This window comes from Cricetulus griseus, assembly GCF_003668045.3.
Source record: "Cricetulus griseus strain 17A/GY chromosome 1 unlocalized genomic scaffold, alternate assembly CriGri-PICRH-1.0 chr1_0, whole genome shotgun sequence".
NCBI classification, from domain to species: Eukaryota; Metazoa; Chordata; class Mammalia; order Rodentia; family Cricetidae; genus Cricetulus; species Cricetulus griseus.
Window position 1 is genome coordinate 245552174 of NW_023276806.1, and position 72089 is coordinate 245624262.

At 42.4% G+C, this 72089-nt stretch overlaps 1 protein-coding gene and 1 pseudogene across 2 annotated transcripts; both read left to right on the plus strand.

Moving 5' to 3' along the window:
* The first annotated feature begins 16081 nt into the window (after nt 1-16081).
* Nucleotides 16082-16976, plus strand: LOC113832510 (annotated as a pseudogene).
* A 6682-nt stretch (nt 16977-23658) lies between these two features.
* Nucleotides 23659-50254, plus strand: Lpl (lipoprotein lipase). Of its 2 annotated transcripts, none has more exons than XM_027388880.2 (10): nt 23659-23990; nt 32887-33047; nt 36506-36685; nt 38207-38318; nt 39284-39517; nt 40152-40394; nt 43111-43231; nt 44767-44949; nt 46076-46177; nt 46656-46858. In XM_027388880.2, the coding sequence occupies exons 1-10, from the start codon at nt 23903-23905 to the stop codon at nt 46687-46689; spliced, it is 1458 nt and encodes a 485-aa protein (XP_027244681.1). In that variant the 5' UTR covers nt 23659-23902; the 3' UTR covers nt 46690-46858. The 2 variants fall into 2 exon arrangements, with proteins under 2 accessions (XP_027244681.1, XP_027244682.1); XM_027388881.2 differs by lacking the exon at nt 46656-46858 and adding an exon at nt 48102-50254 and having other exon boundaries at nt 23660-23990.
* The last annotated feature ends 21835 nt before the right edge of the window (nt 50255-72089 follow it).

Below are 72089 nucleotides of genomic sequence, written 5' to 3' on the forward strand. Positions count from 1 at the left end.
CAGCATTTACAAAGGGACACTGAGGAGACAAAGATCTTTTGTTCTAGGCTAGCCTGAGCTACATAACAAGACCCTCAAAAGGAAATTTTACGAACCATCAAAGAGGGTGAAGTGTCAAACAGGTTTATCACTCAGTGGGCTTTTTGAAAGTGACTCAAGGGCAGCAGGACACCAGAGCTCTTCTGCAAATGTCAGGATCCAGCAAAGCCACCAGCACACAAGTGGCTCCATTTAAGGGCCAGCTCCCCTGGGTGGTTGGCACCGAGCACATAGGACACATTGTGTCCTGGCTGTCAGTCCCCATACAGGGAAAAGACCTCCTGGTTCTGGGCTCCAAAGTCATTTCCTGATGCTCTTCTCAGGACTGTGAGTTTTCAGGGGTAAAATTCCGAGCATTAGGGAAAGCTCTCACAAGTCACCACAGTAGAAACAAAGCCAAGGCTCTTGCGTGAAACACACTTCCCATTCAGACGTCAGCACAGTTTCAGAAACACAATCTATTTGGGTCAATGTGCAGCGCAACTGATTTCCCCACCTGTTAAATCGTTAGCCTCAAAGACTGGCTTTCGGGAGAAACACAAGGACATTTCATAACACTGCTTTATCGTGCCTTGTGTCGGAAGCAACATCATTGAGAAGGGACAAACAATCCCTAACTCCGGCACTTATATAGCATGTTCAGGTCACCAATTCCTTTCAAAAACAATGCCAAGGCTGGGGAGATGGCTCAGCACATAAGGACACTTGCTGTGCAAGCTTGACTGAGTTTAAACTCTGAGCAATCGTGTGAAACCCTGGGCATGGTAAAGCACTGTAGAACTGTAGAAGGCAGAAATGAAGGATCTGTTGGGCATTTTGGGCTGCCAGTCTAGCTCCAGGCTTAGTGGCAGACCCTAGTTCAAGGGAATAAGGCAGTGAGTGGCACCTGCCATCTTCCTCTGGCCTCCATGAACATGTACATACGTCTGTATACCTGCGTGCACACACGTATATGCATCACGCATACACACAAGGATTCCATTAGATTTCCAAACACACCATGAGGCAGCAAGAGGGATATTGGTGTCTTGTAGTCACAGAGGAAGGAACTTAGGGAATAGGGCTGATTGGAGAAATTGCAGGCTCCAGGCCCACCATGTCAACCCTCCACCCCTCAGCAGCCCTGTGAATCACTCACTGTCTCCTATTCCACTTGTGGTACCTTTCAAGTCTCATGAGTTGCAGCTAATTTCAGACTAGATCTATAAAGACAGACCATAATTGTTTTTTCTTTCCTCATCCAAATGTTGCACAGAGCACATATCGGCAAGCATTTGCTGATGTCTCCCCCTCCCTTTTATTTAAATTTTTGAATTAACATACAATTAAAAGGCTCCCATATGGTGTTCTCAATACACTTAGTTGTTCCTCCAAGCTGCCTTCCCTCCCTGAACTCGCTACTCTGGATGTATTAAAAGACTTTTAATGTGGCTAGTGACAGGAACGGCAACCTGAAAACTGTATAGAACAACTGTGTATTTATGTATCAACATATAAAGCTAAACCAAATCAGTGATATTTTCTTTCACCTTTCATTTGGCTATATTGACAGCTTACATAGACAGACCCAGGAAGAGAATCATCCTGGGCTCTGCATCCCCTGCTGAAGGTCTCATATGACAGAAAGAGCACTGCGAGACACATACAGCAGTGGACTTTAAAAAGATAATACTGTCAAGTGAAACTTGAAAATGTCCTGCCTCAAAGTCTTCCCTGGTACTACCCAGTTCCCTAACCATTAAAGAGGGTGAAGTACCTAACAGGTTTATCACTCAGTGGGCTTTCAGAAAGTGACTCAAGAACAGCAGGACACCAGAGCTCTCCTGCAAATGCCTGGCTGCTCCCAAAGGCAGGTGCTCCTGTCTGCTGTATAGGGATGGGAACTCATGACCTGGTCACCTGTGGCTGAAGGATCACACATCCTGCCTGCCTACTTAGCAACATACACAAACACACACACACACACACACACACACACACACACACACACACACAAAACATACATGCATTCACACAGACACAAACACACAGGAGCACAGACATACTCCCATACAAACATAAACAGATATGTACGAAGACATTATATAAATGTGTGCACATAATACACACAAGAACATAAACACAAATATATTTAAACAAATACACGCGCAGCCATACACTCAAACACACAAGACAAAAAGACAAACATTGACAACACAACACACACAGGAACACAAATACAACATACAAAATCACAATGTGGTACAAACACACATAGACATACAAACACACACAAACTGTGATTACAGTTATCTGTCTTACCACTGCCCAGAAACTGGAGCCAAGCGACTGTAGACTGAAGTCTCTGAAACTACATCCTCCCTTATTTGACTTTTTTTCAGAGATTTTGCTGTAGAGATGGAAAAGTGACCATCATGACAGCAACTCCAGGTCACATTGCCTTGATTTAAGTATAGTCTACAGTTGAGATTGTGTTATCTGCATGTCCCACCTCCAGGAGTCCTCAAGACTCTGGAATGCAGAGAGGGAGCCTAACTCCATCACTTCTAACAATAGCAACAAGTGAAGCTTTTGAATTACAAATTGTGAATTCATAGCCAGATCCAGGGATGCAGGAAGAGCCCAGGACTTCAGTTCTGACTAGCTGTTCATTTGACTTTCTTCTGTGCTGGGTTTGTTCAGATAGAGCTTTCCCCACTCAGCCATTCAGACTCAATAATTATTGGCTCTACCCAGGTCATGTGTCCAACCCTGAAGACATCCTGATCAAAAAAGGAAAAAGAAACCCAAAGTTTGTTCTCTCTCTCTCTCTCCCTCCCACTCTCTCTGCCTCTGTGTGTGTGTGTGTGTGAGAGAGAGAGAGAGAGAGAGAGAGAGAGAGAGAGAGAGAGAGAGAGAGAGAGGAGAGAGAGAGAGAGAGAGAAACCTTGGGTTTCTTTTTCTTTGTTTGAAATACACTTCATTGGCCTGGAGCTCACCACTGAGGCTAGCCTGACTGGACATCAACATCTAGGGATCTGCTGGAATGCAGGTGTGAGAACTGCTGTTCCTATCCCCAGAACCCACATAAATGTTAGGTAGGTGGGCATGGAAGCCCATCTGCAATTCCAGCCTCAGAAGATACAGGAGATCCTCAGAGCAAACTGGTAACATAGTGGTGAGCTCTTGGTTTGACTGCAAGATTCTGCTCAGTGAATACCGGAGAAGAGCTATCAGGGATCCACACAAATGCGTGTACATGTGCACACCCCACACAGGCCCCTCACACATGCAACACACACACACACACACACACACACACACACACACACACACACAAAAGCAGAAAAAATTTCAGTTGTATCTGTGCCTGAAGTGGTGAAAGCTTGTTTATCTTGGCTGTCATCCAGCATGCTGCTTCCTCTTCAGCATTCAGCAAATCCACTGAAAGAACACTGTTTTAGATACAGCTGTGGTGATATTGAATGCCTTTTCATTTTGTATAAAAAGGCAGAGGACTTTCCTTGTAAGATAGTAACAAGATTTGACACGTCACCACAAACACTACTTTTTAATTATCTCTGCAGTAGAAATAAGCTGGAAACACAATTCAAGTCTCACAGTTTTTTTGTTTGTTTGTTTTTTGCTTTTTGTTTTTTTAACTTCTGCAATAGATAATATTTTGGAAGCGGGAAAACCTAGAAATGATATTTGTTTGTACCTACTTTACTGAATGAATATCAGAATAATTTCTATCCCTATAGAGATGGATCAATGAATTCCTTGGAGACTTCGCTCCAGAAAACAATGTGTTTGACAAAAACATATGTGTTGTTACTTTGATGATAGCTAATTGGATAGTCACTGGGAAATAAAAACGAGAAGTGTGTGCAAAAAGTGAATTGGGTACTGTGTAATTGAATAGGCTGGTTGCTTAGGCTTGAAGGACGTCACCTGAGCATATAAAATCACTGCTTTTGGGAGCATCTGAAATGAGCCCCATTCATTTATGGGGCAGGAGAAGTGAGCAATGTCTTACCGCTTCCTTCCCATTTCCCTGGCACTTAGCCAGTCTACACACTTCTGGCTTATATTACCCAGTCCCCACACACCTACTGAGATTCACAGCTGCCCCTTGGGCTCGTCCTAGCAAAGCACAGGTATGGTGGCCTCTCCTCGCCAGTGGCCACATTGTGATAGCAACAACACCGACCATTTCTAGAGTGTTCTGACCAATCAGCAAGGTTACCAGGTGAGGCTGGAAGCACAGAACTGGGAAGAGGGACAGAGCCCCAAAGGTACAGAAGCTGGGTGCAGTACATACAAGCAACACCTTCACTCTTCAAATGTAAGTTACTGCCTCACACTTCTAGGAGCCAAGTGGCACTTGCTTTCCCCAACATTCTCATTTTCTCAGAGATGAAACTCACTTCTTTCTTCATTGAGTCAAACAAATAGCTTGAAAATCAATCATAGTGATTTTTTTATTTCCAGCCTCTTCCAGTGTTTTGCTTAGCACTTTTACCCAAAATCTAAATGTATTGTTAATCACTAGTTGATGGTCAATAACTGTTTTTGAAAGTCATACAATGAATGCATGAACATGTGACTACAGGCTTCCTTGATGTTCACTCTGTGTGGAGCTGTGACAGAAAAAAGAGAAAGAGGGGAGTGGGTGTGACGGAAGACGACTACACTGAGTGAGTGAAGCTGGCCCAAGAAGGACAAACTCTGTGTTTTCTCTCATTGTAGTTGCTAGACTGCAGACAGGTACACAAAGTCGTGTGTGTATCTGTGGCATGGAAGTAGAGTGAAATGGCTAAGGGAACCGGGGAGCTAATGGTAAGGGGAGAGCTATGGAGATGGGCAATAGAGGACCATGTATTCTTAATGAGAGCAATGGCACTCTCAGACAGTAAGGGAGTAAAGGTTTTAAGGGAGTAAAATGAAAAAATGTCAGCTACTGTAGTGGCCGGCTTGTGTTCTTCTAAAGAACCAACTGCAAAAAGAGAAATACAGTACATATGTATTCCAACTGTTCAAAGGTGGAGGTGGCTTTAGGGGAAAGGTCTGTAAAGGACACAATAGGAAAATGATTTTTAAGAGATAGTCCCAAGAAAAGGCTGGAAATGATGCTGTGGCTGAGTCACCTCAACCACTAAATGGCTTGGAATGTTGTGTATTTGTTTTGGGGGAAGGAGGAAGAGAGTGGTCAACATGGGGAGGAAAGTGATTGATTTCCCTGTTAACCAATGACTAGATGGAAACAAATAAGCCAGAAACAGGGTAGGATGCGATCAGTAAACATGCGCTCATCGTGTAGTAGGGATTTTTGGAAGACACCACACAGAAACCAACAGTCAGTATCACTAATGGATAGAGATGCAGAAACCAAGAAAATACTGAATCCAAAACCCAGCAGCACATTAGAAGTGTTATAAACCATAGCCAACTAGGTGTTCAACATTTACAAATCCGTAAACATGATAGCATAGAAGAAATGGAGGCTCATCCCAATAGGTGCAGAACAATGACAAAAATGCAGCATCATTCAAGATTAAAAACAACAACAACAAAACCCTCTAGACAATGTATAAGAGAAACTCCCCTCACCAGACTACAGTCTGAATATAGAGTCCATAGCTGGCATTGTAACTAAAGTAAAGAATATGAACAATTTGGTTCTAACTGCAAGGCAATAATTTCTACTTTTACAACTCCTGTTCAACACCTTACTAGAAAGACTAGTCAGAGCAATAAGACAAAAAAAATAATGATTCTCAAACAGGAAGGAGTAAAATTATCTTTGTTTGTAGAATACATGGTCAAATGTGTAGACAACAGTAACACACAGCAGTAATGGTAGCAGCAACAAAGCCTATTAAAATAGGAAACACATTTAGTATTGTCAGATTGAACCTGAAAGCCTGTGTCATTTTTATAATAAGAACTTATTAAAGGGATAAAAGGACTGAACCATGCCCATTCAAACAATTATTAGAAAAAAAAAAACTTTCAGTAAAAAGACAAACTAGATAGTATGTTTGAAAGAAAAAAAAAGGAAGAGTGTGGAAGGTGGCAGCCTGTTGTTAGGCTAGTCTTTTCAGAGCAATTTACTCTTCAGAAACTCTCCAGGACTCAGAGAGAATATGCCAATCTATACTAAAACCAGCACCCCCAAATTTTCAAAGCACCTTCCCCTAGTCCAATGTCCACATCCATGTCACAAACAAGAGACATTCACCCCCATCTCCAAGTCCCTAACTGAATGAAGCATCCCTCAGCATTCAGGTCCAAAGTCTCATTTGGAACCGAAGGCAAACTCCTTTGATCTGTGAAACAGTAAAATCAAAACCAAAATTTGAAGCAGGGTGAGTGGCTCATGCCTGTAACTCCAGCACTTGGGAAGCTGAGGCAAGAGGATTGCTGTGAATCTCAGACTAATCTGGGCTACACAGTGGTGAGTTTTAGGACATCCTGGGCTGTGGTATGAGAGAGACCATTTTTCTTTTCTCTCTTTTCTTTTCCTTCTAGTTCTGTAATTCAAAAGTGAGACAAGGCTAGGACAAGCATTCCTATTTCAAAAGGGAAGAGTACTCAGTCTAAATCCAGACTGAAGGCCAGCCGCAAAGACATGGAAGCTCAACCCCCAGTGTCAAATGATGCATACCAAGGTGGGAGTGGCTGGAGGCCTCAGAAAGATCCAACCCCTAACCGCTGGCCACCGTCTGTTTGGCATCTTTCTCAGTGATACACTGATGCCTGTGGCTTTCACAGACTGACATTATATATAGCGGTGGCTCTACCCTCCTGGTGGCTCAAGGGTAACAGTGGCACTCTCTCAGCTTCAGTTGGCATCCCTGTGTCTACTCCTGAAGCAGACCTCTTCTGGGCCCAGCAGGATCTCTTTTGAAATCACAGTGGGAGCCACTGTGACCCTCTAACTCTTGCTTGCCATCTGTCTGCAGAATCAGCACATAGAGATGCCAAAGCTTACTGACTACACCCTTTGGAGCAGTAACATCAGCCACCCTGGTGCCGCCTTGGAGTGACTTGCTGGACAAGAGGTTGCAGGCAGGGAGCTCGTGCACAGCAGAAAGGCCAGCCCCTGAAACACTGGGCCTCACAGATTCCTGTGGTGACATCTGGGCATCTTCCTTTCCCAGTTTTCTTGTGTCAGGACTTGGCTCCCTTTCTCTTGGCTAATCTCTTTTCTCCTCAGCATCTGTTTGTTTTGGCCTTTTCTGGATAGGCTGAAAATTTTCTAAATATTTTTTCTGCATTCTTTTGTTGTTTGTTTCAATACAGGGTTTCTCTGTGTAGCCCTGCCTGTCTTCTCTGTAGACCAGGCTGGCCTCAAACTCACAGTGATCCACCTGCCTCTGACTCCCAAGTCCTGGGATTAAGGGAATGACCACCACCGACTGGCTTGCTGTGTTCTTTTTCATTTTCCCTCTGCTTCATGACATTGCTTCCCAATCCTAGTGCACACAGTTAAAAGTAAGCAAGCAGCCATCTGAAAGCTTCGATGGCTGGAGATTTCTCCCACTAGATTTTCAGTCCTCTTAAATTTCTTTCACGTTTCATGAGCATATATACAATTCAGCTTTATACTAGGTTGCTTTTTAAAATAAATATATATTTGTTTATAAATGTATAATAAATCACCTTACATGGTGATTTTTCTTTCCAATTTCAGTTCCTAGTCTTGTTCTTTAAGCCCCCACCAGAAGTATCTGTAAGACTCCATGTACAGCTAAATAAGTTCTTTAAAGTCCAACTCCCGACTTCTTCCCGTGTCTGCTCAGCACCTAGTTATAAATCTGAGTCCACATTTTGGGGCATTGCTAGAGAAAACAACTCAATTTTGATAGACATTTTCTGGGTTAGTCCATTTCCTGCAGTATAACAAAAGAGAAGGTTTGATTTAGCTCATAGCATTAGAAAGTGAAGGCCAATATCAGGAACTTTATCTCTCAGGCCTTTGGTGAAGCCTTGTAGCAGATAACATCACAATGAAGGGAGTGTATGTTGAAGAAGACATGTTGTCTCGAGGTTAACTGCATTAATCTCTGCCAAGGACAGCCCTGCTAATGATCTGACCTGACCACCTTACTCCAACTTCTCTAAGCTTCCGCCACTTCAAGGAAGAGCAAGTCTCCAGCCCAAATTGCTTATCAGTGCCTCAGAGGCCGGGAGCATTGAGGAATGAAAAGAATGCAGAAGTCAGAGGATGTGAACACGTGCTACACAACACTTCTGTCAGGAGTCAACATGGCCTTTCCAGTCATGCCCACACAGTGGCTATGCCCCCCTGCACAAGAGTGAGCCATTCACCACTCTCTCGGGGGTAGAGGAAGTGCCCATGGAACCCCACGCTATCTGAGGATCTGTTAGCAGTTAGTGATTGCAGAAAGGCATTTGCTTCTCTGGTGTGGTGTAACCTCTTCTAGTTGTCCATGCTTCCGAAAATGGCCTCCAACCCATACTGAAGCAAGCACCTAACTGAACCCAAGTAAAAAAGACGTCCTGAAAGTAGCAGGGGAGAGGGAAGCAAGAAAGTATAACAGCTGGCCGGTGAGACGGCTCAGCATGTAAAGGGACTGTCCACCAACCCTGATGACCCAAGTCAATCCCTCGGACCCATATAGTGGGAGGAGAGAACAGACACCCACAAATTGTCTGTCCTCTGACTTTCACACATGAACTGTGGCATATGTGAGCCCACACTACAGATATACCCATTCTCTCTCTCTCTCTCTCTCTCTCTCTCTCTCTCTCTCTCTCTCTCTCTCTCTCTCACACACACACACACACACACACACACACACACACGTATTCACACATGCACACAGCACAAATTAATAAAATATAAAAAGAGAAAATATAGCTAATAAAAGGAAATACATTCTTTGGAAACTTGAACAGTGTGTAGTGAGGTGAGATGGTTCAGGTGGAGCTGTCAGATTTGAAAGTCCTAGATGTAAAGGTGTCTACTCTAGATGTGCACAAACAGAAAAACAGACCAGAAGGAAAAGCACGCAGGTAGTGTTAATAGTCATGACTGAGTGGGAGATATTTATGTAATCTTCCTACTTTCCGAAGTTATATATGCAATAAAACACATGCTTAAGTACTGCCAAGTAATTAAGTAAATGACATTCAGGACTGAAGGAAGGGAAAAGGAAGGGATGAAGACAAGGAGGGAAGAGCCTCAACACATCAGGTCAGCTGATTTCCAGAGAAGTCATCAAAGTCCCTCAGGGACCAAGGATTTTGTGCTTTTATTTTATGTATTGTGTGTGATGTGTGCATGTGTGTCCTATGTGTGTATATATGTGTGTATGTGTGTGTCATATGTGTGTATAGATGTATGTATGTATGTGAGTGTCATATATGTGTATATACGTGTGTATAGTATGTGTGTATGGATGTGTGTATGTGTGTCATATGTGTATATATGTGTATATATGTGTGTGGGTAGAATGTGGGTATAGATGTGTGTATGTGTGTATATGTGTGTGAGTGTATAGATATGTGTGTTGTGTGTATGTATGTATGTGTCATATATGTGTATAGATGTATGTATGTGTGTGTCATATGTGTGTAACATGTGTATATATGTGAGTGTGTGTAAGTGTAGTGTGTGGAGGGATTGGGAATGGGAGTATGTGGGTGGGTGCATGCCTGCCATGGCTTGTATGTGGAGATAAGGGAACTTTCCAGAGCTGGTTCTCTCCTTCCACTGTGGATTTTAGGGATTGAACTCAGGTCATTAGATTTGAACAGCATGTGCCCTTACCCACTGAGACATCTTGACGGCCTCAGAAAGTCACATGATACAGTCATTTTGGAAAAGGTTCTGATTCCTCAAGTGATTCAACTTAGGCTTACCTTTTAACACTAAGAAAAAAAAACACCAATCAATACAAAAATGTGTGTACAGGAACATCAGTAACATTATTCATAATAGTTTAAAGGGGGGCCACTCCGTCAACTGATAGATGAATAAATAAAATGTAGCAATCCTTATAATGGATTATTAATAGGCAATAAAAACGGGATGAACACATGGCTCAGCAGGCTGAATCTTGAGACATGCTAACTGAAAGGAGTCAATCACAAAACAAAATACATGATTCCATTCATACATGATGTTCAGAATAGACAAATCTATAAAGAGGAGATTAATGGTTGCCTAGGAACGGTATGTCCATATGTCAATAAAACTAATTTAAAAGGGAGAAATAGAGAAGGCCTAGCAGTTAAGAGTGCATGCTGGACTTGCAGAGGACCCAAATTTGGTTCCCAGCACCCATGTAGGGTAGCTCACAGATGCCTATAACTCAAGTTCCAGGGGATATGACCCCCTCTTTGGAGCTCTGTAGGCACCTGTACACACATGGCATGTGTGTGTTCTAGTACACACACACACACACACACACACACACACACGAGAGAGAGAGAGAGAGAAAGAGAGAGAGACAGAGAGAGAGAGAGAGAGAGAGAGAAAGAGAGAGGAGTAGGCAGGGAGAGAGAGAGAGAGAGAGAGAGAGAGAGAGAGAGAGAGAGAGAGAGAGAAAAGACAGAGGCAGAGGCAGGGACAGTGAGACACAGAGAGGGAACTCTAAAATGCATGTAGAGTAGGTGAATGAGAGTTGGTTTCTGGTAGCAGTGTGCCACTGGAGCAGAGAGAAAGGGGTTTCAAGATACAGCACATGGTGCCAAGTGCTGGGCAGGGCTGCAAATCTGAATGGTACTGAATGACCAAAAGCTGAGGTATGAAGGGCGAACCTGCCAGATGGCCTTTCAATGGCACAAGCTTTAGCAATGGCTGCAAAGTGGCCTTTTGAGACTTTTCAAGGGAAGGAGATATCCAGTTCCCCCAGGGATTTATGTTCTCCTGAACAAGCAGGACCCATCAAGAATTCTCCATTTTATTCCTATTTACACTAACTTTCTCAGTCTGAGCACTGTGACACCAGGAGCTGGAGAATTCTTTCTCTTTGTTGTGTGAGCTTGCTGCAATGTTGAATGGCATCTCCCAGTACTAGTGGGATCTCAGTTGCACCCTACAGCCCTTACTTTTCTCTATGTTGTGACCAGGTAACAGAGAAGAAGCTACTTAGGGAGGAACAGTTTATTTTGACTGGTGGTTTGAGGGGACATAATCCCATCATAGCAGAGAAGGCTTGGCAACAAGGACATTGATGCAGCAACCAGGAAGCAGAAAGCAGCCAGGAAGTGGAGTAAGGCTATAACACCTCAAAAGCATGCCCCCACAGAGGCTGTGATTATCTGAATGAAAATGTCCCCCCAAAGGCTCATCAGGAGTGGCACTATTAGGAGGTGTGGCCTTGTTGGAGTAGGTGTGGTCTTATTGGAAGAAGTGTGCCACTGGGGGTAGGTAGGCTTTGAGGTTTCAGATGCTCCAGCCAGGCCCAGTGTCACTCTCTCTTCCTGATGTCTTCAGAACTGTATGTAGAACTCTCAGGTACTTCTCCAGCACCATTTCTGCTGCATGCCACCAGGCTTCTCTCCATGATGACAGGGGACTACATCTCTGAACTGTAAGCCAGTCCCCGATTAAATATTTTCCTTTATAAGAGTTGGTGCAAATGATGTCTCTTCACAGCAATAGAAACTTAAATTTAGACAGTGGTTCACTTCATCCAGTGACACTCATGTCCTAAGCACCACTAGCTGGGGGCCAAGTGTTCAAACACCTGTGCCTTGGGGACAGTTCGCTTTCACACCACAACATACCTCTTCCTTGAGTTTGATAACCAATTGTGTCTGGACCCAAATGTCACTTGGGTACTCAGACACTTCTGGTTGAGAACTACAAGTTTATATGCATGTTTTTTATAAGTGTAAATAAGTGGTTTCAATAGTAAATATTTAGCTAGTCAGCGCCCTACAGGGCCCAAAAGCCTTTGTTCAGAATGCTTGTTGATTTGCGTGGTGTAAATACTCCCTCAGTGGCTACTAATACTGTCAACCTGGCTTGCAAAATGACCATGGAGTTAGCCAACTAGCCAACATGAGCCAGCTCCATTACAGATAAGGGCATAGTGTTCTGAGACAGCATTCGATTCTAGAATATCTGCTGTTACTGATGTCAGCACTACTCATGGAGCCAGGGCCCAAAACTCCAGCTTCCATGGTCTCCATCCACTGTGGACCTGGCCTCCTGTTCTCAGGATTCCCCATGGAGTTCTAACCAGATGTGTTTTCAATTGAACATTCCTTCACAGAAGCTTCTGGAGTCCAAGTCTGAAATGGAGAAGGCCCCGTCTTTTGAGCAGGAATGAGCACACGGGGCCGCTTGTTTTCTCCTGGCCTGTTAAGCTAACAAATAGGGATGAAGGCCTCTAGAGAAAACTCTTAATCATGTAGGCTGAAGGTCCTGGCAGATTCTGCCCCTCTTACATGGCCATTGAGTAATCAGTCAACTGGGTTGAACTTCTGTAAGCATGAAACGGTCCAAAGAATAGGTCTGGAGGAGAGTGTGTGTGGCAGGCTTGGGATGGCTGTGAAGAATGGTGGACTCAGGCCAACCCTGTGTCTGTGTTCTGAAAGGTAATGTGGTGAGGGATGTGCAGACTCAGAAAGTTGGGTCATCAGGGATGTTTCTGGAGACCCACCTGTGTGCTCAGGGATGTTTCGGGAGACCCACCTGTGTGCTCAGGTTACTGGGTGGCTGAGAATTGAAGATCCACAAAGCTCAACCTGGAGCTTGAAGCCTGTGTCTGTTGGGTCTGTAGAATATAGAAATAATTTTGACAAAACAATGCCTTGGCTTTATAGGGGATGACAAAAATTTATTAAACACTTGTAAAAGGATAATTTTAATAATGTTACATGCAAACACCAATTCTAACAGAAGTGAATGGTGTCGGTGGAAGTATAGCAGATGCTGTATGTGTGCATGAAAATGTCATAATAAATCCTGTTATAGGAGTAGTTAATAGATGCTGAGAAAAACTTTTAGGTGTTAAAAAGTATTGCTGGTATAATCACACATGCCTATGACAATGTAAGGACCCGATGGAGTCTGCTACTGGTTTCTACCTGTTTATGTTGACTTCGCTAATGAGTAGGACTGCACTGCTATTTTCATTCATCCCTGAGCTTCTATAAGGTTACAATAAGGTTGTTTATTTTTTTAATTCTGGCCTTTTGTTTAACTACCTTGCCAAGGAAACTACAACAGGAAATTATTTTAAAGATGAATTAACTACCTTGTTGCACATGCCTGTTTTCATCTCTTAAATGATTAATTTTATTCAATCTTTTGCTAAGTGAAAGAAGTCATCCACCTTCCTCCCAGTTCCAGCTCTGTGGTGATAAATACATCGAGACTGGGTGACTCTCTACTTTGGAAGGCTACAATGTCATGAAGAAGACAATCATGAAATGACACGGAAGTGCAGCATTCAAGAATGGGGGACTTCAGTAAATTCCATGGGGAAATATTTGGAAACCACACACAAATATGCTTCCTATGTGGCCTAATGACTGCTCCTTTCTATGCAAACAAGTGACCGTCATCTACATTTCTCACACATGTGAGAAACAGCGTCATTTAGATAGCCCAAATGACCTAGATGTCCCTTAACTTATAAATGAGTCAATAAAATGTAGCAATTTTGTTTATAATGATGGGTACTAAAAGAACAGACTGCAACAGGAAAGAAGAACTGATGCATGTTTCAGTGTGTGTGAACCTTGGAAATAGTTGGCTAAGCAGAAGTCAGTTACAAAAGCCATTTCATGAATATGAGATTCTATATGTTCAGGAGACGGCTAACACGGGCAAATCTATGGGCAGAGTTGGCTAAGGCTTCTGGGTGGAAGAGTAGTAAGTGGCTGACAGCTATTGGCTCTAGCACTTCCTTGGAGCTGACTAAATTATTCATTCTAAGTCTGTGAACAATTGCATATTGTCTTAGTTAGGATTACTATTGCCGTGATGAAACACCATGATCTAAAGAAATTTTGGGAGGAAAGGGTTTACTTGGCTTATGTTTCCACATCACTGTTCATCATTGGTGGAAGTCTGGGCAGGAACTCAAACAGGGCAGGAACCTGGAGACAGAAGCTGATTCAGAAACCATGTAAAGGTGCTACTTACTGACTTGCTTCCCAGGGCTTGCTCAGCCTGCTATCTTATAGAACCCAGGACCACCTTCTTATGGATGGAACCACCCACAATGGGCTGGGCCTCCCCCATGAATCATTAATTAAGAAAATGCTCTACAGGCTTGCTTATAGCCTGATGTTATTGAGATATTTTCTCAGTTGAGGCTCCTTTCTCTCCAAAGATTCTAGCTTGTGTCAAGTTGACATAAAACTTGTCAGCACAGACATCTCTGTAAATATACTAAAAGCCATTTAATCACTAATTATTATTATTTATTTTGAGACATAGTTTTGCTAAATTTCCCAAGATGATCTTGAAGTCCTAAGTAGTTGGGATTACAAGTGTGACCCACCCTCCATAATTATGTAGTTTAATATCTGCTTTTATGTGTATGGAAGGGGAACCTGTGTGTGGGTACACATGTTCACACATGTGTGGGTACACTGTATATGCATGACTATAGTGCCCAAGATTGACACTGGGAATCTTCCTGCATCAGTCTCTACCTGATTCACTGAGACATCACCTCTTGGTTGAACTCAGAAATCACAATTATGGGGAGGTCTAGTTAGCTACCTTGTTCCAAGGAGCTTCTGTCTGCACCTCCCAGCCCTGGAATTACAGGCAACCATCATGCCCACCTGAATATATAAATCCTCTGGAGACCCAGGCTCCAGGCATCATACCTGCATGGCAAGCACGTTATCCACTAAGCCATTCACACAGCCACATAATTATACACTTTAAACAGCTGACGTGTGAGAATCATCTTAGTGTGCTGCTGTATATCAGTTTGTTCCTGTAGACAATGCACTCAGGACAATGTCAGGCACACAGTGACTGCTGCTCAAAGATTGGCTTGTTATAATTGATGTCACATGAAATCAAGAGACCATCTGTCACTTGCTAGATTAGAAAATAGTAAACACTTCAGTAATACACAGAAATGGCTAGAGTATCTGCACTTGGAGTCTCCTGTGCTGTAGGGGGATGTATTTGTGTAGGCTCATGGCTTTACTTATCAAATAATAAATATTCATATTTTGATTCAATAATTTAAGATAATTTTTCTCTGCTCCTTCTGGAAAGGTTTAAATTACCAAAAGACCCGAGGAATTATTAATATGTGTCTGGTTAAATAAATGATTGTGCAGTCATACAAGGAAACCTTATGAGGCTGTAAAAAGGAAACAGGGACTTTGTGCAATGAGCTTATCGCTAAGATATATTATTAAGGAAGAAAAATGACAAGGCTTATGGTGTGCTGACATTACTGTAGAAAGTAATTTATGTATGTGATGATAGATGCTTATGCACACACATTTATATTCATATTTATGCTTGTATTTGCATGAAATACAAATACAAATATGCTTGTATTTGTATTTGTGGAAGGAAACAAGGGAATTAGTAGGGATTGGAAACCTCAGGTCAAAGAAAGACTTTCATTTGGTCCTACTTGCTTTTTGTATTGCTTGAAATTCCGGTTTTAGTAAAAAAACGTACTACCTTTTCTTTTGTGAAGACAAATTGTCAGGTAGCTCAGGCTGGTCTTGAACTCACCAAGCAGCTGAGAAGAATCTCGAACTCCTGATCCTCCAGCCTTTATTTCCTAAGTGTTGGAATTAAAGGTAAATATCACCTTACTTAGTTTATGTGGTGCTAGGGATGATACCCAAGGCTTCCTACTTGCTGGGTAAGCACGCTGCCAACTACGCTAAATACCCAATAAAATGTTACTTTTCAAATTACAAAATAAATTAAAAGAAAGAAGAAAGATAACTGAGGTTAGCAAAACTTCAAACCAAACGACTTGGCATCTGGTCACACTTTACTCAGTGGCCCCTGATTCACACATTGACTAGGAAGTTCTAATGTCCCGCATGCCCTTCCGTGCTATGGGAAGTACCTAACCAGATGTATTCCCCTGTCACCAGTGCCAGCGCCAGCGACCGAAGAAGCAGACCAGGGGAGAGTCTTCAGGTTAAGAAGGACATAACTCGGGTCATTCGGTAGAAGCGAAAGCCATCGGTTTATTGCAGCCAACAGTTTATATACAAGAGGAGATGGAAAAACACCACCTGCTAGCAGAACGCATTCCCACGCCCCATCATAAACAAGAAAACCACAACCCCCGCCCATGGCCAACGAAGCAAGAAGGGGATAGGGGCAAAGCATAATGTTTCAAAACAAGAAAGGTCCATAACAGGATGCTGATACTAGTGGGCGAGGCCAGGAAAACAGGAGTTACCTGTGGTTATGCTGGAAAACAAATCACAGAGACCCCGTGGGGACTGGGTCCCAACATTGCCCTTCTTGTTACTTATGAACTAATGAAGGGAACAGGAAAACTCAAATAATGATACTAGAGCTTAGTGTCCAGGAGTCGTGCATGGGCTTTGATGGACTGGGCCATAATGGTGACCAGCATGGTAACCCAACCAGGACACACTGCAGCAAGTGGAAGATCTCAAAGCTTTTGAGAGAAGACCTATGGAGTGTTCTCATGCTTGCATCCTGCCACTGGACATCGGAGGATGCTTTCCACAGTGATATCTGAATAGCTACTGGTGTTTGGAACTAGTTAATCGATCCTGAGACACAGAAGGTACTGTTCCTTCACACAGCTACTTAATTTATTCATTTTTCACTATAGGCATATTACTGGCAAGTGTATTGTTTGTCAAAATACACAAGAGAGTAATTGCACCATCAGTTATAGCCTCTTAATGTTGAACAGTATTAGCAGAATACATAATGTCTTTTTGATGATATAGGAAGACTAACTTGTAAACCTGGGCCTCATGTTTAATGACAATCTACATTCATTATTTCAGTATCTAACAAGTCTTTCTCTAAATAAGCAATACAGTGCAAAGCTGTAAAGGATTCCCTCTGTCGCTGGATATGTGGCAGTGATGTAACAGCTGAGACAAAGTGTCCTGTAGTTACCCAAACTGTCGTCACGATGATGTCTGAGTTATCCATGTTCTCACATCATCCAGTTTTTCTCACATACCTGTGCAAATAACAAGTCAATGTCTATATTAAGCAAAGAGGGAAATGCTGGGTGGACTTGGTTGCCCTACACTAGTATTTTAGTAAGATCCATTTGTCATCCCCACAGCTCTTTCAAACCACCAATGATGTGCAGCCTTCATTCTTAACTCCTCCTTCAGTCGTACAGTAAGAACACTAGATTCTGTCCATCTCATGGAAAATATCACCATTGTGCTGCAAGAGGTTATAGGTGTTGAGAGAAACAACTTTTGTTAAACTAAACACTGAATTACTATGGTTACATATTTCAGTTTATTACTTTGATGTAATACTAAATATTATATAAAATTGTCTGTGCGCCTGTGTGTGTGTGTGGTGTGTGTGTGTGTGTGTGTGTGTGTGTGTGTGTGTGAGAGAGAGAGAGAGAGAGAGAGAGAGAGAGAGAGAGAGAGAGAGAGCAGGTGCACGTGCCTATGCCTGTGGAGCAAAGGACACACGTGGAACATTTTCCTCTTTTGCCTTCCACCTTACCGCTTACCTTCTTTCGATGAATCTGGAGTTCAGTTTCATCTAGAATGGCTGGCCAGCAGCTCCCAGGTCCCCCTTGCTTCTTCTCCTTCTCTGCAGCACTGGAGCTACGGGATCCACCATCACAAGCAGCTTTTTATATGGCTGCTGGAGATCTGAACTCAGGCCCTTGGGCCCACACAGCAAGCTCCTTAACCCACTAAACCATCTCCGGAGCCCTGTCTTAAGAATTTTAAGAGTGCCCTTAAGTCTTTTAAATGTACAAGTTTGGTAAGATACATTGTGGTGCTATGTGGTTTTTGATCCAGTAAAGCTTTCCTGGAGATCAGAAAAGCAAAGCAACCAAGCTATCAGAGAGCTTTTATGTCTACCAAGGCTGGAAGGAGGATCTTGTACTCAATGTGGCTGGAGACTCATTGCCCTGAGACTGAATACTGAATGCCTTATAAGACCCTGGGCTCCTTCTTATACACCTCTCTAGTGCTGGGATTAAAGGCATGGGCTGTTTCTCATTTAGACTGATTCACTCTCATGTAGCCCTGGTGGCCTTGAACTCAGAGATCCATCAGCCTCTGTTTCCTGGGTCCTGGGATTAAGGGCATGTGCCACCCCTGCCCAGCCTCTATGGCTGACTACTGTGGCTGGCTTTGCACTCTGATATTCAGTGGCTTTTTGAGATCATAAACAATGCATCACCACAATAAATCTCATCTGGAAACTTGGCAGGCACTGTTTTTAGACAGCTGGAGTTGACACTGATGTAGACATGCCCCACAAGTATACCGACAGTCCCATGCATCACAGTGTAGATTGGAGCCACGCCACAAAGGGAGTCTCGGGTCCTCACTGTAATGGAGTTCTGATGAAACACTGCATGATGACAGTCTAGAATCAAACTTTGGGATGATTTTGTTTGTTTTAAGATACCTGTTTGCTAGAAGATTTCTGTGAAGGCTTAAGTTACTTCAAGCAATCTTTTAAAATGAATTTGTGATAGGACAATGTCAAAATTTCAAACATAGAGCAAGAACCATGTTTTGTTTTGTTTTTAACAAGGTTGCCAACAAAGTTGTGTTCCCCTTGCCTTCACATGTATAAGAGTTTACACTTTGAACTGTGGCAATAAAATCCTCTGCTCTTTTAGTTGGAATTCTACATATTGTTCATTCTCATATTTGCTTTATTTTCTGTAAAATTTGCAATGTGATGTACACACACACACACACACACACACACACACAGCAGAATATCAGCTGCAAACAATGAACTTATGATATTTTCAGGAAAATGGTTGGAACTGAAAATCTCTGTTAAACAAAATAAGCCATGCTTAGAAAGACAAACGCGTTTTGTTTGAAATGTAGACTCTAGCGTTAAGTGTGTGTGTGTGTGTGTGTGTGTGTGTGTGTGTGTGTGTGTGTACATCATTAACCTAGGAAGGAGATCATTAAAGGGTATAAAGAGACTTTAAGGAAGAGGGGATGGAGGAAAAGAGGGTAATAGGATATATGACACAGGAAGGCAGAAGGGGCACCATTTGAGGGGGGAAGAGACTAATAAGAGGCAAGGGGGCAAGGAAAATGGGAGAGCAGCAGGAATGGAGAAAAACTGGAGCAAATTATAATGGTATATTTGTACTAAAACTCTATAAAAATCCATTCATTTGTATGCAAAATTAAAGATGTAGAAAAATCAAATCAAATATGTTCTAAACTTATTTTTGAGATGTGGTAGTGTAACCATGAAGTCAGCAGGGGGCAGTACAAACACCTCCTTTGCTGTGTGAGGCCAAGCTTGGCTGATGAGGGTGTTGGGTGGGGTCTAACTTTATCTCTGTGATGTCACTGCGGAAAGCATTCGTGACTTCATGTATTCCCATTATTAACTAGACCTCCTAGGTAGATTTAAATTTTTATTTTTGTTTTAATTTTGTATTTTAGAAAAGGAATCTGATTATAAATGAACATGGGCTAGAAACTGTTTATAGTGAACAATTTCTTATGAACTGTCTTCTAGGAAAGTCTGCATCCTCCACCACCCCACAGGCTTGGCCAACAGGACCATCAAAATACACTGGCTTTGGGGAAAAGCTTTGTTCTCTTTTTAAAAACTGACTCTTCTTCTTCATTCAGACAAAACTAGGTACTGATATTTTAACTTACTATATACGTGTGTGTTTATGTCTATATATTTGCTATTATTGTTGGCTGTTTATTGCTTTAGGAAGTGGAGATTGTTTGACTATCCACAACCCGAGAAAAACAAAATCCTTAAGATATGTCCAGACCATTTATACCGTAACTTCACAGTCTGAAGCAATGCCACACTACACCGCACTCAGTAACTCCAATCAAACACAGTCAGGGGCTAGGCTTGTAGGAAACTGGCCAAGTACACTATTCATTTGTCCCTTTGACATCTTTCAGTCTCAACACTCAGCTTTGACAAAGAAACTGTCTTCTGTCTGAGTTTAGTGTTTCTGAAATACATTCCTTGGGATTCTTCAGCCTAGCACCACAGAGTGATTGGCTAAGGTGGGATCTGCAGTCAGAGCCTCTGCCTATTGGGTGCCCAGAAAAGAGCCCCACCCTCACCAGCAGATTCATAGCTACTGGTCTCCACTGTGTTCCCCCTCCCCCTCACCCCTGTATCGATCACCATTGCTGCTCAGATCAGTTTACCCCCCTCCCCCACTATCTGAGCAGGTGACGGCAGAAAAGCCCTTATGACGAATTTTAGAAAACATCTTGATTTGTTGCTGCTGTTGATGTTTTTGATTTGGGCATATTTAAAGCGGACTTAAACATTTTTTAAAATGTGTATTGGTGTTTTGCCTGTGTAAGTGCATCATATCCTGGGTTCCCTTGGAGGCCAGAGAGGGCATGGGATCTCCTGTTTTAGATGGTTGTGGGCCACTGTGTGGGTTCTGGGAATCAAACCCAAGTCCTCTTGAAGAGCAACCAGTGTCCTTCGACACTAAGTCATCGCTGCAGCCCTAAAATGTTCTTACATTTACGAGTTTGTAGTTGGACATTTAATTTGTGTTAGCCACACTGTCCCCATATTAAATGAATTTTGAGCTCTGAGCTCCACCCTAGCGCTGACACTCTTTCAACCTTGTTTTCACATCGCATCACATTTCATTTTTAGCAAGGAAAATCTGACCTAAAGTCTTAATGGACTGAAAAGTCTGCTTCCTTTTCTGGTTTGCAATTAAAATATTAAAATTTAACAAAGACATTACCTTTCTCTCCTGGAACCACCAAAGTAAAGGGAGTACAGTCTGTGATTTCAGGGTATTGTTAATTAATCTTCCAGGAGCTTCATTTTCTCCCGTCTGTAGTATGGGAATAGCAGTCAGCTCTGTCATAACTAACAACATTAAATGCATGAGAGGGTGAAAATTGCCCAATGTGCAAATAGCAGGCCATCAATCAAATCCATGACATGCAGACACAGTCAGATAGATGGCCGTGCCTCCTTACATCTGGAACTTCTGTGTTCTTTAAGCTATACATATTTGGCTAATTTACTTACATCACTTTTGACTATAGCAGGTGCCAAAGTGCACTGCCCTAAGGATATTACTTTGTTAACATTTAAAAATATTCAGCTTTAGCAGGGCGTTGGTGGCGCACGCCTTTAATCCTAGTACTCAGGAGGCAGAGGCAGGTGGATCTCTGTGAGTTCGAGACCAGACTGGTCTACAAGAGCTAGTTCCAGGACAGCCTCCAAAGCCACAGAGAAACCCTGTCTCGAAAAACCAAACAAACAACCAAACAAAAAAAAAAAAAGTTCAACTTTAAGGGGAAAAAATGTTCAGCTTTAAACACCCTTTTAAAGTCTATGACAGTGGAAAAGCCAATTTTAGAAAAAGTTCTTGAGCCTCAAGCTATGCATGGCCAAATAACCTTGTGGAGGTTTGGGCATCAGACTCGACGAATTCACACAGGATCCTGAGCTGCTCCAGGAGCTCATGTGAGCCTAGGCAGGCACCTGACCAGGGCCAGTGCAACCAATCATGACAGAGTGTGGCTGCCACACCCACCTGCCCACCACTTGTCCCCTGGAGAGGAGCCAATGTGTCTGTTTTTCCTACCAGGCTGAATTCTGTGTTAGCTCTTCCTGGAAATTCCTGTGCCTGGTCATGCAAAGTGACAATGCAGGCCAGTATAAACCAGGTTCACACTTAGCAACAGCAGTGTGTGTGTGTGTGTGTGTGTGTGTGTGTGTGTGTGTGTCCAATTCTGGAATACTTTTTGTGGTTGGTTAACCAGAGAGATTGTTTTGAAAATGCCTTATAAGCATCAGGATCCCCTTTATCAATCTTATAAAAGCTTGCAGTTCTCTGAAAGTTACAGGCAGAGGTACAGGTAGGTTTGAAGTCATATCAAATCACATTTATATTTGAAACTAGACTGTGTGGCTATTCTAGATAAAGCAGTAGGTATTTCTGCACTTCTGTTTTTATGTCTTTTACTCCGCTGTTGAATTTTAAAATTAGAGCTTCCTATACACTTCTCTTGGAGGTTGGCTGAATTCTAGTTATGCACCCTGGCTTATCTTCTGCCATTTCCAAAGTTGTTCAGTGGAGTTTCACTCTTGCCAGCTGTCAAGCTTTGGAGCTGGTAATGAATGTGGATGATACACTGTTTAAGGATTGCAGTGCAAAATAAGAAACTGAGACATGAGGAGGGAGGGACAGAACTCATCTACAGAAAAGCATGTTCAGCTTTTATGTTGTAGTTTTGAGAAAACTTAAAAAGTGGGCCTATATCGAAGCTTATTGTGTAAGTGTGTGTGTGTGTGTGTGTGTGTGTGTGTGTGTGTGTGTGTGTGTTTCGGAGAGACAGCCAATTAAAAATATCAAGATCAGTAAAGAAAGCCTGTTGGAGGTTCTGATTTTCTGAGGTGACTTCTCAGCTTTAATGTGGGGTGTTTAATGTTTACTTTCTTTCTAGCCAATCAGCATCCTCTTCATTTAAAAAGATGCAAATATTCCACGTTTTGGGGGCAGACAGGCATAGTATAGGATGTGACTTTATTTTTCTTCTCATTCTACGTACATGTCCTAATCCACTTTGCAAAAAGCTCAGTGTTCGCCCATGCAGAGTACAATTCAATATTAATGCATCTAAAAAGTTGTGCAGTGCCAATCATAATGGAATCAGAATATTTCTACATCCCCCTAACCCCCAGCGCTCCATATTCCTTCATCCTGGGCCATCACTAATCTATTTCCTGTCTTTGTAGGTTTGGGATGGTGCAAAATGCGTGCCTTTTAGAATGGCTTCTTCCACGGAGAACCCAGTATAGCTTAAAATATTTGACCATGACCTTCTGCCTCTGAAGACAAATGTTATTCTTGCGTTTCTTGTTGAATTAGAAAACAAGAGTACAATTTGCATAAGGCAAAATTAGAAACTAGTTAACACAAGTGGGCCTGTTCTTCTACCACAGAAGGAAATCCATATTGCCAACGATAAAAAGCAGGCTGTGAAAGCACCGGGCGCTGAGCAGTGTACGTCATAAGGTCCCTTGGGCGCAGGGGTGGGGGAGGAATGGGGCAACGGTACTGTAGAAAAGAACTCTTAAGTTTAACAAAGAGGATTCATCAAAAGGGAGAAGGAATCAAAGCGTTGGGCAGCTGTCTTTTAAGAGCAAAATTTCCTCCACTCGGAAAACTGATGGTTGAATACTTAAACCCCTCCTCCGTGTATCCACAGGAGTCCCTGGGGGGCGGGGGGGGCAGGTTCCTCAGGGTAAGCAAAGCAGAGCTTAAACCACAAGCAAGATTTCCCTCCCGCCCTTTCCCCCGCTTCTTGCTGGCACCGTTGAGCCTCGCTAGTTTGCTCAAATATTTGGAAGTGAATTTAGAGTCCTCCCCCCAACTTATGATTTTATAGCCAATAGGTGATGAGGCTTATTTGCATATTTCCAGTCACTTAAGCAGCAGTGGAGTGGAAACCGTCAGATTCGATTCCTCCTCCTCCGAGGAATTCTGTCCCTTCCAGCTGCCCTGCCCTCCCCTCTTTAAAGGTTGACTTGCCCTGCGGCGCTCTACCGCGCTCCAGCCCTTTGGCGCCTCCTGCTCAACCCCTTGCTACACGTATCTGCTCCAGCCCGCCCGCCCGTCCGCCCGCCCGCTCGCCCGCTCGTCCGCACCGCGCCGCGCACTTCCCACAGCAAAGCAGAAGGACGCCCAGGGAGATGGAGAGCAAAGCCCTGCTCCTGGTGGCTCTGGGAGTGTGGCTCCAGAGTTTGACCGCCTCCCAAGGAGGGGTGGCCGCAGCAGACGGTACGTTTTGAGCGCCGACTTGCCTCCACCTGCAGACCGGATCGAGACCATTTCCTCTCCATCTGAAGATGGGAAGGAGAAAGTTGGAAGCGGCGCTCACTGGGACTCCCGGGCGCATCAGGGAAAGGGAGTCCCAGGAAGGGTGGCTGGAGCAGAATTCAGTAGGAGCAAGGAAAGACTCAGCCTTTGATCACGCTGCGGCAACTCCGGGTTCCCGCTTTTTTCTCTCTCTCTCCCGGTTTCCCGCTCTGTCCCTAGCTCTCTCCCGCCGCGGGCCATAGCAGGGAAGGGCCGGGGGTGTGACCGAAGGGATGGGGGAGACCTGGAGGTCGGGGGCGATGCACTAGTGACAAGTTCTAACCTCCTCTTAGGGAGTGGGAGTGCTGAATGCAAAGCACCGAGGCCAAGGTGACTCTAATTTGGCTGGGACTACGGGTCCGACACTTCTGAAGGCGGGAAGAGTGAGCCGAGTGTGGCTTCATCAGGGATGGGGGTGGGAGGACGCGTTGTCTGCGTCCCGGCTGCACAGGGCATTGTCGCTCTCCGGGCAACGCTACGAGCTGGGAGTGGGAGTGCAGTGCGCCGTGGCGGTGGCGTAGAGGAACGCGTGGCCCGGAGTCCTAGGACCCAGCGTCCTGCACGCGTTCCTGAGCCGGGGAGCTATCCACTCTCCAAGCTCTTGCCCTCCGTTTAGCTCAGTACCTAAGAAAACCCAGTAAACGGCTGATCCTCGGGAAAACGTGACTCAGCCACAGTACTCTGGGGCCTTTGGCTTGGGGGTTGCCAGTTCGGCACTCTACTCTTTCTGTTCTCCCAGGAAACGCTCGCCCGAGGAGAGGTGCTCTGCTAGCTTAGAGAACAAGTGGTTTTCTAGTGTCCAGGGAGGTTTCAGTCAGCACTACTGTCACAAAGGCGGTCACCTACAGGGCGCTGCCTGCTCTCTCTGCTTAGAGAAGACGACTAGGGTCAGTTGTGAGTTTCTTTATGGCCTTGCAGTCGAGACCTGCCCACAATTGAGAAGCCTTGTAACTTGAACCTTGGTTGAGCTAACAGAGCACAGACTCAAAATGTAACTGAACCCAGTCATAAAAGGAGGCTGTTGTTTCCTTGTGTTGCTGCTGGTGGAATCGCCATGAAGGTGGTGTTCCCTGGAGGTGCTCTAAGGTGGCAAGTCCGCAGCCTAATTCCAGTGGAGTCTGGGACTGCAGTCTTAGTGGAGTCTGGGACTGCAGCTGAAAGCGAGCTTTATTTCTGCATATAGTTGTAAATGTCTTTGCTGAGTTATCAGAGAAGAGAGAATCAATCATGGGAGAACTGCAAGGAAGATAAGAATCTCAGGTGTTTGAGGACACAAATATTGTGGCTTTCCTGGAGCAGATTGTCTTTCTGTACAGTTTGCTACTCTGGTTAATTCATATTCCAGAAAGCACATCGCAGTATAAAACTGCTTTTACTGTAAACGCCCCTGGGGTCGTCCACATCTTCAAATTTTGCTAAGGTTTCCTTATAAGCTCTGGACCCAGCTTCTCAGCCACATCGTGTGTCACCCTTGTGGGGTTAGCTACATGGGTTCTAACATTAGAGAAGCTGGCAAGCCTCAAAGTGAGGTCCCAATCTTATACTATAATTTAAATGGACACCTAAGTAATTGCGTAATAATTTTGGATTTTAGCCAACACCTGATTTTCCTATCAACAAAATGTGTTAGGGAATAGTATGCTGAAGCAGATGTAAAATTATTCTCTCTGATCATCTTTCTGTTCTCTCTACCGGTGTGCTTCTTCTATCACAGCACCTTCTAGTCCTTTCTCTCACAAATGAATTCCCCCAGGGGCAAGACTGTGGGAAAGGCACAGCTTGGAGTGACCCCAGTTTCCCTTTGGGCTTTGAGTTTCCTTGATCGCTCTTGATTTTTTTTTTTTCTGGGAACAGTGCCCTCGTATGAGAGACATTGCCCTGGAGACTTCTTCCTGGAGCCTCTGCAGCCCCTCCTGGCTCCAGTCAGGAAAGTAGAGAGCTAAAAGAGGGAGCAGAGAGGGCCCTGCTCTGTGAAGTCCTGTTCCTCAGGGCACAGTGCTCACTTGCGGGTTAATATCATAGTTAAATAACTGGATAATGACAGCAATGGCAAATGTCACTAGGAGAGAACTTGACAGGGGAGTGATTGATTAATAGCTGGATTGAAAGGTGGGGGGAGTCACGTGGCAGGGAGAGTTGCAATGGAAAGATGTTCAGTTTCTTTCTCTGAGTGTATTTTTAGCACAGCTTCCCTTTGCTGCTGCATTGTAGAGGAGACGGTTACACTCAGTTGACTGCTTCTGTTCTGTCAGGTTGTCCAGCATGCCATGTGTCCCTTTTCCCTCTGACCACGGCCGGTTTCCACCTTATTATCACAAAGGCTGCATCTTTTTTGCTGTTTTGTTTTGTTTTTGAGGCAAGGTTTTCTATGTGTAGATTAGGCTGTCCTGGAACTCATTCTGTAAACCAGTCTGGTCTCGAACTCACAGAGACCCGCCTGCCTCTGCCTCCCTAATCCTGGGATTAAAAGTAGGTGCCACCATTGCTGGGCTGGCTGCATCCTTTTGTCTGGGAAAATGTTCTGGCCATCAGAATGGTGGCTGGTGATGACGTTGGATCTAATACTGTGAAGAGGAATTCAATATAGGCATCACTATTTTGCATGTCAGGAATGTCACTTGAATGTTTTAATAATTCTCACTGTCTGTCTGTGTATGCAGATTTTGTAGCCTGATAGGAATTTGTCACAAGAGGCCCTTGCCACATCCACTCTTTGCAAAAGTTGAAGCCTTACCAGTTTCTAAAGGAGTAAAATTGTAGCTTACTCTGAAACTAAGAGTTTGAAATTTGAAATTGAAAAAACAAACAAACTACCTCCCTTCTGTCTCCTCCCATCCACTCCTGAAAAAAATCCACCCTCCACTGTGAGCATGAGTGACTTCACATACCTGCCCAAGGGCCATCTGGAGAGTGTCTGTGTGTTTGTGAAGTGTAGCATCATTTTAGTATAAGTGTTAACATGTTCTTGTGGAATAAATGAATATTGACTTGGATGGCAGGAGTGGGTTATGTTAGATGATGTAATGTATGTAAAGTTCACACTCTGCCTGTGCCGACTTCTTCTTCCTGCTCTTTCTACTCTGTTCTCCCACACTGACTGAATTACATCCTAGCTATAACACCAATTTTGACCTTTGAATGAATAAAGATGTGCTCCCTGCTAACTGGCTCAATAGGCAAAACCACTCTGGGTCTAATCCAGTGGTGTTCGTGGCACGCACTTGCTACCTTGGCATGTGTGTTCTGAAGAAGTCTGTTCTATACAATCCTACTCTGACCCAAGTTAATTTAATCTTGTTATTGACATTTACAGCAGCTTTTGAACAGTATAAAGAGTCAGGTTCTTGGAGAGGGTAGGGAGTCAAAGTTGTGAGTCTAGCCCTTCTCTATACCAGATAGGGTTATCTTGAAATCAATAATTTCCTTCTGGGAAAAAACATTTATAAAATTAATTATGATGAAAAAAGCCCAGTCAGAACTTCAATTTTATTTTTTTCCTTTTCTATTTCAACAGATTAATATAAGGTTTTAATTGTGTGCAGATATTTCTAAATTTTTTCATTTTATTTATTTATTTTTACCATCTGACCACTGTCTCCCCTCTTTCCTCTCCCCTTAGTCCCTCCCCTTACTTCTCTTCTGCCCCTCCCTCACCCACTCCTCCATTTCTATTCAGAGAAAGGTAGACCTCCGAGGGTATGAACCAAGTATGGTATATCAAGTTGAAGGCTGGATGAGGCAGCCCAGTATGAGGATAGGGTCCCAAAAGCCAATGCAAGAGTCAGAGACAGCCCCTGCTCCGATTGTTAGGAGTTCCCCAAGAAGACCAAGTTACACAACTGTAACATAAGCAGAAGGCCTACATCAGTCCCATACAGACTCCCTGATTGTCAGTTCACTCACTGTGAGCCCCTAGGAGCCCAGGTTAGTTGAGTCTGTGAGTTTTCTTGTGGTGTCTTTGACCCCTCTGGCTCCTACAATCCTTCTTCCCCTTCTTCTGCAGGAGTCCCTGAGGTCCACCTACTGTTTGGCGGTGAGACTCTGCATCTATAGAACTTACACTTTAAATAAAAGAATGGAATGACATTCTTTTTGTTTTGTTTTCTTGTTTTGAGGAAGGGTCTTACTTACTATGTTACCATGACTGGCCAGAAGCTCAGCATGCAGACCAGAATAGCCTTAAACTCACTGAAATCCACCTGCCTCTGCCTCCTGAATACTGATAGTAAAGGTGTGTGCCACCATCTCCATCTTGGAGTGCCATTCTTCATTTGGCCTTCCCTCTGACAAAATGTTGATATGATAGATAATCAGACAGAATGCTAGTGGACCAACCATTAACTTTCACTGTGTAAGTTTAAAGCAACTGGATTCTTTTCTTTGCTGTCTCTATCAGCAAAGAAAAAGTAATTTCATAAGAACTGTGCAAGAATTTTGTATTTCAATTAGAAATCTTCATTTACATGTGCCTAAAGCAGGGCCCTCCACCCAGCCATTCCATTACCCAGGCCACAGGGTGTCCTTGAGCCATGTCTGTACTTGCTGTTTACAGCCCAGTTTGTGACCCTGCCTGTAGGTATTATGGAATTTTTCTTCTAATTTTGGAACAAATTCAGCATGACATTTAGGAGGTATTTCTTCTTATTACTCAATTGAAAAAGCATTTCTTCGTTTTTGATTATGAAAGAGACAAACTCTAATTTTTTAGGCAAGTCACAAATAGTGCCCACACTGAAGTATCTATGTACACTCATGGAGGCAGTCAGACAGCAATGTTAGTGTGTCTTTTCCACACCAAACTGACCAATTCAATAATTGAAATTGTTTTCTTGTTTTCTTCCTGGAATCCTGAACCCTACAGTGCTATAAACATCTGTCTCAAGTGATTGATGGATATAACCTTTTAGGAGAAAGAGAAGAGGGCAGGATTTCAAAAGATAACTGTGTTATGATTATAACCAAGTTCCTCTGACTCTTTACACACTTGGTGCTTCTTCACCTGATAGCTTTCATCTGTCTTCAATGTCACTTGTTCCTTCCTTAAAGGCTCAAGGCTGCTCCTTTTCTAACAGTAGTACAGTCCCTCTGTATAACCTTACCCTTCTCTGTGGTTCTTTGACTCAGCCTAATTTCATCTCTGTAATGACTATCCATATTAAGATAAATGTCTTATCTACTACATTCAAGCTATCTTCTTAGACACTTAGGAATAAAGATTACACAGTAAAGGAAACACATGGACTTGTGATTTGTCTACAGAAACACATTACCCTGATGTTGAATTCAGACATGTCAGGGTGGTCCTGATTGTCAGGGTAGTATTAATGTGCTAGATGTCTCTGCCTCTCTCCTTCCTTCCCTCTCTTCTCCCTCACTCCCCTCCTCCTCGTTGTCCTCCCCTCTTCCTTGTTCTAAAGTGGCCTTAATTCCCCAAGGAACCTAGCAAAAGGCAGCATAGTTGGAGGAATGCAGAGTCACTGATAACATTTGCTAGTTTCCTTAGCAACAGTCACCTCAGATTCCTCAGATTAGCTCAAGCTCATCTGCCACTCCAATAGTCAGCCCAGGGTGCACCTTGTGATGAATACTTAGGAACCACGCCTGGGGTCCATCTTCTTACCTGTCTACATGCTCTTCTCAGCGGATGCTGCAGGGACCACAGAGATTGGGAAAGCACATTGTCTTTAGGATACTGAGGCACTATTAAAGGAGAGCAAACACTAACAATATGAAAAATTCCTACCTCATAGACGAGGCAGCTGAAAGATGTGTGACTTTATATGTAACATAGAACTGAAACTATTGCAGAGTTCATTAAGCAGCACCATCTTTATGTGAAAACTTCACATGCACACACACAGGCACACACACACAGGCACACACACACACACCACACACACACACACACAGGCACACACACACAGGCACACACACACACACACACACACACACACACACACACACTCCTTCCCATTAAAAGTAAAATGAAAGTTCCCATGTGCAAATCTATGTGATAGTGTATGAATTTCTGTTGTTTGCTTGTTTGTTTCTTAATCAGCAATGAGTCCGGTGGACTTGCTGGTTGTAGGGAATCCAACCTGAGCCTTGGATATGGATCTCGGCCTTAAACAATTTTTTTTTCATGGAAATATACAAAGTCAGCATTAATCATTTCAGAAAATACCCATGGCTGTTTCAAAGTCAGCGGCAACACAGGTCCACTAAACTGCCTAATTCTAGATAAAGGAGAGCACGAAGAGCCGAATTTCCGGAGCTGTTCAGGTAACCTTCTGACGTGGCAATGCAAAGATGGACAGTGAGGGAGCTTGTCTGCTGGACTGTTCAGTTGCTGATGCTTGAAAAACACTGATAATCAGGCTGGTAAGGTAGTTTCACAGATTAAGACCATCTGCCAAGCCTGACAGCCTGAATTTGATCCCCTGATCCCCCATGGTGGAAGGAGAAAACTGACTCAAACAAATTGCTCTTTAACCTGCACACATGTGTTGTACTATGCATATGTGGGACACACACTGGATATATACATAAATGTAATAAAACTGATATAAAAGACTGGTGATAAAAAACCAGACTATTAGAGAGGAGGATGAGCTATTAGAGGTGGAGAGGCAGAATCAAGTGAGGCTAATTTACTTTTATATTTTCTAAAATACTTTCTAAAACTAAAGTAACTTCTTGGGCAGAGTCAGATTAATTAGGTTAGACACGTGAAATATTCTTTTGTACCAATTAGTAAGGTTAACAGTGTTTTCTGGCTTGGGAGGAAGAACACCTTGTCATCAAATAAGATGCGAACTTGCACAAATTCTTGGTGGCAGGATAGACTCAGTGAGTTAAGAGCTTTGAAGATCAGGAGTTTAGCAGTCCCTTAGTTGGATGAAGGCTTTGAGAGTGTTTAACAAATATTGTGAAACTCATTTCTTTCTAGCAAATATAATCATTAAGAAATATCTGCCATGTGTTAGGTAGTAGGGATTTGCTGTGGGTGTGCACATGTATGGTTGAGTTACTGCTGATAGTGAATTACTCAGCAGCTAACCACAGCATTTAAAAATAATCTCCTCAAAGGGAAATGCTTGCCAATCCTCAGATAATTACATGACGAGCCCAATTTCAGTGCCTGCACGGCCACTCAGTGCATCCTTCTTGTTTTCCTTCTTGCCTTGGCTTTTACAATGCCAGTTTGAAATTCAAGCTTTCAAAATTTCAGTTATAAAGAAGAAACAGATTTAGATTGAGACGTGGGTAGTCTCTTAACAATCTCAATTGTTCATTTCCTGAAAAATTTCAAGAGAAACATTCACATTTTATAAAATTTTAATAGTAAGTAGGTAGGATGTGTCTATAATTTGACCAGAATTTAAAAAATTTCACCAAGTCCTTTGTGGCCTGTTTCCTCAAAAGGGTCATGTATTAGCAACATAGAAATTTATACTTTCTATAGTAATCATAAAGATTTATCAGCATTTAGATATGTGTCAATATATCAAAGGCTAGGTTTATCATCTCTCCTTATCCAGTTTAAGAATACTGTGAAGAATTCTTCACAGTATTTACTTAACTTATTTTGGTTTTTAGAGTCAGGGTTTCTCTGTGTAGTCCTGGCTGTCCTGGAACTCACTCTGTAGACCAGGCTGGCCTTGAACTAAGAAATCCACCTGCCTTTGCCTCCCAAGTGCTAGGATTAAAGGTGTGCACCACCACCGCCCAGCTAAGATTTATTGTAATTTTAAAGGTTTGACTTTGTGTGCAAGACTCCAAGGACAAAAGGAAGAGGAAAGCTACTTAGAGAACATATTGACCACAGCTCACACATGCCCTGCTATCTTTGAACATTTCACTCTCGAAAAATGGTCCGAGACAGCACATGTTGCTATTCGGAGGGGAAAGGCTTCCTTGGGCTCTCAACTTTTTCTTCTTTTAAAATTCTGATTCGGGGGGTGGGTCCTTTCCTCAAATCAATCTAATTGTGTTGTTATGCGTTTTGGGTTCCGGGTCCAATGAATCTAGGTGTTGTTATGATTGTGTTATAATCAGATACTTAGAAAAGTGGAATACTCCCAACATAGTGAGAACGGTGCCACACACAAGACCTATGGGGCAGTGCCCTCCAGGAGCATGAGCTTGAGCTAGGAGAAGTCCTGGGTACTAGTCCATCCTCTCTGTCCCATCTTGGACAACTCACTTGAGACAGGATGAAATCAGTACTTTCCACATAGTAGTTCACTGGAAGTGTGCTGAAAGGAAGGCTGGCAGTCACAGATTGCTTAACTCACAATTAAGGTCATCTCTGTCCACTCTGTCACCACTGGGACATCAGTCATTCTCTTGCAATCCACGTTCTCTTTTTCTTTTAAAAGTATGTGTATGTGTATGTGCACTTGAGTGTGTGGTGAATGTATGTTTGCATGTGTGCAGATGTACACATGTACGTGTGAATTTGGAGGCCAGAGGTCGATGGAGGGTGTCTTTCTTGATCACCCTTTCACCTTGTTCTTTGAGGCAAGGCCTTATAATCAAACCCAGAGCTCACCGATAAGGCTATACTGCAGCTGGCTCTGAAGACCTCATCTCTGCCTGGTGAGGCTGGAAGGCCAGAAGGTCACCACTCCAACCTGGCACTTATGTGGGTTCTGGGATTCTGGATTTGTGTCTTCATGCTTGCACAGACCCATATTCATTTTCTGAGAAAAGCCATGGGTGTTGTTGGCTTTGGTTACTTGTGAACCTAAACCCTGTAAGTCCCAAGTAAAACCAAATTACCCCCAATTAACTTCTCCAATTTCCTTTCCTGTAGGGGGAAGAGATTTTACAGACATTGAAAGTAAATTTGCCCTAAGGACCCCTGATGACACGGCTGAGGACAATTGCCACCTCATTCCCGGAATAGCAGAATCTGTGTCTAACTGCCACTTCAACCACAGCAGCAAGACCTTCGTTGTGATCCATGGCTGGACGGTAAGAGTGGTGCTAGAGGAGGGTTAGGGTCAAGCAGACCCCAGCTATTGGAAGCCCATAACCTTATCTGTCTGCCTTCTGCGTAGACTTGAATAGATACAGTCTTGGTTCAAGGCAGTTCCAATAGTTCAGATTCATGAACTCTTCCCCCTGGCTGGCGCCCACTTTTTTTTCCGACTCGGTACCTGGCTAGTGTGCTTGAATCCTACATCTGTGGAGGTGCAAGGAGGATGTTCCACTCAACACAAGATGTTACTGTTTCGGGGAGCCAGAGGAAGCCTAGTATGATCCTGATGTACACAGGATGAGCTCACATCTGAAGGTCACCTGTGGGAGTAGGAGGAGGCCAGAGCAGAAGAACTGTTCAGGTGCCTGTTACCAGATCTCCAGCTCTGTGACGTGATCAAATCTTTTGTCATCTCTAGGCCTCAGTGTACTACTCGGTAAAACTAAGGGCTTGGACTAGACTTCTCTAAGGCCCCTCTACTTTCAATCTGCCCCCATTATAAACTCAAGGGAGTTTATCAGGGGACTGTCTTGGAAGGTTGGAGAAAAGGCTTATGGAGATAGTTCAATCCAAAAAAGTGTTTGTCTTAGAAGCACAGGACCTTGGTTCTATTCCATCACTTAAAAAATAAGTACATAAAAAAGCAGGGCCCAGAGACATACTCATAATTTCAGGGAGGCAGAGACAGAGAGTGCGGCTCACTGGTGAGCCAGCCTGGCTACTCGGTGAACTCCAGATTCCCATCTCAAAAAGCAAGGTGGACAGGTCCTGAGAACAGCCCCTCAAGCTGTCCTGCATGCACCCGCACAGACACATGCCCACACATTAAAAAAGATAGGAAAAAAAGTACAAGCTATGGTTAAAGCTAGTTATTTAAAATATTCATAAATAGCCCCTCCAAATTATGCCAAGTAGCTGCTTTACATGGTGCTTTTCTTGTGTAAATATTTCAATTTTAATTTACTTTTTACAATTTTCAATTTCTAGGTTGCATTATTTATTACAAATAATTTATATGAAACAGATGGTTAAAGATGTGTCATCTTCTTGTCATGTACAACCTTTGAACGCTATAGCTGGATACCGAATTCCAGTGAGAAGAATTAGGCAACAATGATGTACATCCAAACCAGCTATCTTTTCCCACGTACTGGTGATCTCTTTATTGAAAACATAGCAAATGCCGTAATTTCTGTGGGTATGTCAGCAGCAGGACTCATACCCATTTAGTAGTGTACATAGTGTGATATATAGAATACTCCGAAGTTTGAGCTCAGTGAGCACATGGGGAACAACTGTGTGAGTCAAGTCCCGAGCATCTCAGCCTCACCCTGAAAGAATTTGGTGCTTTAGGAAGTTGCAGCAGTGTGGGGAGGGTATCCTTTTCTTGCTAAGATGACATGACTAATGCAGTATCCAAACACAGTGCCAGATGCTGCCTCGCTAAACCCACCTGTGCTCTTTAGGTCATGTGTCCTGGTGTTTTGAGTGCTAGGCTCAGGCTAGACTGCAGACCAAACAGCCTGTGTTTCCCTATCACACAGGCTTGCCTTGTCTGGAACCATAATAATGCCAGCTGATCCTGGCTTATCTAAGCAAACGCAGGCTGGGTTCAGAGTGGGCTCTGGTTCACAGACTTGTCTGTCAAAGGCTTGTAAGTAGAAAAATCTAGAAAACAAGACCTTTCCTGAGTAGAAGACAGTTCTTCGCTTCCTCAACCCCTTTTGTTTCTTTCATTTATGTTTTGTGTTGAATCAAAAAAGAAGGGATTCGATTAGTTGCTACTGAGTTAACAGAGGTACCCAACAGTATGGTAAGTTGGTCACCTGCCCTTTGCCAGACGGCCAGACTTGGAACCGCTGATAGAGAAAAGGTACAACAGAACCTAGAGCAAACAGCTTGCCAGAGATAAGCTTCCAGGTCATTCAAGGGCACAGACTCAGGGAAGTCAAGACCCTCTCTGTCCCATCAGGACAGTTGCCTACTCCCACTGGAGCTTTGCACTTGCTCGTTCTCACTGTGGGGTGGGAAGATGACAGTCAGTGCAGCTAGCATTGCATTCTGAAGAAAAGCCACTGTTTTCTCATGCTCTTGCTTTGGAGCTGCAGAAGACAGTGAGTGTAGCAGCCAGGAGGGCTGGTGAGAGAGGTGGTTAGGACACACTCTGCACCTGGACTGGCAGCATCCTGCCGGAGACATGCTCAAAGAGGCTTAACCAGCTTCCTAGCTGGCTGACATCACTTTGTACCTTTTCTCCTTCATTTTCCCTCCATGCCTAAAATGGTAGTGGAACTGACCCTATGTCTGCAGGGAGACGGGGAACCAGGCCACAAGTGGAAATGTGTGGGGGAGCTTTGAGCCATGCTGGGCCAGCCCCGTGGTGCAGGGCTGAAGTTAGTTTACAGAACTGATTAGTAGGAGAGGTAGAACTACAGTCCATATCTCTTGGGTTGGCCTTGCCCCAGCACAGGGCACAAAAACTAGGTGAAAAGTTGTGCAGCTTGTCTAGGGCACTGAGTGAAGCAAGGTTCACATGTGGTTATTTCAGTCTAGTAAACACATAAACAATAAATCAGGAGTAGAAAAGAACTCATCTCATGAGAGTAAAACTCCAAGTGGAGCCAGGAGATTTGGGTTTCCAAGGTTCCCATTTCTCTGCTGGTTTTGTAGGTCTCCATTAAGTTACCTTTAACACGTTTGTCATGATATTCTAAGTAAGTGACAGCCTTCACTGTAGCTGCAGCAAGACCTGACCCTAACATCCTTAGCAAAACATTCTTTATAAGAAAAGCAGTGCATTTGCCTCCCTTAAAAGTATCTTCCGTTCTTATTTTGCAGTATTGATTGTTGAGCCTTGGGCCCTGCACATGTATGCCAAGCATTTTGCCAGTGTGCAATGGATCCTGCCTTCTTTCCACTTTTGTTTTTGAGACAGTTTCACTAAGTTCCCCAGTGCTGACCTTGAAATCATTGTGTAACTGAGGCTGGTCATGAATTTACCTTTGCTTTACTCTCCAGAGGTGCTAGAATTATAGACATGCCTGACAGGCCTGGCCTTTTAGTTGGCTCTTCTGGAAAACATGTCCTCAACTTAGTTGAAAGTAATTAAACAATTTTTCTTTTCTAAAAGCATGCAGTTTGGCTATAAACTTTTAGTACATTGGCCTGACCTTTTTTTTAATAGTGGAAATTGTTGACATCTTACTAATTGATAAAACAGTTTTTAAAGCAAGTTAATCCCCAGCCTGCTGTTGCTGAGGCCAGCACACTCCCTGGCTATCCTCACATTTGCCCTGGAAGGGGAAGGAATAGGAAAGAATTAGAGGACCCCTTGAGGTCTGGGTTTTCAGGCTGAAACAATGGGCTTCCATGCAACTCTGTATCTCTCATTTCATGTTGTAATATTTACAATAAAATATAGTTAGATGAAATCATGTATTATCCTTTTCAGGTGACAGGAATGTATGAGAGTTGGGTGCCCAAACTTGTGGCTGCCCTGTACAAGAGAGAACCTGACTCCAACGTCATTGTGGTGGACTGGCTGTATCGGGCCCAGCAACACTATCCAGTGTCGGCTGGCTACACCAAGCTGGTGGGAAATGATGTGGCCAGGTTCATCAACTGGATGGAGGTAAGAGTGGGAAAGGGAGCCTCCTGTGTTTAGGAGAAAACTCCTGGTGAGAGGTAGACAGGTGGCTGATTTTTCCCCCCTTTTCACTAAGATCTGAGGTGTTTTCTGTAGCATTTCAGGTTTTCCAGAAGGGCATTTTTACATTGTGACAAGAATGACTAGATTATACAGCCAATAAATGATTCTACCCTGCCTGACCTTTGATATTCCAGGGAATAGATCTGCTGGGACTAAGGACCAAGTGGGCAGTATAAACAAAAGTATGCTTTTTTAGGATGGAGGAAGATGGTATGTTCAGCCACCACTTTCCCTACCAGCTGGCTGTCATGGGCATTCTATCCCAGCTTTGACTCTTGTTGAACACCAACCTCTTTAACAAAAGTGTTAATAGTGTTTAGCTCTTAGAGAAGATAAAGGATCCAGATGATTGCTGACATCCAATAGTCACCCTCCTGGTTTGGGACAGAGATGCACTGGAGTAGGGAGATAGTGGGTGGGACGTATAGGACATGACATAGCTAAGGGTTCAGAATTGGAGTTGCCTGTAGATTTTACCCACTTCTTCTCTTGTGGGCCACACTCTGGAAGTTATCATTGAAGGTTTGGGGGGAGGGGCTAAAGAGAAGCTAATACTCTGACAGGGGCAAGTAATTTAAAACAGGGAATTATATCCAAAAATACACTTTAATCACCAAAAACCAAAATCCATTTCTTGGTTCTTTAGCTAGTCAGACAAATGAACTTGAAAGACCACTGCTTTGGGCCCCGGGCTTCTCACTTGTTGTCTTAGTTTTCTATTGATGCAATAAAACATCACGACTGAGGCAGCTTAGAAAACCAAGCATTGAACTTGGGGCTCAGGGCAGCAGAGGGTTAGAGTACTTGACCATCATGGCAGGGAGTGTGGCACTCACATCTGGAGACAAAGCCACCCGGCACTTAGAGACACTGGGAATGGTGTGGGCTTTTGAAACCTCACAGCCCACCCCCAGTGACACACCTCCTTCAACAAGGCCACACCTCCTAATCCTTTCCAGACATTTCCACCAGCTGGGGACCACGCATTCAAATACATGAACCCATGGTGGTAGCTCCCATTCAAACTACCACACCCGTTGATGCAGAGAGCTGAGTCATAGGTGTCTGTGATCTCTTCTGCTGTCTGCTGTAGTCACTGCTTGGTTAACTTCAAGGAATAATAGACTGCAGGACATTTGGACAAGCAGATAATGTGCAAAAGTCTATATGTACACTTATGTGGTATATATACATCTACTATCTATACATATTTATTTGACACTTTTGGATGTCTGGAAAATCATATTTCAACCTGCCATTAAAGAAAAAAAAATCTCAACACCATAGAATATTTGTCTCTTTGAGCTATTACACTAAATCAGTAAAATTAACTATAGTATGGTCAATATTTTAAAACCAATATTTATTTTCACTTCTATTACTTCTAGTTTTAATGTTTGGCCAAGAGCTACACCAAGACTTTTTTCATTTCTTCTCCCACAGGAAGAGTTTAACTACCCCCTGGACAATGTCCACCTCTTGGGGTATAGCCTTGGAGCTCATGCTGCTGGTGTGGCAGGAAGTCTGACCAACAAGAAGGTTAACAGAATCACTGGTAAGGGGCATTTCTGTTCATTTATCACAAGATCTAGCATGACTATCACTCAGAAAGAGAATTAGAGCTGCTTTCATTAGGTACCCACAAGTGTGGTGTTGGGGCTTGTGCCCAATGTTCATCATCTCTTGTCTCAGCTCTAGCTTTCCATCCACTGGCCATGGCAAAGGAGTAGATAACAGCATTAAGGACAGAGGACCACACATTCCTCCAAGAAAGGGTTCTGGCCTTCCCCTGCTCCAGTGGAGCTAACAGACTGCATCTATGCCATCCTCTCTCACATCAGTACCAGGGAGACTGACAAGGACTGATTCTAGAGAGCATCTGGAATAAGACCGTCATCTAGGAAGTGGCTGTAAATGGCTTTGTATAGAAAGAGAGACAAAAAGAATTGATGATGGAGTAAAGGTCTTTCAGACTCAGAAATAACCTACAAGAAGAAATCAGGTCATTAGGCATGAACAATCACTGTAGACTGGTCAGCTTAAAAGATGCACGTTAGGCCTGATGGTGCATGCCTGTAACACTAACACTCAGGATGGAGAGGTAGGAAGTTCAAAGCCATTGTCAGCTACATTTTATGTTTAAAGCCATCCTAGTAACAGGAGCATCTGAAGAAAGGTGGAGAGTAGGGGGAACTCAAATGTGAGGACCACGGTAACGCTACATCTGTAATCACAGCATCATGGAACTTTAGGCAGGAGGATCAAGAGTTTGAGGCTAGCCTGAGAGAGTGAGAGAGAATGGAGGTGAGACAGCAAGGGAGTGAATTAGCAAGATTTCATTTTAGAAGAGCTATACCTACGTTTTTGACTCTTAGTCACTGAAAGATTCAACTCCTAAGACAAGGAGCTGGTAAGAATTCAAGAGACTTCCAATAGTATTCAAATGAGCAGAATGCTGACATTAACAACTGAGCCTACTGCAGACTTTAAAATTAATGGGGCCTTTTCTTTCCCACCAAGGCTTGGATCCAGCTGGGCCTAACTTTGAGTATGCAGAGGCCCCCAGTCGCCTTTCTCCTGATGATGCAGATTTCGTAGACGTCTTACATACATTCACCAGAGGGTCACCTGGCCGAAGTATTGGGATCCAGAAACCAGTAGGACATGTTGACATTTATCCCAATGGAGGCACTTTCCAGCCAGGATGCAACATTGGGGAAGCCATTCGTGTGATTGCAGAGCGGGGCCTTGGAGGTGAGTAAACCAGAAGTCACTTATGTGTGGGTTTTGAGGCTTAGGGCTCAATGACGCTGTGTCCTGTTCACGGCCTCCACGGTGTATGGCTCCAGTATACCCACTGTGGCGACGAAAGGTGGCTGGCTCAGTGGGAAAGCACTTGCCATGCTACAGTAATGTGAGAGGCAGACAGAAGAATCTCCAGACACTCGCAGGCCAGCTAGCCTGGGTGCACAATGATAAACAGGAAACCTTGTACCAGACAAAGCGAAAGACAAGGACCAAGGTTGTCCTCTGACCTCTCTCTGCTATTAACTTAACAATTTTATCTGTTACGATGTGGTTTCTAAAACTGTGCTTTTAGAAACACTTAGATGTGGCAGACATTTTCAATAAAGCGAAGGTTGTGTTAATCAGGAGGGAATCAACTTCTACCTCGAGTGTCATCTATTATGGCATAATAAACATTCATAAATGTAAGATGGCAAGAGCTGAAAGTTTCTTATCAACCTTTAACTGTCAACTTGACAGTTGTGGAAGGAGGTGAGGAGCTACCACCAAGAATGCACCCTAAAAGAGAGCCTGGTACTGAGTATACCCCAGTGCAAGGCAATTTCTGGAGAACTGCCACTTCCCACATCTCTTTGTGCAGATGTGGACCAGCTGGTAAAGTGCTCCCATGAGCGATCCATTCATCTCTTCATTGACTCCTTGCTGAATGAGGAAAACCCCAGCAAGGCTTACAGGTGCAACTCCAAGGAAGCCTTTGAGAAAGGGCTCTGCCTGAGCTGCAGAAAGAATCGATGCAACAATGTGGGCTATGAGATCAACAAGGTCAGAGCCAAAAGGAGCAGCAAGATGTACCTGAAGACTCGCTCTCAGATGCCCTACAAAGGTACGCTGGAATCGGTGGGAAGGCGGGGAAATTGGTTAGTGCCATCTCTCTTACCATGGGCTGATTCTGTCTATTGGAGTAGAGTTAATGAAGTGATGTTGCTAACTTCTGAACCATCACTTGTGCCTCTGTTAATACAGAGGGATTCTCACTAGTCTATTCCATCTAGCTCTTGAGTCCCATATCGTCAAGACCCCAGTGCTCAAGCTTGAGTTTGCAGCCAGCCTTCTATGTAGCTACGACCAGTACTGTGTTTAGAGCTGATTTGAAACCATCACTTGGGGATTATAAACCCTAGTCCTTTGGCCCAATTCAGTCTACCACTTGCTTTTGTAAATAAAGTTTTATTAGAACATGGTCATCCTTTCCATATCATCTAACACTGCCTTTCTGTCACAAAAGCAGACTCAAGTAATTGAGACAAAGCCCACAGAGCCCAAAAAGACTAGTTACTCTCTGGAACTTCACAGAATGTTTGCCCCTTTTAAAATTTGCTTTATATGAAGTCAAGAACCACCAATATTCAAGTATTCCAAGTGTAGGGTTACTATTGCTGTGATGAAATGCCCTGGTCAAAGCAACTTGGGGAGGAAAGGTTTTATCTGGTTTAATTTTCCACATCACTGTTTATCATCAAAGGAAGTCAGCACAGGAACTCAAATGGGGCTGGAACCTGAAGGCAGGAGCTGATGCAGAGGCCATGGAGTAGCTTTTTAAAGGCTTGCTCACTATGGTTTGTTCATTTTGTTTTCTTATAAAGAACCCAGGGTCACTAGCCCAGGGGTGACAGCACTCACAATGGACTGGACCCTCCCCATCAATCACTAATTAAGTAAATGCCCTACAGGCTTGCCTACAACCTAATTTCATGGAGGAATTTTTTCAATTGAGACTTCCTTCTCTCAGATGACTATAGCTTGTATCAAGCTGACATAAAATTAGCCAGCACACTAGGGAAGCGAGAATGTGCCAAGTCATATGTTCATCTTGCCATGAACTCAATTCCAACCTGAACGTAAAGCTTGGCTTCTTGCTAAGAACAAGACTTAAAGACATACAGTGGAAAATGAGGAAGGAGGTTGTGTTGCAAAATACATCTGGTGACAGGGACTGCTTCTGAACAAATTGCCTTTGGTAAAGTCCAGGTGGAAGCCTGAAGGAAGGGCCCTTATTAAAGAATAGTTTCCTCAGACAAAATATCTTCTTCAGCAGTGCTTGGCAGATGTGCAAGGAGGCCCAGATGTTGGAGCACTTGTTATTCAAAGAAATCCTGTAGGCTATGTGAGAACTCTCATTTTCTCCAACTCTAGAACCAGGTGTGAGGAATGGAGGAGGCTATACTCTAAAGACAGGGGTGGGCCTACACAAGGTCTCCCAGTGTTCATTCTGTCTGGACTTCCTAGAGACACATGGACAACCCCAACCTTCAGCCTCTCCTGCTGTGACCTACAGCACTGCTTTAGCCACACGATGATTTCTCTTTACTTTTGAATAGTGCCAGGGTTTGATTGGTTTTGGTTTTCTCTTTTTTCTTATCTAGCTACTTATTTTAATTATAAAATGAGCTATAAGGTTAGCATAGTTGTGCATGCCTGTATGCCTGTAATCCCAGCCCTTAGGAGATAGATGCACAAGCATCAGGAATTCAAGGCCATCTTCAACCACACAGTAAGTTTGAGGCCAACTGGACTACATGAGTGTGCATGCATGCGCGTGTGCGCACACATACACACACACACACACACACACACACACACACACACACACACGCACACACAATATCACTTAACAAAACAAATAGCAAAACTAAATAAAGGTTCTCACAAGAAATCACAACAAAATATATTGAAATATTTTTCAGGAATATGACTATCCAAAGTAACATCTAAATTCAATTTTGCCACACTCTATGCCATTAGCGTTGAGGATGTTGGATCCCAGCTTAACAGAAATTGCATTTAATGGACAGCGGTATAATAAAATATGCATAAAATATTGGGCTGCAGGAGACAAGTGTCAGAATGATCCCCATTCTAGTCACAGTAGCTATGTTTCAGGCTCATGGTTTTGGTGGATAAGTGGGGAAGAACCAGGAAGAGATGAGGAAAGTCAAGTTGCTGCTTCCAGACACACTTCCTAAGTCAGGACAGTTTGGGACCTGGCTTTGTAAGTCAGACCTCCTCCAGGCTTTGTGTTGGTTCACAGGGATTCACTGTATTGTGTGTGCCACACGCCTCCCTCTGTAGATGGTGGAGGAACAGAATGAGACCAGGGTGGGGCCAAGGGGGTACAATGTCCCCACAAAATGTGAAGAAGCAGTGCCATACACAGTAATAAAGCAGCAAATACCAAATGTGTTTGATACAGATGCAGAAATATAAGGTGGCCAAGGCAAGTAGAGGTTACAAAGAGTCTTCAGGATGTGTTTGGCTATTAATTTGATTTCCCTGGTGGTCCCTTCCAGGTTGGCAATTCAAATACAGCTGGGTTTCTCTCATGTGCTGCAGCCACACTGAGAAGCACATAAGGTCTTCACTTCCAATAGGAAGTGTTTCCAAGCCACCTGGATAGTCCAATGTGTGCACTTCCTGTTTGGGTCCTCCGAAGACATTTATTCTGTGGGCCTGAATTGCTTGATTGTTTGAGTACTGTGATGTTTCCATGATGATTGATATGCCTGTCTTTGTCCCAATCAATGTTCTCCTCCCCTCTACAGTCTTCCACTACCAAGTCAAAATTCACTTTTCTGGGACTGAGAGTGACAAGCAGCTCAACCAGGCCTTTGAGATTTCTCTGTATGGCACAGTGGCCGAGAGTGAGAATATCCCCTTCACTCTGTGAGTACCTCTGGGCACACCTCCAGCCTGTACCAAGGAAACAGACTTGCTCCTTGCCAGAGCCCTTGATCTGGGAAACAGAGTGCATGACCACCTCTTCCCCAAAAGACACTCCAGTTTAAGAAATCAGGATTTACCTGGGTGTGGTGGAGCATGCCTTGAGATTCTAGCACTCAGGAGGCAGAGGCAGGTGGATCTCTGTGAGGTCGAGGCCTGCCTGGTCTTCATGATGATTTTCAGGACAGCCATGGCTATGTAGAAACTCTGTCTCAAAATATTATAAAAGAGAGAGAGAGAGAAATTAGGATTTAAAAATGGAGATCATGCACCATTTCATAAGAGAAAATACTATTTTCTAATCTCTGTTTTATTTTTGTTTATTCTCTACTTCATGTTTTCTTTCAACAATTCAGATCTTTTAAAAAAAAGAGTCAGTGACAAAATAATTAAGTTTCCCCCAAAAGAATTGACATTATGAATCAGGGATGTGCCTGGGAGGTGGTGCACTTACCAAACATTTGTATGTGGTCCCAGCATCACCAAGAAAGAAAGGGAAAAAAGGAAGGAAGAAAGAATAATTGTAACAGGAAGCTAATCTACAACATAGACAGATGGATGGATAGATGGATGGATAGATAGATAGATAGATAGATAGATAGATAGATAGATAGATGTAGAAAATGTTACAGGTAAAAAGCCCATGACAAAGTATTATTCCTTAGTTTTTATTTTGTTTTTTTTGAGACAAGGTTTCTCTGTGTAGTTTTGTAGACCAGGCTGGCCTGGAACTCACAGAGATCTGCCTGTCTCTGCTTCTCGAGTACGGGGATTAAAGGCATGTGTTACGTCTTCTAAAATGCACAGTGACTGAAGTGATTGGGCAGGACACACATATACTGGTTATATTATTGGTTGCTAGAAATTTCCATGCAAGGAAGGCAGTGAGGAAATAGTTTTCTATAGCTATAGTTTCAAGAATTAGGGTGGCTTCCTTTACAATGTATCCTGAAGAAGTACTCAATAGAATATTTATAAAAATTTAAGGGTAGCATGTTTATTATCATGAAACACATAATACCATAAATTGAGTATTAATTAACATTGAGTCACAGGTCATGTGAATTATGGTTCATAATGTCAGTAAAATCAATATAGCCTCTAAAAATCAGAATTCTTGAAAAGTAGGTAAAGCATGATGCAAATAGAGAGAGCCAAGAAGAGGACTGAAAATATACTTTGTAATTAAGTGAACATATGTTCACACATTTATAAATTAAAAAGGAACACATGGAAATCAAATTGGCTAGTGGACATTTTTCTCTTAAGAGCCATGCTAAACAGTTGATAATGTTAGGAGGAATTCTGGAACACAGGAAAGGGGTGTGGGATCCAAAGATAGGCCAAACCCTGCTGACATTCATCGTGGCCATGTTTTGCATTTTCAAAATATCAGCCAAACAATAAAGCTATTTACATCTAGGAAGGAGAAAGGGCTGACTTCTAAAAGTAACTTAATTTGTGGCATTTTTACTCAGGCCTGAGGTCTCCACAAATAAAACCTACTCCTTCCTGATTTATACGGAGGTGGACATCGGAGAACTGCTGATGATGAAGCTCAAGTGGAAGAGTGATTCCTACTTCAGCTGGTCGGACTGGTGGAGCAGCCCCGGCTTTGTCATCGAGAAGATTCGGGTGAAAGCAGGAGAGACTCAGAAAAAGTAATTGATGGCAATGTTCCACACACACTTTGCACAGCTTCCTGTCATTACTTAGGGGGAGACCTTTCTGGAACCTTCAATATGCAGGTGGAACGTCAGGAAACCTTCTCCAGTCCTGTGTGACCTAGTTAATTATTCCAGAAATGATTCAGGAATATTCTTTTATTGCCTCACAGAGAAAGGAGTTCAGATTGCACACCAGTCATTCTTGGGACTAGAAGGGTTTGGACTTGGGTTTTTTCCAGATCTTGGAATAGTTGCATCTATATAATGAGATATCTTGGAGATGGGACCAGCTTGTGTTTCACGTTGGTCTTGTACACAGTCTGAAGATAATTTGTTCATTCTCAGTGACTGTGCATTTTGACTGCAGTGTACCACATGAGATCAGGTGTGGAATGCCCCACGTGGTATTGAAAAAGCCTTAGATTTGGGAATATTTGAAGATTTTTGGATTTGGGATGCTCAGCCTGTAATATTTCTGTATTTCAAGTAAGGAGCATACACTAAACTGGCCATGAGAGCTGGGATCAGAAGTAGGCAATCTCAGGATTCAAGTAGCACTATTACTTGCAAGCACAAAATAGTTACAAAACATGGAACACATCTTAGAGATGCTAACGTCTAAAGGCTAAAAGTAACTCTTGAAGAAGCAGGAAATTCTCAGCCCTACTCCACACATATCTATAAAGTGATTGGCATAAAGGGCCCCATAGAATGGAAATCTTCACACACATGGTCAGGGATTTTGCAGGCATACCATTGATAGAAACAACTCTTTGAAGAAGTTAATTCTTTGTTTGTTTGTTTGTTTGTTTACTTTCATACAAAAACTTTTAGGACATGCTATAGATAGAAAATCTCTGCAGAGCCTTTGTTCCCAAAACAGTTGAAGGCTGATGCCCTAATTCTCTGATAGCAATGTTAAGAGGTGGTTCTGTAACTCTTCTACTGGTCACACCTTTTGTGTGAGACATGACCCAAGTGACACACTTAACTATGGGAAATGGCACCCCAGTTAACTAATGTGATCACATAGGATTTTAATGGTCTTGACAAAACGCCCATTTGGAACAATTGTTCTTATTGTTCCATGTGACATGCTCACATCTACTCTCTTCCACAGGGTCATCTTCTGTGCTAGGGAGAAAGTGTCTCATCTGCAGAAGGGAAAGGACTCCGCAGTGTTTGTGAAGTGCCATGACAAGTCTCTGAAGAAGTCTGGCTGGTGAGCATCTTGAACCATAGCTCTCTAAGCATCCTCTTAAAGTGGCCTCTTCCCAGCTCTTCATCCTGCAGCTCTTGTGGTCCCTGTCTTTAGGAGTCTCTCTTAGTCCTTCTTTCTTATCTTACGCTCACTTGTTTTTTTTTTTTTTAACACCTTAATACTCTTGTTTCTTTGCTGACCTCCATCTCAGTTATACAAGTTCAATTTTACATTATCTCTTAAACTACCCACAAATCTTCACCTCTGCATTCCCCACTACTGCAAGTCTGTTAGCTGCAAAGATGCTGTCTGAACCCACGTGTGGGCGTGGGTTCAACTCCTCCCAGGATATATCCAGGGACAAAAGTGTCTCGTATCAGCTGTAACCACAGAATGGCATCCTCTCTGCAATTACCATAGACTGCAGGACATAGGACCACAGGGGAGACCTAAACTGTGGAATAAGAGTACAGGAAACTCTTCTCCTACCTCAAAACAGCTGCTGGCTTGTCCTCCGTGACCTCCAGGGCTAATCCACATGGCAGCTGGCAGCAGACTCTTTCCAGCACGTCAATGCTAAGTGGAGACCAAGCATGTGACCTTCCATCTCCTCTCCCAAGTTCTCGGGATATGCTGTTTTCATCCCCCCCCCCACTCCACTGCCAGACTCCAAGTGCTAATGGGCCACACATATTAAAGGAAGAATATTTGATGGCGCCACAGAAGCAACCACAAAGGCTGGTCACAGAGTCACTGGGAAATAGCAAAGCCTTTGCTTTTGCTTTATCCTGATTCCTAGATTATTATAGACAGAAGTACTGAATAAAGATCGCCTCTTCAGAAAAAGAATACTAAAAACCGTATGCAGAGAGCCTTCTTTACAGTGTCTACTTAAATATAATTTAAATGTGCTCACTATGGATAGATGAGGAAAAACAGACAAAAACAAAGAAAATCAATAAGGCCTTATTGGTGACATTTGACATGTGTTTAACAATTTGATTTATATCCTTTCTTGCTATACATACATGACATCTGCATATTTTCATATCACAAACATAGAATTATGGCAATGAATGAAAAAGAGAGGCCATATGGATACCAAACATCACTCTGAATTCCATGGAGAATAGTAACCAGTAGTAAGCTGGCAAAATGACTCTTAACTAAGGGAAATTTCCACTAAGCTGTAAGTGCTTTGCCGATTACAAATCATGGATCCCAGGTAACTTCATTCTTGCCTCTGCTCTAAAAATGGGGTCTCCAGTATAAAAATTTGGATTCACACATGAATACATTTATATACACTTGCCTCCCCCAACCATCAATAACTTTAAGTACATATGTGAACATAAAGATGAAGCCCTCTTGAATGAATATAAATCCAAAAACCGAAGAAATAACCTCAACTGTTTACAAAACAATCTGGTCAGACTATTTATAAGAAATTATCTGAGGTCTAAGGATGCCCCTTTCATCTAGTCATAGGATTTCTAAACAACAAATATATAGGCAGCCATTTCTAGTGATGCACTTTAAATTTAGATATCATTAGGAGTCAGACATTAATACTCTTCAAGGGTTTCAGCTCTTAGTCTACCATCCGCTGTTAACTCCTCAAAAGGTTCACACTCCAAGAAAAGAATGAAGCCAGCTTTTTGTTATGTCTAGAGCCTAAGGAAAGTTTTGTGACTTCTGCCATCATATGATCCAGTCTTCTGAAGATGATGCTCCAATAAGTAGCCTATCTGTGTGCCCACCAAGTGTGTCTACTGCTCCAGGGGACTACTGCGTTCCCAGGTCTATTATCTGCATCTCACAAGTTTGTTCTGAATGTCTCTTGGACACTTCTTCATCATGACAGTAGTGGGGAAGTAAAGGATTTGTAAAAGTCAAAGCAGATGATAAATTGTCTTTCTTCTGTTTTTTTTTTTTTTTTCCTCAGATACTGAACAAACCAACAAGAGAAGAAAGCACAAGAGTTCTTTGAAGACTGAAGTAAACGAAGTAAATTTTATAAAAAAGAAAAAAACAATACCCTTGTTTGGGTGTTTGAAAGTGGGTTTTCCTGAGTATTAATCCCAGCTCTATCTTGTTAGTTAAGTTAGAAGACAGGCTCAAATACTAAAACGTGGCTAATACAAGGTGAGGAGTCTCATGGCCAATGGCATGTCTTCCCGCATCAAAGGACAGCAGATAGGAGAAGCATGGTGCCTTTTGTCCCATAAGAAGGAATCATTTGTTCCCAATAAATAGGACTCCTTCCTGTGACCCGATTGGTCATGGTCGAAAAAATGAGTGAGAGTGAGGGCCTCTTATTTTGTTAGAATTCTGAGGCTTTAAACTGAGACCTTTTCAAGTTTTCTTGTGGCATGAGTCAGATCCATTTCTTCAGCAGTTGAAATACCTGGCCTTTGTAACTAGTTCTTCTCACCATTGTGAGGAAGCAAAAAAAAAAAAAAAGAAAGAAAGAAAGAAACGTAATCAGAGATGTATGACTTAGCAAAAGCAATGGAGGCCAGAGCTCATGAAGTCCTGAGCCTTGTTCCACCATGACAAAGTACAAGTCAACAGAGATATAGAACTAGATTGAGTAATTCTAAAGAGACTTGAATTTTTACAGCTTAATCCCTCCATGTTTTAAAAGTTTGTCTTATATTTTAACATTGTTCTCTGAGTAGACATTGAAAATGAGCTTATAATTCAGGTGACACATAAATTGAAATGAAGGAAAATAACACCTAGTCTGATTTTACTTTTTTTTTTTTTTTTTTTTGAGAAAAAGTCTCGTTTTTTTCCACTCTGTAGCCAAGCCTGACCCAGAACTCAGCTACGTTGTTCAGGCTTGCCATGAACTCTCAGTGATCCTCCTGCCTTAGCTTTCTGAGTGCTGGGATTATTAGCATGAACCACACCTGGCTTGATACCATAACTTTATCCTCAGATTTTTCCTATTTGTTTTCATCAACTCGAACACATTCAACAGCCAATAGTTAGTGTTTAGTTTGAGACTCTTCTCGGCCATGCCTCTGGCACACTTCTAACACATCACATTCGTTTCTAGTTTAGATGTGATCAAGGTCAATTTCTGCAGCATGCAATGTACAAAGTTTAGATCGTGATCATTTTACCACATAAAAGTTGAAGTTATTAGAAAATAGGGTTATCAATGCTTGTAAATTGTTGTGTACACATAAGGGGGTCGTCAGCTGTGATAGCCACAGGAAGTACCTGGCGATTGCCACTGTTTCATTTTGCCTAAAAACAAAACAAAACAAACAAAGCCAATCAAATGTGAGTGTATGATTATTTATGAACTAGATCTTATATTTTCAGAATATTTTTACTATATATTAATATAAAGTGATAAAGAAGTGCTATGCCAGAGGCTATTGCTGCAAACACAAACTGTGAAACTGTAGGTGTCTGAACACCTACCCACAGACAAAGCCCCACAAGTATAGCTGTCATTCTGTGTCACTTGGAAAGGGAAAAGAGTCAAGGGACGTACTGGAGAGTGTCAGAGTAGTAGTTCCGGATATGCTGGAATGTTAGCCCTTGCTAGGAGAAGGGTGGTTGTGCCTATGTGATTAGGACAAAAGTGACTGATTTCATCAGGCTTCCAGTCAATTCTAACAATAAAATGATGTGCAATTTGTCACTGGCATCCCCTTTATTGCTAATTCATTGACTTTGTACATTTAGATTTGGATCAAGGGCTCACAAATTTCAAAGATTCAGCCAACCTGTACATAGCACTGGACATTCTGGCTTCTAAATCGTGCGCGTGCGCACACACATGTATACGTGTACATATACACATACATATGTATCTCAATGATGCTTTGGCTTTACATTTTATTTATTAGCTGTAAATATATGTGTGGGTGTGTAAGAGAACTTGTAAACATGGGAAAAGCTGTTGTGTAGATTTGTGGTGCTAAGTTTGTGTGTGTCTCCATCAGTGATGGTCTGCCTCACTGAGCTAACTTACTCTGGTAAACTAATACAGTGAAATAGGCTTTTAAAAGAGGAAAAGAAATTTACCTATGTGAAGAAACGGAATCTGCTTTTAATAAAACCGACATTTTATCATGACAGTAAGTCATCATTTTGTATCATTTTAGCCCTTCTAGAGTCTAGGCAGATTAGATTTATTCTTAGGACAGATTCAGTCAGCAAATTTTGACTGAGTAACTAAACTACTTGCTAAGTCATGGAAGTCATGGAAGTTTCCAATTAGACGTGTGCCTGATCATCTACTAAAATCAAATGAATCAAATCAACTCAACTCTTCTCCCCTACTACAGTGCTCGTGTCTACCTTCCCAGTAAGTTATTGCTACACTGTAAATACCAAGAAGGTCATCACATCTCCAGTCTTTCTTTTATTCCCACACTGTTCCCCATGTCTGCTCCCCATAGATCGGACTCCCCATCTGTGGACTAAGCACATGTGCAGATACACAGAACTGTGGGGAGAGTGCAGGAATCAGTTTCCAGAGCTGCTACAATGATTGCTGACACTTGATATTAACCCCCTTGCATAGTCTCTCCCTCAAAGATCTGTGTGACCAACAGCATGTTGTTGGTCTTGGCGCACTCTAGAAAGGACCATGAGGCACCAACTGGAGCTCAGAACTTACCCTGAGCATATGAGTGATTGGAAGTAGCTTCCTCACATCCAGTCAAGCTTCATGGATAGAAGCTGGTGACTAGCAGCTTAGTTATAACCTCAGGTGAGACCCTGATCCCTGATTTTTAGCACACGGAGACTTTGGGTGAATGTTTTCACCTGCCAACTTTGGGACTAGTTTTGTTTTGTTTTGTTTTCTTTTGTTTTTTTTTTTTTATGTAGCCATAAATGACTAAGGCCCACAGTTAGATTTATCTGGTTAATTTATTCCTCATAAGTCAAACAGTTACTAGTCCATATTTTGAAAGAATCAGGGAAACTTATGATTTGAAGATTACACTTGTTTCTATACCTTTCATTTAGCATTTTGCAAAACAAGAATTGTCAGCATACAGGTTTCATTTTCATCGCTTTCTTTTCTTATTAGTATAGAATACAGAGTTTATTAAGAGTAAAGTTGAATACTCTCAAGGGGTGGGGGTAGACAGTAGGCAAAGATACCATCTTGTGTTAGAAACTTCTGTTGGGGAGGGGTGGACAAATGTGTACTCGATGCAGATAAGAACTAAAACAGACCAAAGTATTGACACTAGAAATCCAACTTAAACCAATGAGTTTTAATGTAATTACCTGCAGGAGTATGGGTGAGGGTTTACTTGCAGGAGCTTGGATGACTCAAAGGCAGCTCCATCACAAAAATCCATTCCAATATAGCTGACAACTCATCAAAGCTGCAACCCAGGGATGCCAAATGATATGGGACAGCTTTGCAGGTTGGAGAGTCTCTTTCCTCATCAGTCCTTACTACTTATACTAGTCTTGGGGAGGAAGAGGCCTTGCAACTCTGCTAAGTTTCTGGGTTCTCTTGAGCCTTGTGAGATTGTACTTCCTGAATCTTAAGACACCTTTCCTTAGATTCTTGAGTCCTATTGAGTTTCCCTCCAAAATGGAATGTTCCATTTTGAAGGGAATTGTTACACAACAGAGCATTGCCATAATGGTTTTTTTTTTGTTGTTTTTTTTTTTTGTTTTGTTTTTACTACACTTTTCACATGACAGGATTGTTTATGAAGGCATTCTTAAATCAACTGAGATAAGGACCTAAGAATAGCCAACTAAACTCATCATGTTCCTTCTTGGCATATTATTCCCATCCAGAAAATTGGTCCCACACATAAACTCATCAAATTCTTGTGGTTTGGGATTTCCATGACTATTAGTTGGCCTGCTTCCCCCTGGCCTTCCAGTAGCATAAATGTAAGTTGGTGGGTGGTCCTTTTTCTAGAATTGAGGACCTGAGTGTCCTTCAGCACAGGGGCTAAAGAGTGGAGTCTTTAAGGTGGAGTCTTCCTGGGATGTACTGAGGTCTAGATGAAGGGACAGAAAAGCCAGCTGGCATTGTGTCCCGAGTGCTAGCCAAGCTTACTGAATGCCTCCCAGCGGTCTAGTCATTACACTGGGAGTGATAGATAAGCTGTCTTATTTAGCCTAGATGACTCAGCACGAGGAACATTCTAGAGGAAGACAGTTGAGCTCTCTCCCTAGAAGCCTGGAGGATGTGGCACAGGAAAGGGGCAGTGGAAAGAGATTGCCTTCTAACTCACTGCACTACAGATGGGTTTCCTTTGTGGTGCACATTTGCACCTAACTCCACAGGTCTACCACCACGCTTCAGACAAACCACAGCATATGTCCCACAAACTCACAGCCTCGTGAGTCCCGAACCAATGTCTAGCCAAGTGTTCCTCCCAGGATGCAGAAGCCTTTACTGTTTGTTTGCACAGCTATTCGGTTGTTGGAGGTATATTATTTGCCTCTTTCATCCTTCCGTATTTCCCCCCTGGTGTTGCTGATCAAACTTGAGGCCTTATATATTTTAGACAAACATCTACCACAGCCATGATGCTCCCCTTTTTTTTGGAGGGTGTTTTTTGAGACAGGCATTTTCTGTGTAGCCTTGGCTGTCCTGGAACTCATTCTGTAGATCAGGCTGGCCTCGAACTCATAGAGATCCACCGGCCCCTGCCTCCCGAGTGCTAGGGTTAAAGGAATGCACCACTACCATTGGGACACAGTGATCATTTTTTTATTTTAGATTTTTATTCTTGTTTGGCGTTTGATCAAACTGGCTGTTTTCAAACTCATGTTCCTCCTGTGTTTCTGTCCTTTAAACTGAGATTGTAAGTATGTACAGTAAGTATGTATTGTAAATATGTCACCATGTAGAGACTTCCCCCAAGGTCTCGCACATGCCAAGTGCATACTTTTACCACAGCAGTACACCCCAAGCCCTATCATGTTTTGCTTCCTTCTTGTGTTAAAGTAATCTGAGCATGGTCTTATAAAAGTCTCCCCTGAATTTTTAAGGCATTTAGAGATGACTAAGCCACTGATATTTTAGACAAGGCATCTATTTTGTTCATTTCCCCAGCATCCAGTAAGTTATCCCTGTCCTATACTTCAGGGGGGCCTTAATTGCCTGATAACCTCATGAGAACTAACCCTGCAGGCTGGGTGAACGAAATGTAGTGGCACTGCTTCGTGTCCTCATTGCCACTCTACAAACATCATGCAGCTGCTTCAGGATACCAATTAATTCTGAGCAGAAATACTGGAACTTGGCTTTGCAAATGCTTTCCCGAAGCAGAGTGTGACTAGGGAAATAAAAATCCTCCACTTGATTTTTCTCAGTCTTCTTATCTGAAGGGAAAGTCCCACAAACATAGATTTATGAATCAAAGTTATCTCCAGAAAGAGCCGTAGAAAAGACTTTATACTCAAGCTTGAAACACACCCCCTCCCTGCTGTGTGACTTTTGCTGTTTGAAACAAGTCAAAATATGCAAAGAGATGGGCAGAGAAACAGATGTATGAACAGCTTTACATACTCAAGTTGGTGTCGAACTTGCTGATGTCTCAGGAGAGCTCCATTGGACTCCATTTTGGTCTTTGAAAGGCAAGATGAACCTATCAACCTGTCAACTGCTTTATCATGAAGAAGAAACACAGACCTCAGACTGCTGTTAAGCCCAGGAAGGAGCTTGTTAGGTACTATCACGAACGGCATCCTTGACAAAGAGAAGAGGCTTCCATCTTCATGCACCATACATCATTAGGAGATGAAAACAGATGCAAATGCTGACTTTTCTTACAAGGGCACAGGAGAGGGGTTGGGAGGGAAGGAGAAAAACTATCAAGAGCTAAAGGAATGATCATCGAAGATAGAATTAACAAGGCTAGAGTTGAAAAATAAATTCTGTGCTAATTCAGATGAAAATCAGGAAAGCCTGATTTTCGTTTGTTTTCTCCTTTCATGACCTGAATCCCCACCACGTAGAAAATGCAGGATTTGTCTGGATATATATTGATAATAGGCGCGTTCTATTGAGAAATGTAACAATCTACATTGTCAGATTATGGATCAAATGGCCAAAAAGGGGAGAAGGGGGTACACAAACACACAAATAAAAGATATTATGACTGACAGCTTGAAGACGGATAGAAACTCTATCTATGAGAGGCTGGGATGATGGTTCAGTAGATAAAGTGCCACTGGTGCATGCCAATGGCAAGATGGGAAGTGGAGACTGTCGAATACCTAGAAGCTCCCAGGCCAGCTGGCCTGGAGGATGAAAGTGAGGAGTGACACCTGAAGTTGTCCCCTGACTTCCATGTGAATACAGGAGCAGAAGCACTCCTAAACTCATAGGCAATAACATACAATCACACACACACACACACACACACACTTTTTTAATTAAAAAGAGAAACGTTATTGATATTGATGTTGGTGTTGTGGTTCCAGATGGCCCTGTTGTTTGGTGCTGGAGTAGCAGAATGGCAATGGACATGGAGGAAGCCCTAATTAAATGTAACCTCAGTATAATGAACATTTAGAATCGGAGAATTTACGTACATTATTTATTTTCCCCCAGATTCCTACTAACACTGACTTTGACCATCAGGAAATAGCTATCAAAGCTTAAACAAAATACGAGGAATCCGGTCAACTTGTAGGTGTGAACACAGGCAAGCCAAGGGTAGTAGCTGAAGTAAACATGTGAGTTAATCACTGTGCAAAGAAACAATCTCATTGTTCCTGTCCTATGATGGCTACAAACAGGGCTCTGGGTGATGGGATCATGAGGATGGAATGTCTTCTTACAAAGCTGCATGGAGGCCTCCCTGGTGTCATTGGAATGACGAAGTTTGTATAGAGTGGTTTTCTTGGCACAGCTCTAGAAAGTTTGTTCACACTGAAAATGATTTTCAAACACTTGTACCTCTTAAAATTCTGATTGTTTGAAATATCAACTATACTATTTTCAAAATTACACAGAAATGTGTTCATGTGACAATAGCCAATTTCACTTAATAGGCTAGCATTTTGACTAGCCACAAGTATAAAAGGTTATGTTAGAGAAGCATGATTGTCTTTCTCATTATTAAATATTTAATTGAAACCCAGATTTAAATAATTTAACTATCTGACACTTCAGATAGTTTTACTAAAATGCTTTTCTGGGGAAAGTGACAATTTATCTGGTAGAAAGGCAAGCTCACTGAAAATAACCATGGTTGCAAAGTGATGAATACAAGAGGCTGATGGCCTTGAGAATGGGTGGGGAATCCTGGAACCTTTGCTTACAATAGGAGAGTCATCCTAAATGCTCAGGGGTCATTTTCTTCTCACCAAAATTACTGTCTTCTGCTACATGATTCCAACAGATTGTACACTGTTGTTAATTTCTCAAATAGACTAGTCCTTGAAGGTACAATTGTGAGCTACTAAGTTTTATACTTTGAAGACTTACCAGGTGCTGTGCAGCAAACAGTAACAGGAAGAGTTAGAGAGAAAGAAGAAGGGGGTAAAGGAAGAGAAGAAAGGGAGGTGGGAAGGGGGAGGGAAGAGAAGTGGATTTGGTTAGGAATATGATATATATATATGTATACACACACACACATATATATATATATATATATATATATATATATATATATATATAATATATAGAGAGAGAACAGATGCCAACACTGAACCAGAGAAGAAAAGGAGATAAATGGAAGCCTACCATGACTGAAGGGGTCTTATGCAGGAGGAGAAATTGTCTAACATCATTAGAGCAAAGACAGTGATAAAGTTATATGGAAAATGGCATTAAAAGTAAATAATGTTATGTAAGATAAAATGAAGGAATTGAGTATACATAATTCAAACAGAAGTAAAAATGGGGGAAAGGAAACAATTCACAAATGAGACAATTGAAAATAATCTCAATTCAATATGCCTAATCTAATCATGTCCATCATGATGTTACTATGCTTATGAAGAAGCCCAAATGAGATACCTATATCATTGAATAGCTTAGTGATAATGCCAGGTAACTGGAATGCTCACCTACTGGAGATGAGGATGTGGAACAACACACAAATGGTTCAAAATAGCCCCCATTCCCATGCAGTAAACGTTACTGAAGGGAAATGAGGTCTTCTGTCCACACACCTGTGTGTGAATGTTCATAGCACTTATATCTGTAACAGCTACAAACAAGAAACAATCTCATATCTCTCAGCAAGTGAGGGTGTAAACACATTGACCTATACTACTTAGCAATATAAGGAAAGAATTATTGATAACACTCAACAGCACTGACAAACCTCCAAATAGCTTTACTATGTAAAAGAAACCAAACTGATAGTATATGCTCTGTCACTCTGTATATTTAGAATTCTTGTCTGAACACAAGCTTAGCCTCCACACTCTGAGACTTGGCCACTTTTGGAGCACACCTCTTTCCTGCAGCCCACCCAAAAAAGCAGGTATTTCTTACCATGTGGCTTGGCCTCAGAGTGGTTTTTTTTTTTTTTTCATTCCGTTTTGCCATTTCAAGGCAAAAGGCCTTTTCTTCTCCCTTCAATGCAGTTTATGTCAACAAAGGGGCTGATTAGGTTTTGTCAACTCCACACAAACCTAGATATGTTAGTGAAGAAGGAACCACAATTGAGGAATTGCCTCAATCAGATTGGCCTATGTGCAAGTCTGTGGGGTATTTTCTTGACTAGTGATTGATGTGGTAGGGGGTATTTGATGGAGGGCTGTGATACCCTCAGGCAGGTAGTCCTGGAATGTATAAAAAAGTGGGCTGAGCAAGCCATGGAGGTGCAAGTCAGAAGTAGCATTACTCCATGTGTTTGCTTCAGCGTCTGCCTGTCAAAACCTTCCTATTCTGACTTCACTCAATGATGGCCTGTGATTGGGATGTAAGCAGAGGAAACACTTTTTTCCCAAGTTGCTTTTAGTTGTAGTTGTTTGTTACAGCAACACGAAGCAAACGAACACAAAAAAACTCATTGCCTCCTATTTTTCCTTCCTCGAGGTTTTGACAGACATGTTTTCTCTCTAACATCATTTTAGCAACTTGCTCACTCTCTCTCTCTCCAACTCTGATCCTGCCAAATCCCTGCTGGTTTAAATATCCATTCTTTGGAGGCTAACTGGATGGCTCAGGGTTTAGACTGCTTCCCTTTCAGAGGACTCAAGTTCAGTTCCCAGCACCCATGCTGGATATCCCACAACAGCCCTTAACTCCTGTATCAGGAGATTTGACATACTTTTTTGGTCTCTACTGGAGCCTACACTCACTTGACATGTACTTATGCACACCTCACATGAAGAAAAAGAAAAGTCCTGGTTTTTGTTAGTTTTTTTTTTTTAGGGGGTGTTGTTCTTCAAGACAGAGTTTCTCTGTGTAGCCCTGGCTGTCTTGGAACTCACTCTGCAGAACAGGCTGGCTTTGAACTCAGAGATCTGCCTGCTTCTCCCTCCTGAGTGGTGGGATTAAAAAGGTGTGCTACCACTACAAGGTAAAATAGAAGTCTTAAAGTACCCATGTTGTGACAGATTTTGTTTCCCAGATATAGCCCCTGCAGTATCTTCCATTCCTGATGTGCTTGCAGTATTTTCTCATCAACACCATTAAGAGTTGGAGTCTTTCTTCCTGCCCCTCCACCTCAGTGCACATTGGTATTGTTTCCACTAATAGTAGGTGACATAATGACTCTCCCAGCTTGGGTCCTGCCCTTCACTATCTCTCTAGCTTCTTCATTCTGCATCTTAGAATATCATTCTTGGGGAAGTTCCCTTTGGAACAGGGCTCTCAGGATGTAGACAGTCCAAGTTATATGAAAGAGAGGATGTTGGCCCTTTGGACCAAAACCTCACTGAGGTCCTAGTTAATAGCTGGCATCATCTGTTGGGCTCAGCCACACTGGACCTCTAGCCAGGTGGGCATTCAGAAGGCTACAGTTCAGCTGGCATCCAGATGCCACTACAGAAGGACACCAAAAGAGAATAACCTAGCTAAGTCCAGGAAACCTACAGTACTTGCAGAGATAACAAATCACCCCCACTGCCTGGGGATGTAGCTCAGTTGGTAGGGTTCTTGCTTAGCATGTATGGGGTTCTGGATTTGATCCCTAGCGATGAATATACTGCCACACACCTATCATCCTAGCGTCTGGGAGACAGAGGAAGGATGGCTAAACATTCAGGGTCATCCTCAGTTACATAGCAAGTTTGATGATATGTATTTGAGACCCCTCCTTAAAAATAGTTTTTAAACTAGACTTTGAGGGGATACATTATACCACAGAGAGTTGGAATATATGTTGATGATACACAAACATTCCAGACTTGAGAAGTCTTCTCCCACGATCATACTTCTAATCGACTTTTACACAGGATCCTCCACACGTATCCTACAACTTGCTGTTCCTCACTCCTAACTTCCGTTTCAAGTTCTCACTTCTTTGACTATCCTACTCCAGTCAAGCCAGTCTTTCTTCTCTAACAATTCCACAACTGCCAGGGAACTCTGGTTTGCCTATAACCTTCTCTGCTGGCTTTAATAGCCTCACTTTGATTCTTAGTCAGCTTCAAGCCTGTTTGAATGCATCTGAACTACTTGCAAATTATCTATCAAAAGTCTACCTTTAACAAAGTTTTCTTCTAGGGAAAAAGATCAAGAACACACCGAAGTATGTCTGTTTCCTCCATGGTCTTGCAACCCATCCCCTAGGGAAGAATGTATGAGGCTTGGACAGAGCAACTATGACAATCAGAGGGTGATTTGGTAGCCATGGTACAGGGCATGGTGGCCAATTATTTTTCTGGCAAAGTTGTTATGGTTTGGATCTTAAGTGTCCCCTAAGGCTCAGATATTGAAGACTTGGTCCACAGTGCAGCAATGCTCAGAGATGGGGGTTTTGGGAACTGCTCTTGCCTCATGAATGAATTAAGTCACTTATAGATTCATGGCTTTTTATGTTCAGAGGAAGAGATTTTGTTACAAGTTCATGCTTTGCTTTCCATATGCTGTGAGGTGAGCATATCTGTTTTATTATGTGCTTCCTGCCATGATACTCTGCTCCACCTCAAAAAACAACAGAGTCAACAGTGTGGACAAAGACCTCTCCAGCTATGACCCAAACAAAGCTTTTCCCCCTTGACATTGATTTTCTAGAGCACTTTGTCACAGTGACAGAAAGATGGCTAACAGACTATGTACATGTATATGAACATGTAGTATATACATGTGTGTGTTTGTGTGAGGGTGAAAGTGTGTGTGTGTGTGTGTGTGTGTGTGTGTGTGTGTGTGTGTGTGTGTGTTTGGGTGTAGGCCCAAAGTTGACATCGGATGTCTTCCCCAGGAGTTCTCTATCTACTGAGACAGGGATTCTTGCCTCCCAAGTGTGACCATACCTGGCTAGCTTATCCATGAGTGCTGGGGAATCCAAACCCAAGTCCTCAGAGCCTCATGACAGTTGCATCCACTCAGGTATCTCTTCCCTAACTGGCATTTATAAGAGTCACTGGTTTGAATGAAGAATCAGTCACGAGTCCTTTACACTTTTGGAACATGGGCCACGGTAGTGGGCTGTGTGAATGACACTAACAACTTGAGGGATAAAGTGAAATGCAGAATCAATTCAAATGGACAGATGTTTACAGGTAGCCTCTGTATCAGGCAATTGTAAGCACCTCTTGCAGCTTTGCACAGACACAGGGAAGTATCTAGGGGAGCTGGCCGAGGGCAGGTCTTCATGTGCTTCATGTGCTCAGAAGTAAATGTCTTTTTTCAATGTCTTTGTCTGCCCAGAGCAATCTTTGGTTAATCCACACAGAAACACAGAAATGCTACCCATGCTAAACCTAGACTTAATTATTGCACTGGGCCTCATGTAAATCACTAATGAAAGACTTAAACCTGTTGAAGGCTCCCAGAAAGCTAGAATAAAACGATGCTGTTATCTCAGTCTGGTGTTGCTGCCACCACGCTGCTTCCAGGGATGGATGCTTATCTCACTCTCAGACGAGCAGCAAGTCACCTTGATGGCAGTGACTTTGTCACTCATCAACTTCTTTTTTAAAAAGAGACTTGGGCCAGCAAGATGGCTCAAGGGTAAAGGCACTTTCTGCCAATCCTAGGACCTTCATGATAGAGGGAGACAATTGACCCCCACACACACATGTTGTTCTCTGAGCTCCACAAGTGTGCCATGGTGTGCACATGTGCGTACACACAAACACAAACACACACACACACACACACACATACACACACACACACACACACACACACACACACAGAGGCACACTCATAAATAAATAAAACATCTTAGTCTCAAAGAGTAGAAAAACCAATGTATTTACATTTTCACCACCATCTGTTCAAGGAACTAATAAATAAAAGAATAATGACTATCATGAGAAGTACTTTTTGAACTCTGACTAATACACAGAAATGAAATTCTCATTTCACTGTGTTCTACACATAGTGAGAGCAATTGAAACTAACCTGTGTACTCATTCTTCCAGGAAACAAGACACAAAAGATGTTCTAAAAATACATTGCTTGATTCATTAGAGTGAATTTCTCAAGAATGTAACAACCATGAATATTATTAGCATTAGGAAGCATTTCTCCTATATGTACTAAAAAGGGAAGGACAAAACAGGAACTGAGATATTGTGCCTCCCCCTCAGAAAAGCCATTTGGAAAAAAGTGGGTGTGTTGAACTGAGGTTAAAAAAAAAAGATAAAATGATAGGAAACAGAAGTTAGAAAGAAGGAAGAAAGGTATTTATGTTATATTATTTTAATAGCTCAATCCTCATTTTAAAAATATTTTTAAACTCTGTGTATGCCAATTTCATGTGAGGCTGTGTCACACACTGAGGACAGGGATCCTGCAGGTCAAATGACGTCTCTTTGCAGTATTTACATGACATTGTAGATTCAGCACTTTGTAATACAAGTAAGGACTAGGGAATTAGGAATAAAGTTCTCCGAGGTCTTCAGGATGACCAGTGCATCAATGATGTAGAACATTTTATCTGAGATGTGGAAACAATTATCTCAAAGTGATTGCAAGTCTGAAGGTGCATTGTAACATTATATAGAACAAATGAGATCACAGGGGTTCTTTGCTTTTCATGTTTCATCCACACTTGAGAAAGCAATGTGAGAGTTCAGATGAAATCTTTTATCATAACCATGATAGAAGAAACATTTCTGTTACATGGTACATTCTGTGAGAAGGATTAGCATGAACTGGCATAGTTTATCTATCAAGTCCAACAGCTGGGCACATCTTACCACAAGCAGAATTGTCAAAGGAATTGATAAAAATAAAACCCAGTGTTTCTTGAAGTATTTTATAAGTAAGTCACATTCTTTAAAATCTTATCAGAAATATCAATGAAAATGTGACCATTAAGTATAAATATTATATAAGCTTTTACATGCATTAGAAATAAAAAGAAACAATGGACATCCAAAAGCAATATATAAAAACCAACCTCATAAAAAACAAGAAGAAAATCATACACACAGCAAAAATAGAAACAGAACAGCAAAAAACATATCACCATTGATCACCATTGCCATGCATAATAAGAGGTTGGATTTACCATACCAAAATGCCACTTTTTACTGATTCATTTAGAAGGACCTCAATGTTTAAAAATACTAGCAACTCTATAAAGAAACAAGAAGATTGCTCTTTAATGTTGGTGGGAAAGTATATTGGTATAACCCCTAAAATGGTTACTTAGTGATATATGTCAAAACACACGCACAATTTTCTTGCTCACTGGAATTTATCTTGAATGAATGCATCTGCTTGCATTCATTGTAGGTATTCATTGTAGGTATGTGCTTGCCATTTTGTTGGTAATAGAAAGTCTTTGCAAAGCATATGTGCCCTTCACTTAGGATTATTTTTTAGCCTTAAACAAATTAAAGGTGAAAAATCATATGTTCAGCCAAATATCCACTCATGCAAAAATTTTTCAGAAAATTAGGAGCAGAAGGGACATGTTTTGAACTCTAGATATTTCCTTTTCAAGTCAAGAAGAAAAAAGATGTGTGCTCTCATCCCTTCCAGTCAGTATTGACTAGAAGAACTTAGAGGCTCTAGTTGGGCAACTTGGCTAAAATATGTTACAAAAAGGATCTGGAATAAAGTGAGAATCAATCTATCCATGCCGCTAAGGAATGACAGACGCCACTAAGGAATTCACTAAAAATCTGTCAAATAAGTTAATAGTCTTTTCAAGTGGGCTGCTATGGACAAGAGAAGGAATCTGGAGCCTTACCTTTTAGCATATGCAAAAGCTGAAGAACTCAACTGCAGAACACAGGGATAATCTTCATAATGATTTTCAAATGGACTCTTAAACAAGATAAATAAATATTATTATTTAAGTAATAACCTAAAAACAGTATCTTCAAACATATTTATGATCAGACCACCACAACAAAAAATCCTTGGGAATGAATTTAATACAAGAAATCAAATGTTACAGATTTTGTTGTGCTTTGAACATGAAGCAGTTCTAAAGGGGTCACACACATAGACTCTGGGTCCTTGGCTGGTGGTGCTTGTGTTGAGAGGTTGTGGAACCGTGGAGAAGTGACTAGCTAGAAGCCAGTCACTGGGGTGAAGGGTTACAGCTTGCCCTGTCTCCTGTCCTGTCTCTGCTTCCTGATCCACTAAGATGTGAGCAAGCAGCCTCATGCTCCTGCCACCAGAGCAGAGCAAAGCTCCCACCTCCATGCCTTCCCCATCACAAAGGACTTATATCCCTTAAACTATGAGAAGAATAAACCCTTTTCCCCTTAAGTTGCGTTCTTGTCGGGTATTTAATCACAGCAATGAGAAAAATAACGAATGCATACTGAGACTGTACAGCATTGTTTAAAAAAATTTAATGCATATTGAGACTGTATAGCATTGTTAAAAGAAATTTAAATGAAAAACTTCTGGTTTATAGATTGGAACATTTAACAGGCATTAAAATGAAAACATTTGTTAAATTTCATATACAGACATGACAAAATTCCCAACGGGGTTCCGCTATCTTCTTAATAGATATTCACAAGCTGATTCTAAAATTCATATGAAATTATAAAGGTCCCCAAATGTCAAAATGACCTTGAAAGGGAAACAAAGTGAGCAAGCTTACATTTTCTGATTTTGGAATTTACTACAAGATAATGGTAACTTAGAGAACACGGTGTTGATGGAAGAGTGAAAAGATGAATGAAGTAGAGTTCAGAGCCCACAATAGACCCACATGTATATGGGAAACTAATTTTCAATAAGAATTGCAAAACCATTCAATGGAAGGAAGAATAGTCCTTTGTAACATAATGAAATGGGCTCACCCAGTGGTGAGAACAAAAGTAGCAATATAAACAGGAAGTAAGAGTGAAAGAAGGTTTAAATGCAGCAAGACTTGATAATTCCCAAAGCAGCATCTCCCTGGACACAGAAAGCACAGGGCTTTTATTTGGGAAACTCATTAACTTGTGCAGACGTGGGCACAGTTCTGAACACACTCAGTTTGAGGTCATATCTTTTCATTCATCACATGTTAATAAAAAGAAAAAACGGAAGCCCCCAGGAAGGAGACCTTGGAGCAATGGTGAGCAAAGCTGGCTTTAGGTCACATAAAAAGGGAGGGGCATAATGACTTGGCAATTTTAGCAGCTTTTTGTAAGTTTCTCATGTCTGAAACAAAAAACAACTTTAAAACACTGAACTGAACTGGAATCCAGTTGGAGAGGGGGTGGGGGAGTAATGGACAAAGGGATCAAGACCAGGCTGGTGAAACCCACAGAAACAGTGGGAGCATCATGAACCCCAGACTAATAGCTGGGAAACCAGCCTGGAACTGATCCAGAGCCCCTGAACATGGGAGTCAGTGAGAAGGCCTCGACAATCTATGGGGCCTCTGGTAGTAGATCAGTATTTATTCCTAGCATATGAGTGGACTTTGGGAGCCTATTCCACTTAGAGGGATACTCTCTCAGCCTAGACACACCGTTGAGGGCCTAGGCCCTGCTCCAAATGATATGACAGACTTTAAAGATTCTCCATGGAAGGCCTCACCCTCCCTGGGGAGCAGAAAGGAGATGGAATAGAGGGCTAGTGGGGGGCTGGGGAGGAGAGGAGGGAGAGGGAACTGGGATTGAGATGTAAAACAATCTCATTTCTAATTGAGAAAAAAAAAGTTATCTAAAGATGCAATAGCTTCTCCGGGCCTTCCAGAGCACAGGTGATTATCCCTAAAATAACAGCTTCCAGGGAGCTAGCAATTTAAACTCATGAAGTCGAGGCAACTGGATAGCCATAAGCAAACAAATAAAGGATAAAGCTTGAGAGACCCAGGCCCCAGAAAACCCCTGGTCCACAGCCCCTATACAGCCCCTGAATGGTTTGGACCCCAAGCCCCAACCCCATAAAAGAATCTCATCCTGGATTTGGAACCCAAGCCAGTGAAAGAGACACTATATCCCTAAGCCTAGATGCCAGGGAAAAGGGTCAAAGATACACACCCTGAGTAGAGTCAAAGAAACCCAATTTGGCCCTGTAACCAGAGCCAAAAAGATTCACTCTGACCCTGAAACCAGTGCCAAAGAAACATACTTTGGTCCTAGAATCAGAGCCAGTGAAATAAATAAACCCTGGCCCTAAAATTAGAGCCAAAAAGCAAAAAAGTCTAGTGAAAGAAACACACTTTGTCCCTGAAACCAGAGCCAAATCTGCCCCGACCCTGTGCAGAAAATCAGCCAATCCCCAAGCACAAGATCTAGCCAATCTGAGCTCAGGGACTGAAATCTGACCAATCCCCACCCTGTAAATCTTCTCCCTGGAAAACTCCGCCACTAAGAATCCCTATATAAACCCTGTACCTGTTTAATTTGCTGCTGTCTTCTTCCACCCTGGCAGAGGCAGACACTGTCCTGGATTTTCCCCTCCCAATAAATCTCTTGAATGAGGTTTGGGTGAGACCTTCCTTCACAGGAATAGAGCAGAGATGTAAAACCTTTTGCTGGCAAAGCAGAATTGTTACACTCCAGGGGACCAGAGATGAACTATAACAACGTTGCTGGGGAAACCCTCCCCTGCCTGAGCAGAGCTGATACACTGGGGAAGATTTTCCCTACAGCCGAGCTGTAAGCTTCTATGCTTACTGTGACCTGTGGTATTCCTTGGCTCCCCATTACCAGAATACTTTTCCTTCTGAGCTGTAACACTCAGTATTCTTTGGCTCCTGAGTGCCAGAATACTTTCCATTTGAGCCACAATGCTTTCACTAGGGCCAGGGAAAAACACCCTAATTCTGAAGTTAGTACCAAAAGAACACACTTGGCTCATTCAGGACATGTAAAAGAAATTCCCCTAGGCTAATAGAACTGGAGATGACCAGCCAAAAAGAACCATACTCCCTGAGCCAAGACACACAGGGGTGAGCCTAGGCCCTATCCCAAAGGATATGACTCTGATGACCCCCTATGGAAGGCCTCACCCTCCCTGCGGAGCAGAAAGGATATGTGATAGGCAGGGTTTTAGTTGGGGGGATGGTAAGGGAGGAGGAGAGGGAGAGGGAACGGGGATTGACATGTAAAACAACCTTGTTTCTAATTCAAAAAGAAAGAAAGAAAGAAAGAAAGAAAGAAAGAACCATATAATGGGGGAAATACTTCTGTGTATGTTTATAAATAAAGTACTTGCTTGGCCAATGAGACAACAGGTTAGACTGGACTAGGAGTCAAAGAGAATTCTAGGAAATGTAGTAGAGAAGTGGTGGTCCAGACAGGAAGTGACATAGCAAGGAGACTCATATTTAAGAAGAGGAAAAAGGAAGTGTCGCTCTCTTTTCCCCTCAGCTCCTGCTCTAGCGGCACGATTTGATTCACCAGTAAGGAGGGACGCCAATAAGGCGTCCGATAAGTCCCATAAAATATATAGATGTATGGTAATTGAGACTGAGCTAACAAATGAGAATCCTAGTCATTGGCCAAGCAGCTTTGTAACTAATACAAGTCTCTCTGTGTATTCATTTGGGCCTAACTCGGGCGGGCGGCTGGCGTAAAGCTTGCACGTGGCGGTGGGGCTCAGGCGGCTTTTGGCAGAAAGATTTATCATAACAACCATAGGAAAAAAAAAAAAAAAAAAAAAACAAAACACAGTTTGGCCCTGGAATCAGAGCCATCTCTGCTCCTGACTTAAAACTAACCAATCCCTGAGCTAGAAAAACTGACCAATCCCAGGCCAGCAGGCTTAGAATTCCCCCTGGGTTTGGAATCTCCTCAGGCTGGAGATTCTCCTAGACTGAGAATTCCTGCTACTTCATAGGGGCAGCCAATAAACTCATTCCAGGCTTGAGCTAATCCCAAGGCTCTAGCTATGAAGTTTTGGAGGGCTTAAACCAATCACAAGCCTGTGGCTAGGCAGATTTGGCATTTCCCCAAGCCCCTCCCTCCTGTCTGGCTTCTATATAACTCCCTCCTTTCCCTGCTGTAGGTCTCTCCTACTCTGTTCCTGCTGCTGCTGCTGACAGTGCTTCAGACAGACAGAGGGACACAAGTTAACTTGCAAATAAAGACTTTTTGTTTTTGCATTGGAATCTGTCTCATGGTTCAAGACTTTGTGCTTAACAAAGCTCATGGGAGCTGGAAAGATGGCTTAAAGAACATATTATACTTTCTGGGGTCCTAAATTTGATTCCCAGCATCTACATCAAGAGGCTCAGGAGCATCTGTAACTCCAGTTCCCAGGGATCTGATGCCTCTGCTTCTTGCAGGCGGCACTCACACTCAAGTGCAAATATTGAAACACAGACACACACACATACACACACACACACACACACACACACACACACACACACACACACACACACACACACACTTTAAATAAAATAAATGCTTTAAAAATTAGCCTCTCCTTATATCAGATATAAAACTAACTTGGGATATTAATACTTTGAAACTAAGAACAGAAAGATAAATCCTCATGACTTTAGTTTAGTGTGGGAGCCCACAAGTGACTCAGTTTCCATCTGGAGTCTGTTCTGACTTATAAGATATCAGAGTTCAAGCCTGCTTGCTCCAATCTCCTTGAGAGCTGTGAGAAAATTCTGATTAAGCCCATGGGATAAAGAATATTATCTCTCTAATGAGCTACTGATGCCAGCTGTAGGCACACAGATAGACAATGCAGCTGCTTGCTGCTAGTAGGACCCACATTTTAGATTGTGAGCCTGGCTGCTCCTTGATTCAAGGACAGTGCAGGGATCTGGTTAACTGACTATGCTGCCCTTTGTTCTGCTTTGCCTCTAGTCCGTATATAAGCAGGGTCTAAATTAAACTCGGGGCTGTCTGGTGTGCTGAAAGGCATGGACTGGGCAGTCCTCCCAAATCTATCCTGTGTTTCTGTCTGTTTCTTTTATCTGCCATTTCTCAATCCTCACACCCCTACTCAGGTAACCCAGCTGACTTGTTGGAAGCAGGCACAGACAGTTTTGGTAAATGATTCTTAGACATGAACTAGCACAAACAAAAATAGTACCAACAGAAATACAGATAAATTGAACTCTATGGAAAGTCAAACCTTTCCTGCTTAAATAATTATCAAGAAAGTGGAAACCAGCCAGGCAGTGATAGCATACACCTTTAATTCCAGCACTCAGGAGGTAGAGGCAGGCAGATCTCTGTTAGTTCCATGACAGCCTGGTCTACAGAGTAAGTTCCAGGGCAGCCAAAGCAACACAGAGAAACCCAAAAACAAAAAACAAAATAAAGGAAGGAAGAAAAAGAAGGAGAGTGGGAGGGAGGGATGGAAGGAGGAAGGGAGGAGAAACCAAACTCTATTTGTCTGATAAGGGAATTATATCTAGAGTGTATGAGGAACTATCACAACCCATGCTGGCTTGTTTTAAGTCAACTTGACACAAGATATAGTCATCTTATGTCTCCAAAGATCTAGCTGCTGGGAAGCCTGTAGGGCATTTTCTTGCTAGTGACTGATGTAGGAGGGCCTAGTCCATTATGGGTGGTACCATCCCTGGGTTAGTGGTCCTCAGTTGTATAAGAATATGGGACAAGTAAACCATGGAAAGCAAGCCAGTAAGCAGCACCCATGCAGGGCCTATGCATCAGCTCCTGCCTCCAGATTACTGTCCTATTTGAGTTCCTGTTTTAGCTTCCCTCAAGGTACCGTGACTTGAGACATGTAAGCCAAGTAACCCTTTTCCTCTCCAACTTGCATTTGGTCATCACAGCAATAGTAACCCTAACTCAAAAATACTAAATGACAAACCGCACAAATTTAAAAACATGCAGAGGCTATAGAAACTCATTTCTAGGAAAAAGATAGACAAATAACCAATAAATACCTGAAAAGATGCTTCAAATCTTTGGTCATAAGGAAGAGGATAGTACTTTACCTTCAATAGAATAGCTATAATCATAGAGACAGGATAACAAGTGTTAGCAAGGGTTTAGTGATAACAAAATCCTCATAGGATTATGGTGGCAAAGGAAAACATCAAGTCACTTTTGAAAACAATTAGACAGTTGCTAAGCAACTTAACATGGAGCTGCCATACACTCCAGAAATCCCCCACTGGTTATGCGTCCTAGGGAAATAAAAATAAGTTGTCAACACAGATATTTAGCACACCCTTATTCACAACACAGAAAAGGTGAAGCAGTTCATAGCTCCACTGGGAGAAAGAAAAATGGGGTATGTACACCTTACTTTACTTGAATACCTTACCTTAAGGGCAAGAAGGCAGTTCAAAAGAACCACACTGATTTGATTCCAGTCCTACGAATGTCCCGAATAAGAAACTTTCAGAGGAATGGTAAGCTGTTACTTAATGCAAGAAGGAGTGGTGGTGATGGGAAAATAAAATTAAGTAAAATATTTAGATGCTTCACGTCTACTCTATTACTGGTAAATGTGTAAAAGATGTTGGACATTTTCTTATTAGGTAGCTAAAATTAAGGATAACATGAATTAAATTCTGGCAAAGATGCAAAGCAATTAGCAGTCTCTCACAGTGTTGGTGGAAACAGAAAAAGGTTTAGCCATGTTGGAAAAGATTTTACCAGTTCTTCTGAGGTTAAACCTGCACATTTCTAGTCCCAGATTTCAGCTCCCCAGTATTTATTTATCCAAGACAAAGGGAAGTGTATATCTACAAGACCCCTGGAAAATGCTCATAGCAGGTGTATTTGTTTCTATTGCTGCTCTAACAAATGGTGCCATACTCCCTGGCTTAAAGCAACACAAACCTGTTAAAGTTCTGTGGTCAGAAGAGCAAAGGCACTGCAGTTAGGCTGCAATCAAAGCTCCTGTAGGGCTTTGCTCCTGGTGGCATGTCTAGTCTCACTGTGTATTCTGATTTAAGTTGCCCCTTTCCTCTCCTCTGCCTTTAAGGCAGGCAGGGTAGTGTCTTCTAACCACACCCCCTCATCCTTTCCTTGTAAAAAGGAAAGGCTATGATTGCAGGCACACTGGAAAATATTTTTACCAGAGGATACATAATTGCACCTGTAAGCCCACTTTTTCTTTAAATACAGTCCTTGGAGAATATGACTCTGATGCTGTGGGAGGGTGCAGCTTAAAGGCAGATTTTGCAAGCCATATAAGGACTTTTATTCGAGCTACAAACAAAAAAGATGACAAAAATTTAAATATTTCATTAAAAACAAGTTATTCTGCATTATGCATAAATCCATTTCTCTTCTATCTCCTTGGTTCCCTCTAAACAGGAAACACAGCTACCTACAGGTAGTGGGGAAAGAACTGGTTTGTTCTGAAGACCACCCATCTTCCCTGGCTCTGAGACCTGGGAAAAACAAGCAACTCAAAAGCATTATGGGTACTGAGACGCTATGTGACAGACGAGTGTTCTTTATCAGTTTGCTCTGGAGCCAGGGTTCAAAGTAGGCCATCGTTAAATTTCTAGGAATTTTGTAAGTTCATCTGTTACTAAACCTGGAGCTGGAGAGACGGCTCTGTGGTTAAGAGTACTGACTGCTCTTGCAGAGGACCTAGTTTAGGTTCCCAGCACTCACATGCCCTCATAACCACCTGTAACTCAGGTTCCAGGGAATTGGATGCCCTCTTCTGGACTCTGCGGGGACCAGGTATGCACCTGGTGAACAGGCATATATGCAGACAGAACACTCATGTACAAAACTGAAAAGTACATACATCTTTTAAAAAATAAACCATAGAAATGTAAAATTAAATAAATTATGTTTTAAACAAAAGTAATAAATACACAAAACTTACCAGTTCTTACCTGTTACATTTTGTGATTAGCAATGGTCCTGAGGCTGTGTCTGTGGTTCATAAACACTGCACAAAACATGAGTTGGCTCATCTCTTGGCAACGCTATGTTTAATTAATGACATCATGTTGGTACTATCCAATTAGCCTAAAGATAGCAGCAAACACTATAAATCCGGGGTCGATTTATTGTTCTATGGGTGACCCTGAGTTAAGAATCTGATAGGAAATGATGCATTAAACTTCAAGTGAGCTGTGAATATTACCTCATATTGTGAATAACACAAAAATTAAAAAATAATTCTTGGGGGAGGCGTCTCACAAGGCCCTATGATGGGGTTGACTTACTGTTAATGGCTACTTGGGGAGGAATAATTGGTTTTCTTTAAGGATGTGGGCTCTCATAAGTGGCCCAGGTTCTAGCAGATAGCCCTACACCCGTGTGCAGCAGCACAAATTGAACTCTCTGGATTACTCAAAAAAGAAAAGAGGACCTGACGTTGGGAGTGAGGTTAGGAGTAGGTCTAGGGGCGTTTGGGGAAGGAATGGGGGGGTGAATATGATCAAAATATACTATAAACATGTATGAAATTGTAAAGGAGTTAATAAAATAATATATTAAAAATTAAAAAGAAATACCTATTCAATTGTTGCCTGGTTGTAAAAAAGAAAAGTTCTCAAATCTTTTGCAAAACAAGTAAGATTCTGACCTACTAAATCCTCATTACTTCATATTGCTTGGTAAATTAAGGGAGAGATGTTGATCAGGGTCCAGGGAAGAATTATAGCAGGAGAGAAGCTTCTAGGCTTTGCTAATACAACCTGGTCCTTGTCTAGAGTCTACAAACCCCTTCCTACCAGGCCTTTGCCCATGGATGCTTTTCACTGTAAGTTATATTTAACACTTGGCACAAAACCATCCTTCCTGGGAGATGGGCCACAATATTCAGCAGATTCTAAAATAAATAAAAGAATTGTTTTTCCTAAAGAGGCAAAGCCATTTACAAGCCACTAGAGTAATAGATAATAAACAAGGTTGGCAGGAAGTTTTAAAAGTTTATCCTAAAAACCAACCTGCATTATCAGCCATCTGAGTTTGTGGGTATTATCCCACTAGGCTCATTTTCCACATCTGGGGAGCTAAGGGACTCATGTCTCATGGCAAGAGAATTAAAAACAGAAGAACATGCTAGATTCTAGAGACCTATGCTGTCTCTAGCTACTTCACTGGCTGCTATTCTTGAACAAGTCATTGACACTAACAAGGTCTTTTACTTGGTATCTTCCTCAGTGTTCTGCCTGAACTCCTTGTCCACACATGTTGGGGTGTGGTAAGTAGTTTGTTTGGATCCTTGTTTCAGGAATTTTGTGCTATTCAGTGGGAGATACATCTACAGACTCTAATAGCTAAATCAGACAAGTCATTTCATGCCTGTTAGATCAGAGAAACCCAAGGGTCAAATTCAGTGACCAATATTTTAAACCTCAGCAGTTTTTAAACCACTTTGGCCTGGATCCACTTTATTCCCAAACCATCTGTATTTGTTATAAGATGGGAACAACTGCTTTAAGATCAGGGTAAGAAGAAGATCTCAGAGAGACTGACACAGACTCACAGTCACTCAGTGATCATGGCTGTCAGA

Excerpts from the sequence above, each read along its gene's own strand:
- Lpl (XM_027388880.2), top strand. The coding sequence starts at position 23,903 with ATGGAGAGCAAAGCCCTGCTCCTGGTGGCTCTGGGAGTGTGGCTCCAG. Across the intron at positions 36,686-38,206 it reads GGTTCATCAACTGGATGGAG|GAAGAGTTTAACTACCCCCT; the intron begins GTAAGAGTGGGA and ends CTTCTCCCACAG. Across the intron at positions 43,232-44,766 it reads GAGAATATCCCCTTCACTCT|GCCTGAGGTCTCCACAAATA; the intron begins GTGAGTACCTCT and ends ATTTTTACTCAG.